At 34.6% G+C, this 72089-nt stretch overlaps 4 protein-coding genes and 1 pseudogene across 4 annotated transcripts in view; 4 read left to right on the top strand and 1 right to left on the bottom strand.

Moving 5' to 3' along the window:
* Positions 1–2966, top strand: part of LOC116119562 ((-)-germacrene D synthase-like) — a 5383-nt gene extending 2417 nt beyond the window's left edge. The window contains exon 4 of the mRNA XM_031405496.1: positions 2668–2966. Within this exon, the coding sequence (XP_031261356.1) occupies positions 2668–2966 (299 nt within the window). The remainder of the gene's footprint in view (positions 1–2667) is intronic.
* Positions 2967–34302: 31336 nt separating this feature from the next.
* LOC116119561 ((E)-beta-farnesene synthase-like) lies at positions 34303–36097 on the top strand. Its single transcript, XM_031405495.1, has 4 exons — positions 34303–34447; positions 34956–35217; positions 35341–35713; positions 35796–36097. Exons 1-4 carry the CDS (start codon positions 34328–34330, stop codon positions 36034–36036), a joined length of 996 nt encoding a protein of 331 aa, XP_031261355.1. The 5' UTR covers positions 34303–34327; the 3' UTR covers positions 36037–36097.
* A 123-nt stretch (positions 36098–36220) lies between these two features.
* On the top strand, positions 36221–37033 carry LOC116119560 ((E)-beta-farnesene synthase-like). Its single transcript, XM_031405494.1, has 3 exons — positions 36221–36280; positions 36400–36648; positions 36734–37033. Exons 1-3 carry the CDS (start codon positions 36221–36223, stop codon positions 37031–37033), a joined length of 609 nt encoding a protein of 202 aa, XP_031261354.1.
* Positions 37034–38870: 1837 nt separating this feature from the next.
* LOC116119559 (cytochrome P450 71D11-like) lies at positions 38871–39443 on the bottom strand. Its single transcript, XM_031405493.1, has one exon. The coding sequence runs from the start codon at positions 39441–39443 to the stop codon at positions 38871–38873; it is 573 nt and encodes a 190-aa protein (XP_031261353.1).
* Positions 39444–57897: 18454 nt separating this feature from the next.
* On the top strand, positions 57898–59760 carry LOC116119558 (annotated as a pseudogene).
* The last annotated feature ends 12329 nt before the right edge of the window (positions 59761–72089 follow it).

Below are 72089 nucleotides of genomic sequence, written 5' to 3'. Positions count from 1 at the left end.
TATGATTTTGTCGAGTAATTTCACAAACCTCTAATTAAATAAAGACTTAAAAACTTAACTATTCGTTAAAATATGTTATTGACACAATTATCTTGTGCAAAGATTAAAAATACTTGAGAATCAGTGAATTAATGTAGAAATCTTTTTGGAGGCGGTCCTAGGCCTGATTTTTGGGATGGTCCAATGCCTAAGTCTAAGGTACACTTGTACAAAATACTCATAAATGAAAAACCATTCTTCTCCATTCTTTCTCTCCGTTAGGCAATTTCTACTAATCTTTTTCTTTTTCTTGCTTCTTGGCCTTATTCTGACTGCTAGTCCTCTCTTCTTGCTTTTTTTGCCTTATTCCGACAGATTTCAATATAAGAAAATTTAGAAACCGTTTGTCATTACTAAATTATCACTTTAAGTTGAAATTATTAATTTCTATAATTGAAAATTTTCTACCTAAATCTTGTTCCCAAAACATAAATTCATAATAAAATGGAAATTTTAAAATAATGCAAGTTGCATATGTACTCTCCCTTCACAACTGCCACAATAATATAAAACAGATATGCGTCTTAGACTTTACCTCTCTTGTAGAAACACTGACGGAAAAGAAACACTAAAGATAATTTTAAATTTAAGTTATGAAAAAGATATTGATCAGTTAAGATATTCTTAGTTAAATATTCTTGATGGTCTGGTTGACAACTACAGACCAATCAAACGCACTTCTTCTTTATTCCTAAAGGCTAAAACTGTATTTGTTTAGAATATTTGGATTCACCTTAATTAATTGAACTGAACTTTTATAATTCAAAGTATAATGACACAAGGTACTTTAGATTGAGAGAATTATCGATACATTTTTCTTACTTAGTGCACTAGTAATATATTATCATAATTATTAATTTTCTAACAGAGATGCCTTTCATACGGCTTCATAAGAATACCTAGCCTACCTATATAAACTAAAAAACTGAATTTCCAGAAATACCTTTCGTTAAAGTGTGGTGAATTATTACATGCAAAATAATATGAAAAATATGAAAAGCGTGTACTAATAGAATGCTTGTATTCTTTGAGCTGGGTGATCTCTTGTGAAGAATACTTCTTCAAAAACTTTTTAAGGATTTTATGCTTAATATGTGTCCTCTTGAGTGATATTGACGTAAGAGATTACCTTCTTTCACAATAATGTCTCAATAAAAAAATCATTTTAATAATAACCCATATGGGATTAATTTTTAAACCCCGTGAGGTTTGGCTAATAACCAAAACCCCCTTTTCTCTCGTTGTTGTGCAGTTTTAATGGCTGTAATACCATGGGAGAGAGAGAGAGAGAGAGAGGTTGCTTTGGGTTTGCGGGAGGAGGGTTCTGGGCAGGACATAGGTTAAAATGAAACTAGAGTTCAAAGTTTGAAGGAAAATTCAATTTTAATTAAATAATCACATACACGCAAAGTTTTGTATTTATATAATTTCTCATTACCTAATGCAGTTATATTATAAAGTATAGACATTGAATTGAATAGATCTTAATGTTTTTTTTTTTTTTTTTAAATAGATATTACTTATATACATTGGCTAAAATTGAATTGATATATTAAAATATTATTCAATAACCAAACATTTGTACATAAATCTATTTTTTTATAATAAATATAAAAATAGGTAAAACAATGTAGTCCTAAGAACCCATATTCTCCAATAAAAAAAAAAAAAAAAACAAAAAAACCACACATAATACAAAATGCCAAACACATGTTATTGGTCTCAAGGCCAACTCAAATAACTACAAAAATATCTTTTATTTCCTCTAGCTTCAATATATATATATCATCACAAATAAAACAATACAAAAAAATGGGTACAATTTGTGTCTCAATAACATTTCATTCTCCTAAAACCTGATGTACATAATTTAATCTTAATTTTTAAAATAAAATATACAAATATAAATGTATTAGTATTAATCCACACAAAGTGAAGAAAAAAGGGGTTTATCAACTTTACAGTGGAGAACACTTCTTTGTGTGATAAAGAAATTTGAAATTTAAGAAAAAATTTGGAACCTAATTTGTTGAATCAATTACAGCAATAAGAAATACAGGTATGGAAAGTGGAGAGAAGAGAGGGTTTGGTTTGTGACAGCCCCCACCCCCGCCCCCCCAAAAAAAAGTTTAACTTATTTGATTATGAATTATTTTTTGTAATTTACTTTTCATTTAGGGGCAAATTTGTAAAATTTATCAAAAAAATTTAAACTTAAGGAGGGTCCCCCCTTCCTGTCCCTGTTTCTGGGCATGAAGGGAACTTGCTGGGCGTGGCGGAGAACAGAAGGGTGTTAAGGTCATTCACCTTCTATCCACTAAAACTAATAGCAAATGACAACTACAGCTGTTCTTAGTTATTATCCCTAAAAATAGTAGCGTCACTTTGAATTTTAAGAGACAAAAAACTTGGACACGTTAGTGTTACTTGTCGTGAGTAAAGACTAATTAATGACTCTGTACAGTTGCCACTTGACACTTCCTTCTTAGAAAAGTGCTAAAACTAATTGAGCAGAATGTCGAAATCAGCAAAAAGTAGTGGCATTATCATCTACAGAGGTTGAATACAGAGCACTAGCCCAAACAGCAACTGAATTGGCCTGGTTGGACAGTTTATTTACTGAAATAGGGGTGTCTTTAAACACTTGTCCTGTCATTTGGTGTGACAATGTGAGTGCTGGAGCTTTGGCATCAAACCCAGTTTTTCACGCAAGAACAAAACATATTGAGATTGATACTCACTACATACGTGATCAAGCTCTTGCAAAAAAGGTTATTGTGCAATATGTTCCCACCAAGCTTCAAATTGCTGATATTCTGACAAAAGCACTTTCCATTAGTCAGTTTCAGGTTTTGAAACACAAACTTTGTGTTGTTGAGATCCCACATTCAGAGGTTAAAGTTGACAGTAGTCCAGGATCATCTTAATTCTCTGAAGCAGTATAAAATTATGCTAACACTGTATGCAGAAGAATCAGAGAATCTGCTGTATGTTGAACTTCCATTGTGTTGTTGTTTTGTGATGATGTTTGTGGTGTGATGAAATGAATGCTGGCAGTAAGCATTAATATTGCAGTATTCAGTTGTGTTTTTGGCAGTTTACAATTCTGCTAACTATATGCAGAAGCATCAGAAAGACTATTGTGTTTTTTTTTTTCTGAGCCACTAAAGTGTTGCTGTTTTGAGAGGGTGTTTGTGGTATTGCAATATTAATTTGTGTTTTTGGCAATTTTGCTAACTATATGCAGAAGCATCAGAAAGACTGTTGCAGTTTTTTGAGCCACTGATGTGTTGCTGTTTTGAGAAGGTGTTTGTGGCATGTTGATAAAAATGTTGCTGCTTGTTTTGTTTTTTTGTTGTTTTGGATCAAAATGCTGCTGCTTGTTTTGTTTTTTTGTTGTTTTGGATCAAAATGCTGCAGCTTGGATTAAAATGCTACTGCTTGTTTTTGCTGTTTTGGAGTGTTGTTTGCAGTACTTACTTGATGTTTGTGGTATGAGAATATGAATCCTGGAGATAAGTGTTGAATTGAAGTGATGGTTGCATTATAATAATGTGTATATTGGTGCTTTGTGATGATAACTGTGGAGTGATGAGTACAGAGTGTAAGTATGAAGAAGATGAAGTGTTGAATGTGATAATACTTGGTAAATGCTGGATGTTAGTAGGAATCCAGTAACTATGGTGATAGATTTATTTGAAAAGTGCGAAAGCAGTCCGTAGTCATGTTGGTAAGTTGAATTCTGGATGGTTTTATAGAAGCGATGCAGTGAAGTAGTTCAATAGGCATGTTGGTAAAGTTGAATTCTGGATGTTTGTAGAAGCAGATGCACTGAAGTAGTTCAATAGTCATGTTGGTAAAGTTGAATTCTGGATGTTTGTAGAAGCAAATGTAGTGAAGTAGTTCAATAGTAATGTTGGTAAGTTGAATTCTGGATGTTTGTGAGAGCAGAGTCGTGAAGTAGTTCAATAGTAATGTTGGTAAAATGAGAATTATGGAAAGTTTATAAAACTTAGTGGTGTGTACGAAGCAAGATGCAGGATTGAATTGCTGGAAGTTATAGAAACTTAGTGTGTGCAGAAGCAAATGCAATGTTATTTTTTTTTTTTTTTTTGAGAAAGTGCAGGAAGTTGACCAGCAAATGCAGTTTTTGATAAAGTGCAGGAAATGCAGAAAATGTTTTTGAAGACAACAAACTGAAGTCTAGAAGACAATTCAGTAGAAAATGGTGAAGAATTCAGTAACCGTAGTCAGTCTGAGGGGCGAAAATGTAGCCAAACTGAAAAGGGCAGTTCGTAACTGCAACTCCACAAAAGAGAGCACGACATCGTTTTTAGAAGAAAACTTTACTCTTTAGTTTATCATTGAGTTGGTTTACTCTCAGCGACAGTCTTCTCTCTCCTCTGTATATAAACAAATGTATCTCTCTCTGAAATTAATAAGCAGAAAGTTCACGCATTTTTCAATTCTCTCTTTTAGTTTTCAGTTTCACTTCTACACTGCAGTTTTTGCCTTTGTTGCGGAGGAAAAAACTATTTTAGCCATCCTCAAGGCCTGGGTCAAACTTGGTCCCAAATTGTTGCTGCCGTGGATTGTATATCTGCACACAAAGAGGCCTAGTGGGATGGGCCACTTTGAAAAGATCCACTATCAAAGTCCCCGAATAAGGTGTTCAGCTTTTGAATTATATTCTTACCATAATATTATATATAATATAACATTCCAATAAAGAGCTGGCAGATTGTTATTTATTGAATAAAATTATAAAATAATGATTTTTTTTTTTCAAGTTCAATAGGAAAATTATTTTTAAAATTTTAATGACAGTTTATTAGAAAATTGGATGCAAAAAGAAAAGGCTGGTGAGGTGACCCCATTTAACAAAAAACAAAGTAATTCTTATTTCTTCCTATTGAATTTTGTCGAGTAATTTCAAACCTCTAATTAAATAAAGACTTAAAAACTTAACTATTCGTTAGAAAATTGTAGTTGACACAATATCTTGTGCTCAAGATTAAAAAAATACTGAGAATTCAGTGAAATTAATGTAGAAATTCTTTGTTGAGGAGCGGTCCTAGGGCTGATTTTTTTGGACTGGCCAAATGCTAAGTCTAAAGGACACTTGTACAAAATACGCAATTAATAGTAAACATTCTTCTCCATTCTTTCTCTCCGTTAGGCAATTTCTACTTATAGTCTTTCTGCTCTTGCCTATTCTGACGCTTAGTCCTCTCTGCTTTTTGCCTTATTCCGACAGATTCAATATAAGAAAATTTAGAAACGTTTTGTCATTCATAAAATTATCACTTTAAGGTGAATTATTAATTTCTATAATGAAAATTTTCTAACTAAATCTTGTTCCACAAAACATGAAATTCAATTAAAATGGAATTTAAAATAAATGCAATAGTTGCATATGTACTCTCCCTCAACGCCAAACAATAAAATAAAACAGATATTCGTCTTAGACTTTACATTTCTTGTAGAAAACACTGACGGAAAGAAACAATAAAGAAGAATTTAATTTAAAGTATTGAAAAAGATATTGATCCGTTAGAATACTTAGTTAAGATATTCTTGTGTCTGGTTGAGAACTAAAGACCAATCAAACGCACTTCTTCTTTACTTCCTAAAGGCTAAAACATGTATGATGTTTAGAATTTGGATTCACCTTAATTAATTGAACTGACACTTTATAATTCAAAAGTATAATGACACAAAGTACTTAGATGAGGAGAATTTATCGTACATTTTTCTTACTTATGGCAATAGTATAATTTTCATATTATTAATTTTCTAACAGAGATGACCTTTCATACGGCTTCATAAGAATACTAGCCTACCTAATAAACTAAAAAATGAATTTCCAGGAATACTCTTTCGTTAAAGTGTGGTGAATTTATACATGCCAAAATAATATGAAAAATATGAAACGGTGTACATAATAGAATGCTTGTATTCTTGAGCTGGGTGATTCTTGTGAAGAATACTTCTTCAAAACTTTTTAAGGGATTTTATGCCTTATTATGTGGTCTTTGAGTGAATTTGATTCGTAGAGATACCTTCTTTACATATATGTCTCAATAAAAAAATCATTTAATAATAAACATATGGGATAAATTTTAAAACCCGTGAGTTTGGCTAATAAACCAGAACCCCTTTTCTTCTCGGTTGTTGTCAGTTTTAATGGCTGTAATACATGGAGAGAGGAGAGAGAGAGAGAATGTTGCTTGGGTTATGCGGGGAAGGAGGGTTCTGGGCAGGACATAGGTAGAAATGAAACATAAGAGGTCAAAGTTTGAAGGAAAATTCAATTTTAAATTAAAATAATCACAAGCACAAGTTTTGATTATAATAAATTTTCATTACCTAATGCAGTTAATTTATAAAGTAATAGACATTGATTGCAATAGATCTTAATGTTTTTTTTTTTAAATAGATATTAAATTATATACATGGCTAAAATTGAATTGATATATGTAAAATATCTTCAAATACCAAACATTGTTACAATTAAATCTAATGTTTTTATAATAATATAAAATAGGTAAACAATGTAGTCCTAGAACCCATATTCTCCAATAAAAAAAAAAAAAAAAAAAAAACCAACAATAATACAAAATGGACCCAATAATGTTAGTGGTCTCAAGGCCAACTCCAAAAAACTACAAAAAATATCTTTTTATTTCCTCTAGCTTCAAATATATATATCATCACAAATAAAACAATAAAAAAAAAATGGGTACAATTGTGGTCTCAATAACAATTTCATTCTCCTAAAACCTGATGATAATATAATCTTAAATTTTTAAAATAAAATAATACAAATATAAAATGTATTGTATATCCAACAAAGTGAAGAAAAAAGGGGTTTATCAACTTTACAGGTGGGAGAAACTGTCTTTGTGGTGGATAAGAATTTGAAATTTAAGAAAAATATTGGAAACTAAGTTGTTGAAATCAATTACAGGCAATAAGAAATAAAACAGGTCTGGAAAGTGGAGAGAGAGAGGGGTTGGTTTTGACACCCCCCCCCCCCCCCCAAAAAAAAGAGTTTACTTATTTGATTAATTGAATTTTTTTTGTAATTTATTTCAATTTAGGGGCAAAATTGTAAAATTTATCAAAAAAAATTTAAAACTTAAGGAGGGTCCCCTCCTTCCGTCCTGTTCTTGGGCATGGAAGGGACTTGCTGGGCGGTGGCGAGGAAGAAGGGTGTAAGGTCATTCACCTTCTATCCACTAAAACTAATAGCAAATGACAAAACTACAGGCTGTTCTTAGTTATATCCATAAAAAAACTAGTAGCCTCACTTTGAATTTAAGAGACAAAAACATTGGACACGTTGAGTGTTACTGTGCGTGAGTAAAGACTAATTAATGGACTCGTACAGTTGCCACTTGACACTTCCTTCTTAGAAAAGTGCTAGAAACCTAATTGAAGAAGAATGGTCTAATCTATTCATTTTTTTATAGTTATTAAATTTAAAACCGTTTTCGGTTGTGCGGTGTGCAGATGTACGTGAGCTTTCCGTATATAAGAGTATGATCGCGTTAGGAAAAACTCACATTTAAGATACTAATTGTGATAATTGAAAGAAAAAATAGGTCTCTACTCAGGTTCAGCAACTGCAAACTTCACCACCGAAACCTATCGTCCCATGCTAATTCCATTCCGACGGTATGGGAGAGACAGTTCCTCAAAGAATGATTCTGAATTTAGGTAAAGAAACGTATAAGACATATATACATTACTATAGAAATATATATTATATTAAACTAATAATTTTTTTTTTCTTTTTGGCAGAAAATTGATCCTACAACTCAGAAGAATATGAGAAACTGAAAGAAGAGGTAAAGAGGATGATAATGGATACTACAGATGCACCAGTACGAAATTGAACTTGATGTACATTACAAAAGTTATGTGTGGCTTATAACTTTGAAGAAGAGATAGAAGATGCTTTGCACAAAATTATAATGATTGTGACATTGATCATTATAATGATTCCACACTGTTTTCAGTGTATTTCGACTTCTTCGACAACAAGGAATGAAGTTTCCTGTGGTAAGTAAACAATGTTAAATATATTCATAATACTCACTCATGATAATAAAATATAAACATATCTAATTGAAGGTCGTTGTTGTGAGCAGATGTATTTGAAAAGTTTAAAGATGTTGTAGGAAATTCAAGTCATCCTTAATAATGATGTTCAAGGATGCTATATTTGTATGAGGCAGCACACACTCGCTATTCATGGCGAAGATCTTTGGATGAAGCCCTCGCTTTTACAGCCACTAGCTTAAGTCATGGCATCTCGTGTAAGCCCTCCTTGCAGAGAAGAAATAAATCATACTTTGAATTTCCTATCCGTAAGAGCGTACCAAGGTATGAGGCAAGATTCCACCTATGCAAGAGATGATTCTCACAATAAAACTTTGCTTAAATTTGCGAAGGGACTATAACACTAATACAGTGAGACACCAGAAGCAACTCAGTGACATCTTACGGTAATTGTGTATATATATATATTAGGAAGAGTTTTAGAACACTTTGTTATTTTTTCAATATATAATAATACACCACACTTTTGTCGTTCACTAATAATATATCAATTAGTTGTGCTAACTTGATCTGAGAATTAGCTTCATATATGAAGATTTATTATTTCAGGTGGCGGAAAACTTAGGCTTTACTAAAAAGCTTCCTTACATTAGAGCAGAAGGGTGGAGGAATATTTTTGGATCTTGGAATGTTCTTTGAGCCAAAATATGGAATATGGCATAAGGAAATTGACAGAGTTTTTCTATACAACTCATAGATGTATACATACGATTCCTACGGTACACTTGAAGAACCCCACTCTTTACAGAAGCAATTAGAAGGTAAATTAAAGATATATATCGCATACAGCTTAATTGATCCCTTAGAGTTTTCATTATAAATTAAGAAATTGTAAATTTATAATCATTTAATTTTCAAATTCGCTTCAATTTTAATAAAGATGTGAACGGTTATTTACCTTCAGATGGGACATGCGCATAGATACATTCCAGTATTAGAGCAATCTAACAATAGTCCATCTCATGCAAATGCAGCAGCCGTGGCATCCTCAAAGACGTTGATATGCAACAATTCTATATCGATGGACACACTTCATATGAAATTGTTTAGGAAAATTACAAAAATAGCTTATTCATAGATGAGGTGTCTTGTACCATTATGTAAATTTTCAGTTTGTTACAGGTTGTTACGCTAGCTGTATAGCATTCTGTGTTTGTAACACTTGTTTCCTTGTATAAAGCCGTGGCATATGTACAGTTTTATTCATTCAATACAATCAATGCAATGCATTTTCGGCAGCACTGCTCTGTCCTTTTGTTATTCACTGCCTCTGTCTTTTTTTCTTCTGTACTCTTACATGGTATCAGAAGCTAGGTACAGAGTAAATTTTTTTTTTTTTTTTTCTTTCCATGGTGATGTTCTTCCAAAGCGGATGATGCTGCTTCCAAAAACGATGCTGCTTCCAAAACCTTTTCTGGATTTTTCCAACCATCAATCCTTACAGACTGATCATGGAGATAATCCATCGCTTCCTTAGTCCATGACCTATCACTTCCGGAAACTATACTTCCTGGTCCAGGCCATGTGTAGGGCCCTTCGTGCCAAAAACAAACTGGTTTTGTTAATGGCAACTTTCAAACCGAATCAACCTCTGATCCTCTTTTTGATGCTTGGGAGCGTTGTAATGATTGGTATTTCCTGGTTACATAACCATTAATCCCTCTCTCAAATCCGCAATGCTTTGGTCGACCGATGCTGCTCAGGTCTGGAAGGAACTTAAAGAACGATTCACTCAATCAAATGGTCACCGGATTTTTCAACTTAAAAAGGCATTGACAGGTTTTAACTCAAGACAATGATTCAGTTTCTGTTTATTTTGGTAAACTTAAGACTCTATGGGATGAGCTTCTTATGTATGACCGTACCTGACTGTTCTTGTGGCAAGTGGTTGTTTTGCTTGACCGATATCAAAGGGATTGTGTAATCCAATTTCTATGGGTCTTAATGATTCATTCAATGCCACTCGTGATCAGATTATGATCTTGGACCCCTTACCACCCATAAACAAATTTTTTTCCATGGGTCAACAGCAGGAAATGCAACATCTCATGGTGCCTACTCTCCCTTACGGAGTCTATGGCGCTTGCTGCTAACGACCTTACTTACCATATAGATCCTCACCTCAATCTTCCAATCATCTAAACGTGATAGACCATTTTGCAACCATTGCAAGATTCAAGGCCACACTCTTGATGCTTGTTTCAAAGCTGGCAATGCTCAACCACCAACCTGCACCCACTGTCATCTAACAGGACATATAGCGCAAAGTGCTATAACTACACGGGTATCACATAGGCCACAAGCTTCATGGCAAGACCAAGCAGTACAACCCATATGCAACATGTTCCTCTCGCGACCTAAAGAAGAAATTCTGATATCAAGATGATTTTACTAAGGATCAATACCAGAAATGTTGGCTCTAGTGCAACCAATGGAGGCCTCCATTGCTACGCATGCAGTCAATAATGTCCAGGCAGATTGTTCATTCTCACCCACCATGAATGGTATCTCCTCCTCACACAAACATACTAATTGGTTAATTGACACAGGCGCTAAAGATCATATGATTGTAGTACCTCATTTTTCTTCAATAACATCTTCGGTTTCTTTTGTTGTTAGTTACCCAATGGCCAAACAGCGCCTGTTTCCCATATGGCACAGTCCATATCAAACCCGAATTAATTTTGCACAATGTTTTATGTGTGCCTTCTTTTCACTTCAATTTGATTTCTGTCAACAACTAATCAACTCTTCTCTGTTGTGTTATTTTTTTTCACAATTTTTTTTATTCAGGACCTTTTGTCGTGGACCACGATTGGCATGGGTGAGTGAAAGCGGAATTTACAATCTGATTCCTGCTCAAGTTCCACATCAGCACTTTTGACCACTTTTCTTTTCATTACACAAAAATATTTCTGTTTCAGCCATTTTCAAGAGTGAATCTAATTTCCGATCTCTGGCATTGTAGGGTGGGTCACACTCCCCACTTCCAAAATCCATGTAATCAAGACCCTTATTTCAAAATCATGTTTCTAATGTTTCTGATAAAAATCCATGTCTTGTTTGCCTCTTGCAAAGCATCATCGTTCACTTTTCCGATGTAATCATCATTAAAGCCATTTTTGAATCTACACTGTGATATATGGGGACCCCATTCCCTCACAGCATATGATTGCACAAATATTTTTTGAAAATCATTGATGACTATTCTCGAATACTTGGATATATTTGCTTAAAGCTAAATCGGGATACCAGAAAATGCATCGAGGCTTTTGTTAACTGGTAAACACTCAATTTATACCAGTGTTCAAATCCTTCGTAGTGATAATGGTCTTGAATTTCAAATGACTGAATTCTTCAACAACCGCGGCATTATTCATACACACGAAGTGGTGGAAACTCACAGCAAAATGGCAAGGTAGAGCGTAAAACACAGCATTATTATAATATTGCCCGAGGCCTTACAAATTCAGTCCAAACCTCTACTGTATTGGACAGATTGCTACTCACAGTGCTTACATTATTAAATCGCATTCCTAGTCATTACTTCAAAAAAAACACCATTTGAGCTCTTGTTAATAAGCCTCCTACATACTCTCCACAGAGAATATTGGGATGTCTTTGCTTTGCTTCCACCCTCTCACAACAACGCCAGAAATTTGATCCAAGAGGTCGACATTGTGTTTTTCTTGGCTATCCTTTTGGTTGAAAAGGCTACAAATTGCTTGATCTCCATACCAAGAACTATTCCTCTCGAGATGTAACATTCCATGAACACATTTTTCCATTCCTAACAAACCACCACTACATTTCCTTCCCTTCCCCAACCTTTACCATCTCTTATCCATGCAATCTGTCACTTCACGAACTTCTTCTCTCCTCATACACTTTCTCCAAACCTCACCTCAGTATATCCTCTCCTATTTCCCATCCCCTTCACCCATATCCTCTCTCTCTCTTCTCCCCTCCTAGCTTTACCGCTACACACCATTGCTTGCACATACACCTACAACAGATTCCTCTTCCTATCTATCCTGCCTATCATTTCCACCTACTCTTCGAAGATCAACCCGTGCAAGAACGCGCCTCACACTTACAAGATTTTCATGTCACAAGTCAGCTTAATCTCATCTCACAATCCGTGGACAAGGCATCAGCTCCTTCAGGTATTTTTTTCCTCTGTCCTCTTCTATTCTTATACACGTTATCACCTTCATTTGCTTATTTTCTTCTACCATTTCTTCGCAACAAGACCCCCAAACTTTTAAACAAGCTGCCAAGGACCTTGATGGTGAGAAGCCAATGGAAGCCGAACTTGATGCTCTAGAACAAACAAGACATGGATCCTTAAGATTTACCTCCTGAAAATCTCCAATTGATTGCAAATAGTGTATAAAACCAATACCATTCTAATGGTACAGTTGAAAGGAAGAAGCACGTTTAGTTGCTCGTGTTTTACTCAGCAAGAGGGAGTCGATTATCATGAAACATTTTTCCCTGTTGCCAAGATTGTTACAGTCCGAACTCTGCTTGCCTTGGCTGCCATTAAAGGATGCATTTACAACAGTTTGACGTAATAATGCATTTCTTCATGGAGATTGCATGAAGATATCTATATGAAAAAGCCCCCGGGATATACTAAAGGTCAACCTGGACAAGTCTGTAAATTGCTCAAAAGTCTATATGGCCTCAAACAGGCCTCACGGCAGTGGTATGATAAGTTCTCTCAATCTTGATCAGTTTTGGTTTCAAGCAACCAAGGCTGATTACGCCTTTCACATATACCACTGCCACTGATTTTACAGCACTACTTGTCTAGTTGATGACATAGTAGTTGCTAGCCGCTCTGTTACCTCTATCTTGTTCTTCGAAATTTTTGAACACCATTTTCGCATTAAAGATCTTGGTTACTAAGGTATTTCCTAGGCATTGAAGTGGCTCGTTCTCCCAACAGGAATTCATCTATGCCAGCGAAAATACACACTAGATATCTTGGCTGATACTGGTAATCTTGCTTCCCAACCACTCAAAATCCCATGGATCAGAACCACAAATTATCTAAGACATCTGGAACCCCCTTATCTGATCCCACCCTTACCGCCAGATATTGGTAGACTACTTTATCTTACTCTTACTAGACCGACATAAGCATCATTATAGTCTTGAGTCAATACATGGACTGCCCTAAGACTACTCATCTTGCTGCAGCTCATAAAGTGCTGTTATCTCAAGAATGCTCCTGGCCAAGGCATCCTTTGTCTGCTGCTTCTTCATTACAGCTATTGGATACTCTGATTCGGACTGGGCATCCTGCCCTGATACTCGCAGGTCTTTACTGGTTTTGTGTCTTCTTAGGACACTCTCTCATTTCTTGGAGGTCCAAGAAACAGACTATGGTAATCTCGGTCCTCTGCTGAGGCCGAATACCGAGCCATGGCTTCTATATCTACTGAAATCACTGGTGAGGCAATTGTTGACCGATCTTGCATTCCTCATCCTCAGTCAGCTGAGCTTTTTTGTGACAATCAAGCTACCTTGCATATCACATCTAATCGGTGTTTCATGAAAGGACAAAACACATGAAGTGGATTGCATCTTATAAGGGATAAGATACAAGAAGGCACACTCGGACTGCTCATGTCACTACACAACTGCAGCTTGCTGATATGTTACCAAGTCTTGCCCTCTCATTTACTCTACTCACATTTGTCCAAGATGGGAGTAGTTAATATCTACTCTCCATCTGTCGGAGGGTATTAGGACAATCTAACATTAGTCCATCTCATGCAAATGCAGCAGCTCGTGGCATCTCAAAGACGTTGATATGCAGCCACATTCTATATCAGATGGACACACTCATATGATAATGTGTTAGGAAAATTACCAAATAGTCTTATTCATAGCTGAGGTGTTCCTGTACCATATGTAAATTTTCAGTTTGTACAGGTTGTTCGCTAGCTGTATAGCATTTTTGGTTTGGTTAACTTGTTTCCTTGTATAAAGCAGTGGCATCATGTACAGTTTTATTCATTCAATACAATCAATGCAATAGCATTTTCGGCAGCACTGCTCTGTCCTTTTATTATTCACTGCTCTGTCTTTTTTTCTTCTGTTACTCTTACATCCAGACTACATGAAATTTATTTACAAGACGCTCTTTGATATTTTCGGTGCAATTGAGGAAGATAAGACTAGGGAAGGAAGACCATACAGCATAAGTTATCCAGAAAATTTGGTAGGTGATATCAAGCTTTGCCCTTCGCGTGGTTTTATACCTGACATGAATAAATTTTCTGAAATTTGAAACAAAAACAACATTAATTGTCTTGCAGTATAAAACATTATTTATCGGCGTTATTCATTGTGGACATATATATACATCCATCCAGAGATTCTTGTTGACATGATCATCCGTATATTAAGATTCTTTCTTTAACCTTTCTTGGGTAATGTATTCTCCATAGGCGCAAAGAGTGGCAGAAGCATATTATACTGAAGCCTTATGGTTCAATAAAGGGTATGTTTCGACATTTGAGGAATAAATGAGTGTTGCACTGGAAACTGCTAGCTGCCGATGGATAATATCGATTACCTTCATTGGCTTGCGTGGAACTAAAGAGGATTTTGATTGGTTGTGCTCTGATCACACAGTTATAAAAGCAGCAGATCTTATCAGCAGACTCTTGGATGACAAAGCGTCACACAGGGTATGAATATGAGATCAGGATCCTCTCCTGATCTGATCTGAGCTTTACCTGTTCCTAAACAAAAATGCTGAGTAATTAATTTTTTACCGCAATACTTCATATATTCTAGTAAAAACTTAATTATCTAACAGTATGCATAAATTATGAATTAGGTTGAGCAAAAGAGAGGACATGTTCCCTCAGCTGTTGAATGCTACATGAAGCAGTATGGTGTTTCGGAAGGGTGATTCTGGAACAAGTTGCGGACGCTTGGAAAGATTTGAATGAGGCCATGCTCAAACCAACTACTGTATCGATGCCTCTGCTTGAACGGATTCTCAATTATTGTCGTACAATGGAATTTGTGTACAAGGATGACCGTGATATTGATGCCTTCAGTGATCCTACTAAAATTAAAGACCAAGTTGCCTCATTGCTCAGAGACCCAATACTTTAAAGAAGAGTTCTATTACTATTAAAATAAACTGTCTACAGACCTTTATGTATGGAATAAGTACTTAAGGGAGTGTTTGTATCAGGGGAGGATCTAGTCCCTTTCGAGGGTAGGCCTTGTTAGACAAATGGTGAAACGGTGACGTTTTTATAAAGCCCAAAGTGTTGTCCTTTTTGTGTTTAATAATTAGCTATTAAAGCTGACTTTTGTAACATTGTTCATCTATCGAAATATCAAGAAAAGTTTCCACTTTCTCACTGAGTTTTGCTCTCAAATCCCTAACCTTCACATGGTATCAGAGCATCCTTGACTAACGTCAATGGAAGAAAAATCTGATAGCTCCAATTCAACCGACAACATTGACAGAATGTTTCACAACTCTGTCAACAATTCTCCTAATCTCACCTCATCAGCTATTTCCTCTAGCTTCCAAGTCATTAATCCAAAGCTTACTCTAGATAATTACAGATTCTGGCATTCTCAAGTACTCTTTGCAGTAGGAACTCACGAATTGGAAGATCATCTAACAGGTTTAGTTTCCTGTCCAGCTCCTTTAATTCCTAGCAATTCTGATAGTTCTAAAGATACTGTTGATGGTCAAGATGTTGAGTTGTTTTCTAAAGAAAAGATCAATCCAGCTTACACTCTATGGAAATGAATTGATAAGTTTCTTGTGAGTTGGTTATTAGCTTCGATATCTGAGAATATGTTTAGAACTGTTTCTAAATGTCAGTATTCCACTGAAATTTGGTTTGTTCTTGAAAAAGAATTCATTACAGACTCCAAAGCTAGGGCTTTACATTTAAAGAATTTACTTCAGAATACTAGCAAAGACAATCTTAGTATAAGTGAATATGTTAGAAAGATGAAAGGAATTTCTGAAAGTTTGTTAGCTAGTGGACAAATTATTTCTGATCAGGAAGATTTGCTCCAATATATCTTAGAAGGACTAGGTCCAGAATATGATGTTGTTATTGTAAACCTCACCTCAAGAATAGAATCTAGAACTGACTCAGTGTCTTTGCAAGAAGCTCAATTTCTGTTGCAGAAGTACGAAATCAGGTTGGACAAGTTCAATTAAGTAGACTTTCATAATAGCTTGGCTCACACTGTAGCTACAATAAAATCCAGTTCCACATATGTGCCTAGTAATCATACTCAGCATGTCACCCCTGATTTAGTAATGTGTCTCATAGTCTTGATCCATCCTTAAACATGTTAGGAAGTCATAAACTACATGGTAACTACCCTGTTGCTACTGGACAGATAGGTCAATCCATATCTAGTTCTATTTGGTCAGCAAGGTTATCCTGACACCAATAGCGGTTTTGGATCTAATTTTGGAAACAACTTTGGAAGTTATAGACCTTATTTCAATAATTTTGGAAGAGGTAGAGGCAGATCCAATGGAAGAGGTAAACCTGTTTGTCATGTTTGTAATAAGACTGGACATATTGCCATACAGTGCTATCACAAGTACAATTCAGCTTATAATGGATAGATGCAAGGCATTGGTTATCAGAATTTTTACAATAATGGTAATCTGCAGTCCACTGGTCCATAGAGCTTCTACACTAACCCTGGTATTTCACATCAAGGTTATCGTGTGTTCAATGTGCCAAGTCACCAGGATCAGAATTTTAATCGAGCATCTAGCTCTTCTAATTTTTTTACTCCATCTTAGCAAGGCTTTGGACGTGTTACCTTTGCATAGAAGTATTCTACTACTGGTAGTTCTGGAAATGTACCATCTCAAGCATCAGTTCAAGCTCATTTTGCTGCTCAAACTATTCAGAATACCAACTCTGTTACTGACTATGGTCATATTCCCAATTCATCTAACCATGGAGCTCAACCTATTATGGTGAATCAGAATAGTGGTCTGTCTATTTATAAAGCTTCATCTTCCACTCCACAAGATCCTACCTGGTACATGGACTTAGGAGCAATTGACCATGTTACATCTGACCTCACTCAGTTAAACATTAGCAAGGACTATGATGGATCAGATCAACTCCAAGTAGGCAATGGTGAGTTCCTTCACATTACACACACTGGTTTACTTCTTTGCCTAGTATTTTGTAGAATAAATGTTTACATTTAAAACATGGTCTTTGTGTTTCTAGAATAACCAAAAACTTACTTAGCATATCAAAATTCACAAAAGACAATAATGTTGTAGTTGAATTTAATGCTGATTCCTGTGTTGTTAAGGACAAAGTCACTAGAGCAACTTTACTGTAAGGAGAGCTTAGAGCGGGCTTATATCAACTGAATCTTTCCCCAAAATTGCCTTCTTATTCACCTTTTTGCTTAAAGTCATCTATTTCACCTCAGAATTGTTCTTATACTGTCAACTTGACTTCTGAACCCTTAAATAAGTCTCATACTTGTACCATCAATAAAGATGTTGTTATAGTGATACATGATAGTTTAAATGGTCAAATAAATAGTATGCAGAATGCTACTACACCTTGTACTGATAACTCTACATCTTGTACTGAAAATTCTGTTTCATACAATTCATCCCGTGTTAATAAAAACAATGATGTTTCTGTTTCATTCTGTGTTGCTACAGCTTTAGTTGCATCTGATAATTTTGTTTCACCCTGTGTTAATGAAGATTTCATTGCATCTGATAACTCTTTAGTTGACTCTAATAGTAATAATGCTTCACTACCATCTGTTCATATTGTTCATAAACACAATGATGATGTTATGCTATGACATATGAGGTTAGGACATCCACACTTAGCAACCTTGCAAAAGATTTTAACAAGTATGATAGCAAGTGAATCCCTAATCACTAAACCTAAACTACCAATTCCCTTTTGTGATGCCTGCCATTTAGGGAAAATGCATTAAAACACCTTTCCTACTTCACATTCTAGAGCTAGTGCACCTCTTGAACTTGTTCATAGTGATATATGGGGTCCTGCTCCATTGGTTTCTACATAAGGTTTTAGGTATTATATACACTTTATAGAAGATTATAGTAGATTCACCTTGTTATTCCCTCTTAGGACAAAGGCTGAAGTCAAATCTATATTTGTAAAATTCCATCATCTAGCAGAAAGACAGTTTAACTGTAAATTGAAATGCCTTCAATCTGATCAAGGTTGTGAGTACAAGGGGCTGGTTTCACATCTTACCACTGAAGGCATTCAATTCAAATATTCTTGTTCTTATGTGCATCAGCAAAATGGTCGTAGTGAAAGAAAACATAGGCACATAGTTGAAATAGGTCTTACTCTCTTAGCTCATGCATCTATGCCCTTAGATTTTTGGTGGCTTGCTTTTGAATCTGCTGCATTCCTCATTAATAGAATGCCTTCACCAGTAATAGATAATTTGTCTTCTTATCAGTTGTTGTTTAAGATAGTTCCTATTTATTCAATACTCAAAGTGTTTGGTTGTGCATGTTTTCCTTTTGTTAGAACTTTCAATAGGCATAAATTTAGTTTCCATTCTTCAAAATGTGTCTTTGTAGGGTATAGTTTAGTTCACAAAGGCTATAAGTGCCTCACACCTGATGGCAAAATCATTGTTACACCTAGTGTTAAATTCAATGAATCTGATTTCCCTTTTTCCACTGGTTTTAAGTATCCTAACCTGTCCACACTTTCTCCTTCAGACCAAAATCAGTCTTCCTATTTTTCTGAACAGTTTTCTAGTTTACCCTTTCGGTCTATAGCTTCTTCTGAGTCTCCTGCAGTAAAGTGCTTTGTACCTAAGTTCTCTACAGCAATTGGTAAGCGAAATTCCTCTACAACTTCTCCATTTCCTTTCTCTCATAACACTGTTCCCATATCCCAAAAACAATCTGCCATATCACCTATATTTTATTCATCTCACTCACCCACACTCTTTTCTACACCTTCTACAACTGATACTCTATCTAACATTAATGCATCATCATCTACATCTCTCCAATCACCATAAACTATTCCTTTAGACAAGGTTATTCCCATATGCTCTATTGAGGTTGATCTGTGTCCATCTTAGTATGTTGGTAAAACTGAAACATCAAATTCTGCTCTTAATGTGCACCCCATGATGACAAGAGCAAAAACAAAGAACAAAGCATCTTGTCCTATAGTTTTTACAGCTGTTAGTTCTCCTGTGACTGAACCAGCATCAGTTTCTGAAGCTCTTAGCTTGCCAGAATGGAAACAAGCCATGCAGATTGAATATGATGCTTTAATTGCCAATAATACCTGGACTCTTGTTCCTTTTACCTCAGATATGCATGTTGTTGGAAATAAATGGGTCACTACAAGAAATATATTATATTGTGACAAAATTAATTTTATCAAAAGCTATTTCGTCACAAGTAATATAGGTATTATGACAAAATAAAAAAACATCACATTAAGTATGACAAAGAAAATATAAAATGACTAAAAAAAATATTGTCATAATATTTTATCACAATAAAGAAATCCATAAGAAATATATTGAAGAAAAACAATTTTATCATAATATTTCGTCACAAATTTTTGGCGCCTAGGTAAATTGTTTATTGTGACAAACATATTTTGTCATAAAACATTTTAGTCACTATATTTAGTTATGCATGCTATAACTACAAATTATTTTGTCACAAAAGAATTTATTTATTGCTACAAAAATAAATTGTCATAATATATGCTGAAATAGAGATATTAATGATAAAATGTTTGAGTCAAAATTTAAGCACCAAGATAAATTGTTTATCGTGACAAACATATTTGTCATAAAAAAATTTAGTCACTATATTTAATAATGAATGCTATAATTACAAAATAAATTTGTCACAAAGAATATTTATAATTACAAAAAAAAAAAAAAAAAAATATTATAAATGTTATAATGGAGGTATTAGTGACAAATATTTGAGTTAATTAAATGTGATATTTTGTGACAAAATTTGCTAAAAAAAAAAATATTAATTGGGGTCTCCTTTAATTTTTATTTTTAAAAACTCAAAAAGGCCAAAAAATTGTAAAAAAATACAAAATCATTAATAATTTTATAAAGTAAATATTATGTACCATTTTCGGCTTTAATGATAAAAATATTTACATTTCGGCTTTAATGTTAGATTAATATCTGAATCAATGTTAAATATTAATGTATGTATTACAAGTTTACATCAAGATTAAATTACAAAAAGGGAACAGGGAAAAATTGATTGGGCAAAAAAAGGAAAAGGGAATGTCTTTATGAACTCTCCTTTGATCTCCTAATTTTCTTCGGGTGTAAACGAAAAAGGGAAAATTTGAATTGGGTGAAGTGAGCCGCCTTTGGTCTCTTTTTTCTTTGTAAAATTGAATTGGGAAAACCAATTGAAAGAAGAAAATAAAACGCAGAAGGAGAAGAAGCAGGGAGAGGGGACAAACACTTCTAAAACGCAATTGTTTCCCTCAATTTCAGCTGTGAGTTTGTATTTAGAGTAGACATGTAGAACGAAATGAATAATATAATTAGTAAGGAAGAGAAATAGATGAGTAAGTTTGCTTGAGTGGTTAAAGAGAAAGATTGAGAGAAGAGTGCACTAGTTTGAATCCCGCATTATCATCTTTTAAAAAATAAATATGGGTTTTTTTATGGTCTTCTTTTTATTATTATTTTTTACAATGGTTTTTCTTTGCTTTTTTTTTTTTTTAAATTTATTTCATAATGTTTAGCAGCTCCACATGATCTTTACACACAATTTACTCTTAATTTGAAAAAGAAAAGAAAAAAGAAACCTTTTTAGCATATTAGAATCTATCCTAATCCAATAAAAGTACAATGAATAATCTATGGTTATGCTTCTTATATAGACTTACAAGTTATCCAATTCCTAATCTTAAAAGGATTCTAATGATATAATATCCTAATTTTGTAGAGTTATATTTCATCATACCTAGCAATAATTAATCTAATAACCACTCCAACTTCTAATAAAACTTGACTAAATTAATTAATATCAGAAAACGACCCTACAACTAATATTTGATTGATAATAACATAATTTTTACACCATACGGCGGTTATCTCATCCATTTTGGAACGCTTTCATTCTTTTGGGTTGTCACGTACTAAAGTATATACAATATTTGATCATATGAAATTGAAAATTGAGGTAATATTGCAATTCAAGCTATCCTAAGGTAGGTGTTTGATATATGGTTTAGTTATATCCTATTTAATTTAATGCCATTTCTAATTATTGCAGCAAGAACTCAATTGAGCGATTGATTTAAACTTCTAATTTTATAAGAAGGATGAGAATAATAGCATGTAAATGATGAATATGTATTAGCTTGAAATTATAACCAAAAAATCAATTACAATATTTATAGTTATGACAAATAATAATATATTTTATATATTAAAGAAGACATTTTTTTCTTTATAGCATAAGTAATTGATTAATTAAACAGATATCAAAACTTGAAAAAAACTTAATTGAAAAGTTTGGGTCGATAAATTTATAAAAATTATGAAAGGTTGAATATAATTTGTGTTGGATGTGATGAAATAATATATATTTTATGTATTAAAGATAAACATTTTTATTTTTATTAAAAATTAGTCTATTAAATAAAAGAATAATTAAGTTTTTCACAAAAGAAAAAAACAAATTTTAATAATTAAGGAAAAAAAAACAAATTTCCATAAATAGAAAAAAATGGCCCAACCCTTTTTAACTTTTTTCCCCACCCCACCACCTCAAAAACTCACCCCACTTTGCTCGCAAGCGAGGGATTCACTTCTTTAGGTCATCACGACGATGCCTGTAAGCATCCCTAAAATGTTTTGTTAATCTAGGTTTTGATTCTTATTTGATTCATATTTTAATTTAGTCATCATATCACATGCATTTGGTATATTTGCGATTTTGGTCTTATTTTGAAGGATTCTATGTTACAATTTTGTTTCTTGTTTTGTAATTTTGAGGATAGATTATGTATGAATCGTGAACGGGGCGTGGAGTTCCTGGATTTGTGTATGAAGTCCTAAAATTTGGAATCCTTGAAGATGAGAGTAACAAGGAAACAGTTTTTGTGGCATTTTTGTTGTGTTTTTGGGTTTATCGAAATGAGAATCTAAATATTTGTTGTCATATAGTTTGTGGATTTAGAAACATCTTTTTGAAGATTTCAATTGGTGTGATTGATTTACTTGAAAAATTTTGATTAGATGAGGCGGCGATTGGGAGAGTAAATATTTAGGCATTGCTACATGCACTGTGCTGCCATTTACAACCTCTCAGAGGATCATCCCAATATGAAGAGCCTCCAGTGAGCTGTATTTTTATTTTCTCTTTTCCTTAAGATTTTTCTTGAATTTACAGCGGTTATTTTCGGTTTTTGTAGAGGTTTCTACATATGCATTAGACAAACATTAAATGCCGTCTACTTGTATGCAGCCCTACCCATATTTGCACATTTGCAACAAGGAGTTCCCATGAGGTTGTTTTCACAGTTAAATAATTATTTGTGTCTAGAGCCCTAGAAGAAGAGATGTCTATTTTGTTGTTACATTGATTCTGTGTTGTTGACACTTTTTGTCTGACATTCAAACTTTGGGTTGCCTTATTGATTGCTTGTTGAGTTCAGCATTATGTCTTTGCTTTAAGTTCTTTGGTTATCCTAAATAACTAGCAGTATTGATTTATCTTTCTCTGCTTCTTGTGCCTTGTTGAGTTCTTTTGCATTATGTATTGAATAGATTTCTATTGCTCTGTTGTTTCTTTCTCACTATTTGTAATATACATATCTCAGGTTGCAGAGACGCCAGCATTGCTCTACAATTGCTACCGTACCTCCGTGGCAAAGTACTTGCCTTTGCTCTCTTTCGTTGCTTTCTAGATAATTAATTCAACTTCTTTTAATACTACAATGTTTATAGCTCAAGAAAACAAGTGAATTTGGTGTATCAAGCTTAACGTTAGTTGAATGAGAGTTATGATAAAACATATCTTGATAATAAGCCTTTATAATTAGTTTTGTGCAAAACTTAGAGTAAGCAATTTTGGATTAACAGATTGATTATTTTTCAGATGCCATATTTTAGACCCATTGTTAGCTTCTATTACTTTAATCAATTGTCTGCAACTTTAGTTAAGATTTGTATGAAATAAGCTCTTGGTCCTATCTAATGTCGTTTCATGTTACTTCACTTCTTAATGGGCTTTTTTTAGGCTCTACTAATTTACAAGGTTTGAATTCCATGCTATGCTGTATTTCTTGATCTCAAGCACATTAAAAGTCACATTGGTCGTTGGGCAGTGTCAGGTCATTCTTTTGTTCTAATTATACTAAAAGTGTATATATATTTATATTGATGTTCTAGATTTATCCTGCCATTATATTTCTTGTGCCAGGTCCGCAGTTGCTTACACTTGTGATTTTTAATAATGCTTGCTCCTACAAAGTGGTGATTATACTGTTGGTCTGTAGATATTTCTTGTCGAAACCGTGGAGGCTGGAAGAAGACTTTTCTCGCCGCTGACCAGAAGCTTTTCCAAAGCTGTTTTCGCTGGGGAATTATTACAGATTGCAGGCTGTTGCTTCCTCCTTTCTTTTGTTGGTTGCGGTGTATATGCAGTTGGTTTGTAAACCAAGAGTCTAGCATTGTTTTTGTGTTGCTGGTCTATTTGTATGGTCCTCTTGGGCTTGCTTTCGGCTTTTTGGAATGTAAATCCATGCCACCTTTTTTGTTTCTTCGGCTTTGCTTGGGCTTGTCAAGGGACTTGACTTTGTAGGGGTTGGGAATTATTTTTATTTTATACACCTTTACCCAAAAAAATATACAAGAAAGGTTATGGAAATGGAGAAACAAAGTATATTGAAATGACAAAAAATATTTGTCAGGCTATATTATTTGACAATAAAAAATTATCATGTAAAAATATTTGATTAAAAATTATCTGTCATGTTATTAAATTTTTACAAAATTATTTTTCTTACTATATATTTTGATAAATAATATTTCATATAAAACAATATGTGACAAAGTAAATATGTCACAATAAAGTCAATGACAATAAAATTTTGGGTCACTATCAAATTATGAGAAGATAAATTAGTCATATTCACAATTTTTGATAAAATCAATTTCGTTACATATATTATTTCTCACTATAAAGCTTATTATTTGGTATAAATGTAAATTAATTATGACAAAATATTATTTATAATGATAAAAATTGTCTTCTATTGTTACAAATAATTTATCACAATAAACTAGTTTAAAGTGACAAATTATTATTGTCACAATAAATAATTAGGCTATGGTGACCAAACGCTCTTTCATCACCATACACTTAAGAGTACGAGCTTAATGTGACAAACCTAGTGACCAATATAATTCCTCACATTAAAGAAATTGTTACAATATTGATATTTATAGTGACATTATTTTGTTGTGAGAAGCCTAAATTCTTGTAGTGGTTTTTAGAGTCAAATATCATGCTGATGGCACCTTGCAAAAGTATAAAGCAAGATTAGTTGTAAAGGGTTTCCAACAAACTGCTGGATTGGATTATTTTGAGACTTTTAGTCTAGTCATAAAACCCTCAACCCTTAGGATTATTTTTACACTTGCTGCCACATACAATTGGGATATACAACAAGTGGATGTTAATAATGTTTTCTTGAATGGTGAGCTTAATGAAGTTGTATATATGGAACAACCTTTTGGTTTCGTTGATCAGCATAGAGTCTCTCATGTTTGCAAGTTGAATAAGGCCTTGCATGGTCTTAAACAAGCTCCTAGAGCTTGGTTTGACAAGTTAAAAGCAGCTTTGATCAGTAAAGGGTTTCATAATTCAGTATCTGATCCTAGTCTCTTTATGCATAAGGAAAATCATCAGGTTACATGTCTTGATATATGTTGATGATATTCTTCTTACTGGATCAAACATTGATTTTGTTCATCAATTGGTGAAAGAGCTGAATGATAAATTTGCCTTGAAAACACTTGGTTCCTTACATTACTTCTTAGGTCTTGAGGTCACTAGAAATGCAGCTGGGATTCATCTAAAGCAAACTAAATACGCTACTGATTTGTTGCTTAAAACCAAAATGCTTGAGGCCAATCCTTGTTTTACTCCCATGGCATTTGATACTAAATTGTTTCCTGAAGATGGTCCACTGTTTGACAATCCTAGTCTGTTTCGAAGCACTGAAGGAGCTTTGTAATATTTGCTTCTTACTAGACCTGATATTAGTTTTTCAGTCAATAAACTTAGTTAATTCCTTCAAGCTCCCACTGACCTGCAATGGCAAGCATGTAAGAGAATTTTAAGGTATCTTAAAGGTACTATCAACCATGGTTTGCTCTTTAGACCAACAGGTAGTTTAAACATAGAATGGTATACTGATGTAGATTGGGGTAGTAGTATTGCCAATAGGAAATCCATCAGTGGATATTGTGTATTTTTGGGGCCTAATTTGATTCAATGGAGCTCTAAAAAACAGAGAGTGGTTGCCTTATCATCCACTGAAGCAGAATATAGGGCATTGACACAAACAGCTACTGAAGTAGCTTGGTTACAAAGTTTATTTTCTGAATTGGGTCCAACATTTGACAAACCTCCAATTGTTTGGTGTGATAATGTTAGTGCAGGGGCCTTGGCAGCAAATCCAGTTTTCCATGCCCACACAAAGCATATTGAGATTGATGTGCATTATTGTAACAACTGCTGTAAACTAGTACAATGCATGCATAATAACAATAGAAAATGGGCCCAAAACTTTTCCTTTGTATTATAAGTCATGCGTCTTTTATACACAAAGAACGTCATTTACAAAAATGCCATTTTTAAAAGACAAAACAGGGGAAATAGTGTAGCTATTGCTCCTTGCTTGTCGACGCCCCTCCGACTGCATCATCACCTAGATCCTGCATCCACAAAGGAAAATAACGGGGTGAGCACAAAATAATGCTCAGTAAGTAAAACCCTCTATCTGCCTATCCCTGTATGTATTACTCTTAATTCTTTCCTCACACTTTCTGTTGTTTCTTACTAAACTTCATGGCCTCATCTTATCGAAGGTATGGCCGGATGGCGTCCACATAGCACCATCTCACTCTTCATGACTATCGGGTGGAATTCACACAGCACCAACCCATTCTTAGTGACTACCGAGTGGGGATCACGAAGCACCTACCCAGTTTTCGTAACTATCGGGTGGAGACCACATAGCATCTACCCGTTCCTCATGACTTTCGGGTAACGATCACCAAGCATTAACCCGTTCCTAATCACTGTCGAGTGATGATCACAAAGCATCAACCCATCTCTAATAAATATCGGGTGATGATCACAAAGCATCAACCCATCTCTAATAACTATCGGGTGATGATCACAAAGCATCAACCCATTTCTAATGGCTATTCGGGTGGTGATCACAAAGCATCAACCCGATTCTAATAACTGTCGGGTGATGATCACAAAGCATCCACCCATTTCTAATACTCTTCTCATTCACTCTATTCTAGCACTTCTCATTCTCTCTACCCTTAGAGTAGTTGCATCCACAAAGTTCTCTACTCATAGAGCAAGTGCATACACAAAGTTTCCTACTCTTTCTTAGGTCACTTCTCAATGCACAATTAATGCCTATGGATGGTTCATCTCCACTAATGCACTTATGAAATGCCAACATGCAATGTTGCAAGAATTAAGGTTCACTACTCATACTCAAACCTCTATTAGGCATTTCATCAAACAACTCAAGTGCATAATAAAACTCTACTATAACAATAATTCTAAATCTTTCTCTAACCATCCAAAATGGGGAGAAACCCCCTCACATAGCCACATATCCTGCCAAAGAAAGACACTTCCAAAAGGATTCCTCAATACCCTTCAATTCCATCTCAAACTACCTTTCCAACCCACATCTCACTTCTTATATTTGCAATGTATAAACAATCACAAAGCACTAGAAATCTCTATTTAAGCCTCAATAACATGGCATATAACATGTATATAACATACATACATAAGTGCTATCAAAACCCTAATCAAGAAAATTCCCAAATCTCAACTTGGGTTGGGGTTTACTTACCTTGTTATGGAGAGATTTCACTAACTCTTCCTTTCACTTGGTTTGCTTGACTTTTTCTCTACTCTTAAACAAAAGAACAAAAACCCTCAATATTCAATATATACAAAAACTCACAAAGCTTCACAACCAAAGCAAGAATCCTTACCTTAGGATGCCTTAGGTTGATTTTCTACCCCAAATCACTCCAAAAGCCCTTTAAAACTCCTTGATCAAAAGAAAGAGAATTTGAGAGGAAGCAAGAGAGGAGAGTGGCGATGGAGAAGAAGAATGAAGGGTTTGCAATGACTTAATTCCTTTTAATGAAATTTATACACAAGCATTCCCATTTTGCCCTTACTCTTCTTTGGGAATTCTATCTATATCCTTTGATTCATTACAAACACACCCCCATAGCAACATATTCTCCATGAAAATTCCTTACATTTTACTCCCCACTTTTCCTACTAATTAGGGGTAGAATGGTCAAATTGCCCCTAGGGAAGAAAATATCTAAAACTTAACAAACATTTTGGTCGGCCTGTCGCCGCGGCGAAACTGTCCAGCAGCTTCCCGTGGCTTCAACACCTCTTCGCCGCGGCAAAGATTCTTCTTCGCCCCGGCGAAGCTTGGAACACTGAACTTCTTCTATTTACAACCAATTTCAGGGCAAGTATTCAACATAACACTCAATCAAAAGTCAACCAAACAATATTACCAAGAAACCAACTCAAATAAGAGCAAAAGAAGAAACAATAACTACGTACCTCAAGTGGGGCATTACAATTATATCTGTGAACAAGTTCTAGCCAAGAAACTTGTAGTTCAATATGTTCCCTCCAAGTTACAAATTGAAGATATTTTAACAAAAGCTTTGTCCATTTCTCAATTTCTTACTTTAAAGCAGAAATTGAATGTTATTGATCAAGGAACAAGCAACATTGGTTGATTAAGTTGCTTTGACTGAGTAATTTTGGGTTGGTAGTTATGAAGATGAAGATTGCTGCTGTTGAGTTCTTAAGCTGTGAAAGTTGCTATTGCAGCTATAATTTTGCTGTGCAGTTGAAATTTTGCAGTTGTTTTTTGGTTGAGTAATTTTGTAGTCAGTTGAGAAATTGTAGTTTTTCTTTGTTTTGTAAAGAAATCTATCGTTGAGTAGATGTGAAGTGGTTTATAAGTGTAGAGGTCAAGCTGAAAAATGTGCAACTGTATGAAAATGCAGATGTGAAGTTGTAAGACTGAGACATTACATATTGGTGTTGAGCAGGTGTTAAACTGTATAAAAATGCTGGTGTGAAGTTGTGAAAATGTGAAATCACAGTTGTGCTATTGTGAAGCAGAAATTGTTTTGAAAGTTGTATGACAGTGTAGATGTGCAGTTGTGAAAAATAAGAAGTTGCAAAGTTGTATGACAATGTAGATGTGAAGTTGTGAAAATAAGAAATTGCAGGTTACTGTTGAGCAAGTGTTAAACTGTATGAAAAGAGCTGATGTGAAGCTGTGAAAATGTGAAATTACAGTTGTATTGTTGTGAAGTAGAAACTGTTGCTGTGAAAATGTGAAATTACAGTTGTGTTGTTGTGAAGTAGGAACTGTTGCTGTGAAAATGTGAAATCACAGTTGTGTTGTTGTGAAGTAGAAACTGTTATGAAAAGTTGTATGAAAGTGCAAATGTGAAGCTGTGGAAGTGGTGAAATGTAGAAACTATTGTGAAAAGTTGTATAAAAGTGCAAATGTGAAGCTGTGAAAGTGGTGAAATTGTATGAAAGTGGTGTTAGTTTTGTTGTAAGGTGTTAGTCTCAATTGACTTGTAGCTGAACAGATGTGAAAGTTGTATGAGAGTGCAAATGTGAAGTTGTGAAAGTGCAAAAGAGAAGCTGTGAACGTGCAGATGTGAAGCTGTGAAAGTGCAGTTTAGCTTGACAGGTGCTGTTGGACAAACATGGCCAAGCTAAAACTGCAATCAGTAGAGATTAGCTTGACAGGGGGTGTTGGACAAACATGGTCAAGCCAAAAATGTAAGTAGTAAAGTTTAGCTTGACAGAGGCCGTTGGACAAACATGGTCAAGCCAAAAATGTAAGTAGTAGAGTTTAGCTTGTCAGACAAATTGTGAAACGGTGACGTTTTCATAAAGCCCAAAGTGTTGTCGTTTTTGTGTTTAATAATCAGCTATTAAAGCTTACTTTTGTAACACTGTTCATCTATCGAAATATCAAGAAAAGTTTTTAAAAAAATTATTAATATAGTGACCCACAAAAAATTGTTATTAATATATATACTCAGGTCACGTTCATATTTTTAAAAATGAGAACTATTATACATATATCTACGTCCACACAAAATTTATTATTAATTTATGATATTCTAAGCCCATGTCATATTAAAAGTTTAAAACTTTCTCTATTCTTTTTCTCCACTGCTCAATATGTTTTTTATGATTTTATCCGCAAAATTCTTTCCTTTCACATTCACTCATTCTTTCTCTCATGCTATTCGCTCTTAAAACTTTTGAAGATTGAAATTGTTGAAACTTTCACTACTTAAGGTGCTACAATTAGTTTCGTTTTCTGTTTTATCAGTTTTATGTATGTGTATTGCTCATTTCAATTTAGTTTATTTTAAGGTTGAATTATTCTTTTTTTTTTTTTTTTTTTTTGGGAGGTTTTTTATTCTAATTTGAGAGAAAAAGATATGGATCTTGTGAGTTTATTTTGTGTTTTGTGTTTAAGAATGACTCTGTTTTCCTAAATTAAAACCTTAACTATATTTTAAAGGATATTATTCTTCACCCTTCACCCACCACTTTCCTATATTTCAAATGTCATCGTCCAATTGCTCAAAATTATTAAAGAAATTTGAGTTATTATCTGAGAAACGTACTAAAGAAAAAGGAAGAAAAAAAACATAGTATAAAGACTGTAAAACAGAGAGTAACAGAATCAGTACTAAAGCATTTATTTCCTACTGATTTTTCTGAATACAATCTATCTTTTACGTCTACAATTTATAAAGAAAGCAAGTTAGATGATGTCCCTGTTTTTTGGAATCTCAGCCGAACATTCTATGTTACAAAGTTTTACTTTAACCATTGGATTTGTTTACGTTGATGCAAGTTGCATGGCAACTTGTCAACTTGCATAACTAATGGATAACAACCTATCAGCTTGCATAACAAATGAGTAACAACCTTGTCAACTTGCACAACAATATCAGCCGCAACTTGCCAACTTGTTCAACTGATTTTGATCCACTTGCAGTTTGTTTGAGAGAAATGCAGAAAGTGCTGATATCCAGGAACTGAAATCTTTAGCTGCTTAATCTGAAACTTGCTGCAGTTTACATTATCTATATTTATATCAAGAAAATTCCCCATTTTTTTCAATTAATTCATATTAAAAGTCAACGCAACGTTGACTTGATTTAAGTTTTCGTTGACTTTAGCTTAGGCTAGGTCTGATCAAAGTCATGAAAATTTATATTATAATCTTTAAAAGCCAAAAATAAAAAAATAAATAAATAAATAAAGAAGGTTTTGCTCAAGGTTTAGTCAACATATTTATCAAAATTTTGCTTCTCATTGATTTATTCAAATAGGAAAGTATTGTGTTATTGCATTCTTTTCTCTCAGGTTCTTGATATTGCATTATTATTTTTTTTTTTTTACTAAAGATTTGGTGATTTTTTAAAGTTTTCACTAGTTATTTGACAATCAATGGCGGAGCTGGGGAGGCTCTCCCTCGGCAAAAATCCTGAATCCGCCACTGGTTTGTATGCCACAATATTGGATGGTATTGAATAATATAATATAATCTCTATTACTAAACAGAATGTAACAACTTGTTTGGTGAACGATTCCATGTATTAATATAAATTTAGTTTTCTATCAAATTTCTTAAATTAAGAAATTTACTTTTTAAGGAAATAAATTAAATTAAATTACTAGAATTAATATGCATTAAAATAATAAAAAATATATATAAATATGTCTAATTAAAACTTGCTTTAGTGTTTTTTTTTTTTTTTTTTTTTTTTTTGTTGGTTTTTTTTTTTTAATCGTATTAAGTATATGTACTTGAAAAGTTAAAAATGGTGAAGAAAGGTTCAGGCATCCTTGATTAATGATGTTAAAGAATGCTAATTCTGTATGAATCAACATATTTTGCTATTCAAAAGACATACTAGATGACGCGCCCTATGGACATTAAACAATAAATATTATCGTTGTACTCATACTTTGTATTTTTTGGAGTAATGATATTACCTCTCATAATCCTACTGTTTTATTTTTATTTTTCTCAATGCCAATTTGATCCCATATATAAATTACTAAAAATAAATAAAAGAGTTATACCTGCACTCCACCTATGATAAACCCATGTGCTATTAATCTAAATTTTTTATTTTCTTATTCAATTATAAAGCCTAATTAATTCTATAGTTAAACAAAGGAGATGAATTTATGAAACAAAAATATGTTCATCAAAAAAAATTCTTCACTTTTTTTCGGCGTTGGGGACCACTTCAACAATTGAGATCGTAGCTTGAGGTCATAGTTCGTTAACGCGAGCTAGTTAGTTCAAGGTTGTAGCTTGTTTGCCCGATGCACACGGGCAATGACGTAGTCAAGATTTTTAGTGAGTGTGTTCAAAACATCTAAGTTGATAAATTAACAACTCAACAAAAACCTATTGTTGATTTTTCATCAATTAAGAAAGCAAAAAAAATAAAAAACCCCCAAATCTTATAAATTAGGTTTTTCAAAAAAATTCTACTAACTCAATAAAATTCAACTCATAAACCAATGAAAACTCATCAAATCCAACTCTAAATTTCAAGCAATTAACCAATATATTAAAATTAAACCAAATCTCTACAACTTAGGGTTTCATCAATTCTTTAAAACCATTCAAATTTTATCAAACCTAATTTAAAACAACAATTAATTAACATATACCTTAATATAAACAAGATTAAATCAAAACCCACATCAATATTTAGGAATTTAATCTTCCAATTTCAAACACATTTATTAAACTCAACAAAAACTCATATCTCATTATCTTTCATCAATTAAGAAAGCTAAAAGAAAAGATTTTTAAGTTAAAAAAAAATATGAGCATCTTACCTTGTAACCTCCAAAAGAATAGTCTTGCTCGAGTAATTCAATCAAAGGAAGAAGAAAGTATGAGAGAGAAGAAGAAGAAATGAAAAAAAGAGAGAAAAGGCAAAAAAGTGTTAATAATTCAAATTTTTGTGGGGTCAAAATTGTAAATTCCATAATATATAAGGACTGTTTATTTTTTTCCAAAAGTTGTCTAGGTTCAATTGAACCCACAATTGTGTATGTGGCTACGTGTCTGCACACAGGGATCCTGCTCCCCGATGAACGGGTGGGGGGTAGGGAGCAACACCCCCAAGCTCGTAGGTGATTTGGGCCTATCCCATGAAGAGCTGTTATAAGATTTCTTTAAGTAATTAAATTCTTAATAGGGTTTGTGCTTAAAAATAGAGATCTTAGTTATATTAGATTTTTCTCATTAAACCTAGTATATAAACATATTATTCTCTTGTATGAATGATATAGCAAATCATAGACAAATACGTTCATTGTAACAAGAGAGATAAAGAGATATTTCAATAATATCGACTCTGTTGGACCTAGCCCCTTTTTTAGGTGAACTATGGTGAATTGTGCGTGTACTTTTTCTCTACTATTTAGGTTATTTTGTTCACTTGTTGGTTTCGAATACTCTTTAGAGTGTTTCACCTTTTTCTTCATCTAAAGCTCTTTAACTATATAAGTTAGTTTGATGCTTTTAAATTTTTTGATTATTATTTGTACTTTCTTGAAACAATCACTAAACATTGCATTAAAAACGGTATGAATAAAAAATATTGTTTATTTCATTTATAATCGATAGTAAAAGTATGATGTAGATCAATTATAAAAACAACTTTGTATTATAAAATAAAGGATAATACTACACTTACAAGTTACAACCCAATTTTACACTCTCTCTCACAACCCCTAGATGCCAGCTTCCAATTTTTTGATGATGAATTTCCCTATTGTAAACCAATCATTAGTAATTGGAATAGAAAAGTTTAACACAAATTTCATGATGAAATAAATATGTAAAAAATAAACGTGATGTGCACATGGCTCCCTTCAACATCCACCAATAAATTTTTCTTCAATATACGTGCATGGATAAGACATGCTAAAAAAAATATTAGTCAAGATTATCAAGAATATCGTGTTTAAGATGATCAGGTAAATCTATCAAAACAAATCTTAATTTGTTATGAAATTGAATTAACCAGTACTACTTTGTATAAATTTTATTGCGTACATACAGTAATTATTAAAAAAAAATTGACAGCATGCTTATTAATTTATTAAGTCTATCCTGAGTTCTTTATATGTGGATTAAAGAGTGTAAAATGACAAGTAATTAATGATATTTTATTAGTTAAAGTATTTAAATATAATATCTGGAATAATTTCTTTAATGATGATGAAGCAATATTATAAACCACTGTTAATCATGGGATTGATGTTAACATTATACTCTTTTTTAATTAAACTCGAAATGATCATTTATTAAATACTAGCATCTTACATTAATGAAACCGCTAACTTACAGTTGATAAGATTACTCCAGTATCAGCCCTAGGAGTTTGATCCAACGGTTCACCAGGGCCCTTAGATCTTGACCAAGGGTTGAAATTGGGGGATAACCTTATTAGTAATAGCTCACGTAAGAGCCAAAACAGTAGTCTGGATGGTAATTGATAATCATTCTGGAGAGAGATGCCACGTCCTACTGTGGAAGTGCTAGAAACATGAAGAAGAACTAATTTTAATTAATTTTCACGATTTTTAAATTTAAAAACAGCCTCCTCATATTGGGGCTGCTGTCCTATATAAGAGTATGCTCATAATGAAGAAGAAACTCACAAGTACAACATTCGGGATTTGGTCAAAGAAGAAATGTCGTCTTCTCAAGTTACAGGTGTTCCAACTTCACCACCAAAAACTATTCGTCATACTGCTGATTTCCATCCCACAATATGGGGAGATCAATTCCTCAAAGATACTTCTGAACTCAAGGTAATTACACGTACACACTCTATATGAGATTAAATTTCTAGATGCACCCACCCTATGAATGCACATCACAGAAGTAAAATGAATGCGACTTATATACTACATAATTTGTGTAATTATATATGCATTCTTTTCTTTTACCAAAACATAATTACCACATTCAAGCACAAAATTATCTAATATGTGTTCCGAGTACTTTCGAGAATGATGTATTTCGCACCATTTTATGCAATGTCAATTGACAAATAAAGGGTATTTTTCTCCAATTGATTACCAGAAAGAAAAAATGAAATAAAGATGCATGTTCTATATGCAAACATTTGTCTGAGACATTATAAACACGTTATTTTTATTTTTATTTTTTTTTAAAAGGCATACTGATTTAATATATATCATTGCTACATGCCATAAATATTGTTGATTTCATAATTACCGTTTTACCCAAAAATATTGTTGATTTCACAATAAACGTATTTAGCTTTTTTTTTTTTTTTTAATTCTATTTTTGCAGACAATTGATCCTACAACTCAAGAAGATTATGAGCAACTGAAACAAGAGGTAAGATGGATGATAATGGATACATCACAAACGCATGCTCAGAAATTACACTTGATTGATGCAATCCAACGGTTAGGTGTGGATTATCACTTTCCAGAAGAGATAGATGATGCTTTGGAGAAAATTTATAGTGACAATATTGAATATAATGATCTCTATACTGTTTCCATCCATTTTCGACTTCTTCGACAGCAAGGAATTAAGATTATTTGTAGTAAGTAATTCAAATCTTAAGCTATGCTAAAAATTATTATAATTAAAGCGCACTGAACGAATAAATAAAACATATGTCTAATTGAAGGTTACATTTTTTTTTGGGGGGGTTGTAATTAAGCAGATGTATTTGAAAAGTTCAAAGATGATGAAGGGAAATTCAAGGCATCCTTGATTAACGATGTTCCTGGAATGCTAAATCTATACGAGGCAGCACACTTTGCTATTCACGGAGAAGATATTCTAGATGAAGCCCTCACTTTTACTACCACTCACCTTAAGTCAATGGTGTCTAGTGCAAGCCCTCACCTTGCAAAACAAATAAATCATGCTCTTAATTGTCCTCTCCGGAAAGGCCAACCGAGGCTAGAGGCAAGATTTTTCATGTCTGTTTATTCAAGAGATGATTCACACAATAAAACTTTGTTAAAGTTTGCCAAGTTAGACTTTAACATGTTACAAGCAATGTACCAGAAGGATCTCAAAGACGTCTTACAGTAAGTTCTTCTTTGTATATAGAACTATGTTTTAATAGCTAAGATACATTGTTTTGGTTATATAGTTGAAGATGTATTTCAGGTGGTGGAATAATGTAGACTTCATTTCAAAGCTGTCTTACGCGAGACAAAGAATGGTGGAGGAATATTTTTGGGCATTGGGAATTATTTTTGAGCCACAATATGCATTTGGTATTAGGAGTATGGCCAAATTAATATGTCTGTTAACCCTCATAGACGATACATACGATTCCTATGGTACAATTGAAGAACTCACACTGTTTACAGAAGCCGTCAAAAAGTATGTAAAAAGCTTAAAATAAATCCTTTTCAAATTTCATAGTAAATCTAGAAATTGTATTCAATAATTCAATTTTCAGATTTAGGCTTCATTAATTTTTCATTGAAGATGGTTATTTGATTTTCAGATGGGACTTTGGCGCCACAGATATGCTTCCAGACTACATGAAATTAATTTACAAGACACTCTTAGTTTTTTTCTGTGAAATGGAGGAATACGTGGTTAAGAAAGGAAAACCATGCTACATAAATTCTCCAAAATTTTGGGTAGGTGATATCTACCTTTGCTTTACAGTACTGCTTGCACGAATATTTTTTTCTCAGCATTGAGTCTTCAAGTTCGTATGGAATATTTAATTATTTATATTAATATGCTTCCTGATTAGTTGCAAAGAATTGTTCAAGGCTACTTTTCTGAAGCCAAATGGTTGAATGAAGGGTACATTCCAACATTTGAGGAATATATAAGTCTTGCAGCAGAAACATCTGCAGTCGAATTGATCACATCAGTTGCGTTCCTTGGCATGGATGATATTGCAACTGAGGAAGATTTTGATTGGATTTCCACTAATCCTAAGATTATAAATGCAGCAAGGCTTATTGGCAGACTCATGGGTGATATAGGGTCTCATAAGGTATGTACATGTATATTATTTATATATATATTTTAACTAACTAATAATAAAAATTATCTATAACATATATGCATATGTTGTGTAGTTTGAGCAAAAGAGAGGACATATTCCCTCAGCTGTTGAATGCTACATGAAGCAGCATGGTGTTTCTGAAGAAGAGGCAGTTGAAGCAATTATGGAACATGTTGCCAACGCATGGACAGATGTTAATGAGGAAATGCTAAAACCAACCGTTATATCAATGTCTCTACTAGAGCGAGTTCTTAATTATTCGCGTGTAGCTCATATTTTATACAAGGATGGATATGATGCCTTCACAGAGGCATATAAGCTTAAAGACCAAGTTGTCTTATTGCTCAAGGACCCTGTGCCTCTTCAAGAGTAGCTTCATATACATCCACAAATTACTTGTAGTACTCCATGATATGTCTCTAGACAGGGACTGAGTTATAGTCTCCCAAATAAATATATGTTGTCTAAAATGCCTTGAAGACATATTGGCAACTTTCTACAAGTCTATTGCAAAACTTTGCAAAACTATAGCAAACACATACAACACAATTTTAAAAATATAAAAAGTCAAAATATATGTTGTTTAAAATGCTTTTTAATAGTTGTTGCAATGAAAAACGATAACAAAAAGGAGCTTATTCAAAATCTTGATTGTCTTTAGGCTATGGTTAGTATGGGCCCTGGCTCCACTTGCTCATGTTAGTCAAACAAAATGGACCTCAACTCTCAATTTGGGCCTATATCTGACTAGGTTAAAAATATGAAGGGAAGTGATTTTAAGTCTCATATCAAATTGATTTTCACCCCTATGACTCAGCACACCTCTTCTATAATAATAATAAAAATAAAAAATCCCTTTAAAGCCTATTTAATACGGAAAATAACCTTTTCAACTTAATTAGGTTTATTTTTCCCTATTTCAAACTTAATTAGGTGCTTTATTTTATACCTTTTTCCCCAAATCAAATTTAATTAGGTTTTTCTTTACATCTTTTTTCCTCTAATTTCCTAATTTCAACTTATTTTCTCTTCTTCAAATTCAGATTCATTCCGTTATATTTTCTCTATTTTTAGTATTATATTTTCATCAAACAAGCAATTATTTAAAATAAAATAAAAGGTTTCAATGATTATGAAAATTTAGGATTAGGTTACGAAAATTAGGGCTAGGGTTTATTTAAGATTAAAAGTTAAATGTTAAAAATTAAAAAAAAAATATATAAGTAGAACATAAGTGTATTTAGAAATTATAATATTATTTTTAGTAATTAAAAATAAGGTTAAATTTGTCAAAACAAAAAATAAATTTAAAAGTAGTGGTGAAGATCAATTAGGCGGGGCTAAAAATCACTTCCAAAATATGAATCTATATCGTTAGATCTATCTAGAGAGGTATTGCCTTTGCCTCAACTGTTTAATGCTATATGAAGCAGCATGGTGTTTATATAGAAGAGGCAGTTAAAGTGGTTCAGGAACAAGTTGCAACACATGGAAAGGTGTGAAGAAGGAAATACTCAAACCAAATATTGTATCAATGCCTTTGCTTGAGCGAGTTGCTAATTATTTGCGTGTAATTCATGTTTTCTACAAAGGATGATTACGATGGCTTCAGGAAGGCTCTTAAGTTTAAAGACCAAATTGCCTTATTGCTCACAAACCTTGTGCCTCTTCAAAAGAGTAGCTCTATATCCACTAATTTTATGCATATGTTTGTGGAGTTAATGGAAGTCAAAACTATGTCTTTAGTAAGGGATTGAATTATATTAATTCTTTCAATTTTTGCATGCCAAATTATCAAATCACGATACTAGGAGATTGGATATTAAATACATAGCCATTTCATATTATATATAGCAAATCTTTGAAATGCAAATTTCACGATAGCCCACATTCTAACTTTGACAAGTGCAATATTTATATTCGCGTGGAGACATATATAAAGTCCAGGAGTTCCTCTCAACCATACTTTTAATAAAACATAATACTACATATACAATATATTTATACAATTTAATGTAGCAAAAGATTATTGATTGATTTTAAATTAAAAAATAAATTTTCACATCGTCTTTTATCACATCAGATTGGATGAAAAATATTATATAAAAATATTATATATGTAATATCACTCTTTAGTAAATATATACCAAATAATTTAAAATGTGCAGTGCTCATGGCTGATTCAACTCCGTAAAGACTACGATTTGAGGCTATGCAACAGCAACAAGTGATGGATGATAAGGAATGGGAATGAGGCAGAGATGATCTTTTCTTCTAACTGTAACACAAAAGGACTCGCTCATGTCCAAATCTTCAGGCTTCATTCCATCAGGAAGTTTCCAATCAAAATGATAAAGATACATTGCGAGAGCAAGCTCAACATTGGCCAGACCAAATATAGATCCTGGGCACATCCTCCTTCCAGAACCAAATGGGAGGTGTTCAAATTTTGCTCCTTTAAAGTCAAGAGAACCATCAAGGAACCTCTCTGGAATAAAGCTCTCCGGGTCAGTCCAATAGTTTGGTTCTCTATTAATTGCCCATGTGTTAACAATCACTTTGGTTTTGGCAGGTATGATGTATCCATTGATCTCGTATTTCTCTGAACTCTCTCTTGGAAGTAAAGGAGGCGGATGTAATCTCAGAGTCTCTTTTATAATTAGCTTCAAGAATTTCATTTCTTCAATGGCGGTTTCATCAATTTTCCTTCTTCTATTAAACACTTCCCTCACCTCAGCTTGTGCCTTTTTCATGAGTGTTGGTTTTCTGAGCATCTCACGCATGGCCCAATCGGTTATTGTCTGAAATTTGACTTAAGGAAACAGAACCGCAATGTTAAAACCTGTCAGCAACTTTTAACTTTCCTCCACAACAGATATGAACAATTCTTTGTCTTTGCAGTTTCTGCCAAAAGCTGCCCTTGAAGTAATACCATACTTGATGAGAAAATTATCTCGGTGAGGTTAACCACTGATCCTGCTTTTGAAGCAATCGAATTGATGATATTAGACATCTCTTCTTCTCTTAAAGATCGGTATGATTGGACTCTTTTCGAGCTCAAAAGCTTCAATGTACAAATTTTCCTTAGTTTTTTCGCCGTCCAGTAATCACCATACGGCGAAAAAACTACATCATTAGACAATATAGTTGCTGCTAAATTGTAAGGCCTTGATGCAAATGTAACGTCATGGATTTTCATCACTTGTTCAGCAAACTCTGGAGAAGAAACAACAATAGTGGAATTTTCTCCAAGCTGAAGGTGCATAAATGGTCCATATTTCTTTGCCAAGTCTCTTAGTCCACGAAGCGGTAGAGCCCCAACAGCTGCAAACTGGTGCAAATTTCCATGGCCCTGGGGGTAGATTAGAAGTTTTTGCATAGTTGGTTTTGAATCTTTTTCCTATTTTCAGAACCAAGAAGACAAAGAGAAGAAAGTTGAGAAGAATTGAGAATGAGGGGGGTATGAGCTCCATTGGAATGACACAGTACTATTTTTGGCTTGTCAATGAACTCCATGTATTTCATTAACTTATATAGATACCTGGAAATAGCAGCAAAGCTTCAGTATCGTGCAACCTCCCCAACTTGCAACCCCTTGATTCTACCGTCAAACATGACTGTATTTGTATGTCTTGGTCTGCAAATTTGACAAATGACAACCGTGAGGTGAGCTAGGAAAAAGGTGATCTGATGTGCAAAAACATAATAAATGAATGAAAATTTTAAGTATTTTAACAAATTTGAAATAGATGGTATAAAATAAATATTTTCACGTCCGTTTTACACCAATTTGAAATGCATTATTGATTGCAGTGCTATGGCTGAATTCAACTCCATAAAGACTTTGACTTGAGGCTACGCAACAGCGACAGGCGATGGATGATTTTGATTCGGGAATCAGATTGAGGCAGAGATCATCTTTTCTTCTAACAGTGGCACAAAAGGACTAGTTCCTTTCCAAATCTTCATGCTTCATTCCTTCAGGAAGTTTCCAATCAAAATGATAAAGATACAATGCGAAAACAAGCTCAACATTGCCCGGTCCAAACAAAGATCCTTAGCCTACCCTCCTTCCAGAACCAATGGGAGGTATTCATGTTTCGTTCCGTTAAAGTCAGGAGAACCATCAAAGAACCCCTCAATAATGAAGCTCTCGGGATCGGTCCTATAATTTGGATCTCTTCTAATTGCCCATGTCTTAACAATCACTTTGGTTTTATGATGAATCCATTGATCTCACATCTCTCTGCACTCTCTTGGAAGTAAAGGAGGAGGGTGTAGTCTTAGCGTGACACGGCCCACCTTGACCCTCCCTATCCTATAGGCTCTAGACGCACTTATAAGACTCGAGTGACCGAGACATGCCATGTGAAAACTGTGAAACCCATAAATAATAATTAAAAAAAAAAAAAATTGTTTTCTAAATATGCTTCTCATAAAAACATTCTCTTGATTTGTCATGAAAAACATAACATATAATATATACGTATTTGAATATTTGAAAACATAGCACATTCATTTTCTGAAACCTGAAGAGCAAGATATCAGATTTTCATATCTATTACAATCAATCACACAAGATAAACATATGAAATAAAACATAATCTGCTACGAAACAAACATGACATTTTACACATGATGAGACAATGACATGTGGGCCCAACCTCGAGAGGAATCAACTCCTCAACACGAACTTCCTGTGAACCTGTGGGAAAAACATTCTAAAAGAGGGTGATCTGAAATATTCAGTGAGTGGGGGATGGGGAGTTAAAACATTTTTCTAAAAATTAATAACTCTGAAAGGCCATGCTACAAACATTTAAAACATCACAAACAATCATGTATCTCTGTAAAGAAATAATGCTTTATGAATGTCATGCACATAATAGGGACTTCGTGCAATTGTGATAAATGCAATTGATCCATAATTTTTCTGATACTAAAAACTAAACCTAGTTTTGATAATCTACAAAAAGAAATCATACTGCAAACACCCACATCATAACTTAATGAGTGCTTATTTAGTGTTTTTGGAACAACATTTTAAAACAAATAACCAATGTTCACGCTTGCAAATTAACACTCATGCATCTCAAATTTCTCATGTCTTTAAAAACAACATTACTAAAATCATATTTCAAATGTTTGAATTAGTCTCATAAGACTAGTATTAATTATTGATAATTATGTTGATGATATGAAACATAAAACTGATTTCTGAAAAACTATGCACTGATTCTGATCTTTAAATACTGAAAACTTTATATTGATAATTGAACTTTAAACTGAATACTATAGATTTTACTGCTACTGAAAAACTTTTAGCTGAATACTACTTTACCATTAAATACTGAAAACGGAAAACTGTTTTTTGATTCTTAACTGAAAAATAGATTATGATACTAATCATTGAAAACTCTCACCCAACTAGTATCCAAGGGTAAATCCATCCAACCCGGCAGCATCTAACATCGCGCAGATTGAACCACTAGATCCATCCTACTAGGCAGAATCGGTCACCGCTTAAGCCTTCAACCCACGAGATCATGCATCGCTCAGGCCGACACAATCAAATCATGTCTACCAATATCTACCTCACTCGGGCCTTCGACTCACTTCACCTGGCAAAATCAAATCATGTGTAACAATATTTGCCTCGCTCGGGCCTTCGAGGCCCTTGGGCCTGCAAAATCAAATTCTGTGTAACGATATCTGCCTCGCTCGAGCCTTCGACCCATTTGGGTTGGCAAAATCAAATCATGTGTAGTGATATTTGCCTCGCTCGGGCCTTCGACGCACTTAGGCTGGCAAATGACCAATCATACGCATGCGCAAAGTCATCACATAATATGAAGAGGGGATAGGTACTATGTAGGGTGGTTTGAAAATCACTTTTATCTTTACTTTCTCAATCCTCTCTTTTCTCATAAAACTTATGCTTTTCTTCTTTATAAAAAGGCATGCTTAAAAATCATAATACTTGATGCAATGTAAATGGGTAAGTATGTAACTTCAAAAAACTTAAGCTTTTCTTTATAGAAGGCATACTTGAAAAAAATCCTAATACTCTATACAATGAAAATGGGTAAACATGTTATTTCATAATGTTTCTCAAAAACCAACAATTTCGACACATTTTTCATTTCTCATTTCAACTACTTGTCATCGACATCAAAATGCATCTCCACCCATTGCAAACAACACTTCCCGCATTTAGTAACAATAAAACTTCTTCTAATGTGAATTCATCAACATTTTTAAGGCAACATTTAACAAATAGTCACATTAATTCAAACATAGTCTCACAACATTTCTCAATGTATTTCCACTCTTCTCAAATTTCGGGCAAAACAATGAGCAATAACATGTTTTTAATATAAATGAAATATTCATTTAATTAACATGGTTTGGAAAGATAATTAAGTAATTTGATGCGTTGAGAATTAAAATGCAAAAATCATGCATCTCATGATAATTTCAAGTAACATAAAAGTCAAGAACATATCACATATTTGCTTATAAATCATGCATATATGACATAATATTCAAAAATCACATCTAGGGGTGAAACTACAAATTTCCAAATACATTTCAGAATTGACCATTTAGTCCAAATTCTGAATTTCTTCAACATTGCAACTCACTACACTTGACCGACACCGACTCCACCCATTAATTCAACATCACAAGTTCACTAATTTTTCAACAATTTTTCCAGCCGTCAACACACTAATTCTCATAAGGTAACTTTATTATGACAAAGTTATAAACTAATATATATGTATAAAGTGCCCATGATAAATAAACAAGGTTATGACCAACACAATGCATCAACCCAACTACCGCTTCCCATTACCAAAGTGTGTACCCATTTTTAATCATTCTCCCTCCTTTACTCTTCCATTAGCCAAGCCCAAACAACAGTCCATAATGTAATTGCTCCAAAATCTAGCAACCCACATTTAATTAAAAATATAAAACCATTTTCTTTTACAAATACTTAAACCATGCAAGGGAGACAAACTTAATATCTAGTACTAAGAAAATGCATTTTTCCTCACCAAGATTCCAGCCCAGCCGAGACATGCAAAACAGTTCAGCAAATATTACCCATACAAAAAAAAAAAAAATGCAGATTTTCTTCCCTCTTCAATTAGCAAATTTTTACCTCCCCTTTACAAAACACATTTTAGCTTCAATATCTCGTCTCACACACCATTTAACTTCATACAAGAAACTCTGCTTACACATATATATAACACAGCATATAGTCACACATTTTAAACCAAACAATTGCAATGTCACCCAAAAATGCAAGCTTATAATTCATTCCGAAACACACTTAATATCTTCATGACCCAGGCAACTCATATATCCAACAAGCAGCCAACATACAAAACAATTGAAAACCCAAATAAATCATGAATAAGAGTCACATGCAACAAAATAAATCACTTCCATCTCATGTTTATTTTGGCCAGATCTCCTCTTGCATTCGGCCATAGCAAGGCAACCCCCTAACCATAAATTTTCACATAAACAACCGGGTTTCAAAACATAACACAATCACAAAATCAAATATAACTAGCCGAACACAATATAGCAAATTTTAAACTCAATTTCAACAAGCAGCCACACAAACTCAAATACATTAACAAATATAACTTAAATCTACTCAAATGAAAACTTGAGATGCATGAGTTGTGAACTGGTTTACTATTCCATTCACCAAATCAGCTCAGCCGAAAATTGGAAGCAACCTCAAGCACTCCTATTCTGGATCCAAGCTTGGGTTTGAAGGTTTTTGCTAAAATTTCCTTCTTCTCTAGTTAGATCACCTCACTCCCTCTCTCTCCTTCATTTTCTTCTCTGCCTCTTCCACTCATCTTCTTGGCCGAAACCCATTTCTCCTTCTCTTCTTCTTTTTTTTCCTCTCCTTCCTTTTTTCTCTTTTCTTTCTCCCCTCCGTTTTTTTTGCTTTCTTCTCATTTTCTTTTCTTTTTCCCCGTTCTCCCTCGTCTCCTCTCTTTCTGTATCCTTCCTCTTTTAATTTATTATTAAATATCTTGATATATTTAATCCTCACTTGTTTCTGCTATTACCTTTACTCCCTCCAAAGTTACTAATTCTTCCACTCCACTCCCCCATTTTTATCTAATGACTAATATCACAAAATAAAATTTAATAAAATTATAAAAGAAATCAATAATGTTACCCTTACTCACTCTTTTACTCATTTTCTCTTACTCACTTATCTGGCAGATAGCATCGCTGATGCCATATCATTCCCACGTCACTCAACAGCCACGTTTCTCCCCTTCAAATTTAAAAAGAAAAAAAAATTATTTTAAGCACTAAACTGAAATTTGAAGGGAACCCAAACAGAGAGTAAACACCCTGTTTTTCGCAAGTTTCAGAATCGGCAACATCCCCTCTTGTTCTTGCCGCTTGGGTCTCTCTTGGTTTGCTTGAATAGATAGGGCATTACCGCTCTTTGCTAGGACAAGAGAAGGACACGCATTAAAGCCCGGGAACAAATGTTTCAAGGTTATACCTCCTTCGTCCCGATCGGCCATTACAAGTAACAGAAGATTACCCAACCACAGGACCTCAGTCATCTTCTTCCCATCCCATAATTTCTGTCCCTTCATCCCCGCCCAGTCGCTAGGAACTTACGAAGGAATGGAGCTTTTTTATTCAACAGAGCATGTTTCGTTAACTCTCTTTACACACTTACATTCAATATTTATGCCTGTTTCTATTTCTTTTCATCTCCATTTATAGGGAAGACTATTAAACCAAGCTACTCTAGACTGTTGTTGGTGAAGTTAGAGCCTTTAGACTGTTGTTGTTCTTGGATGAGCCCTAAGAGGCTTTCAGTTTACTAGGACTGCCAATGAAGTCTTAGTTCTTAAGTGACATTTTTTTTTCAGGAGGTAAAAGGAATATATAAGAGGAATCGACACTAGGGAATAGCTGTAGTTGTTGGAAAATTCCATTGTAAGGCAAAATGGTATAGTGAAGGAAGATAAAGTGAACTTTCCAAGTGTAGCTTATGTTTGGTATGTGAATTTATGAATAATAGATATATTGGTTTTATCTGAATTTAGTTTTAATTGAATGAATAGAGAGAAGAGATCTTCAACAACTTGCTTGTTGATGGGAATATGATGGAAGCTATAGCAGATTTCTGATGTCACTATATCTATAAGCTCATAGACTTTGCAATGGAAATTTTGGGATTGCTACGTCTGCTTTCCAATTATTGTTATTCTTAATGTTCAATTTGTTGGTAAAATTGTGTGCAGTCCTAAACAGCCATGACATACATGGTTATGATACTTATATGATATCATAAATTTAAGCCTATAGACCATGTGTCTTTATCTTGTTTTTGAGTTCTATATTCCTCTGGTTTACTACTATTGTATCTTAACAGTATAAAACTTTTTTTTTTCACTTTCTTTGCAGGAAAGTATCATTGCCGCATGCTAAATAAAGTTTTCACTGAATTTACTGACATTGTTGCTATCTGGACTACAGGGAACGTGTTCTATTATGACGTATGTTTGTTGGATTGTCATCACTTTTAGTGATATTACTTCAAGTTCATGTATATAGTATGTAGATAAATTCTTCATTTGTGTACTCTTGTCTTATAGGCAATCAAAGAATTAAACATCAAGACGAAGAATTGGAAAGAGTTTCTAACTGATGAACCTTTCACTAAGGAAGACCTTATAACAATTCAGGTAATTATTTGTTCTGAACATATGATGTTTAGCTTTGTTGATTGCATGGTGGTGGTTTTAAGTGGCATGAATTTTATGATGTAGCTAACATCATAAAATTCATCAAAGGTTTTGTTTGTGTATTTTAGTAATGGATTTTGATTACAAACTAACTGTTTGTGGTAATGTCCAGCCATCTACAACGACGACCACTGCTGAGCTCAGCCACCTTTTAGTCAAGCACTCCCTTTCACTGAAGATTAATCCATATGAAACTAGTGTTCGGAATTATTAATCACCACTTCCAATAATTCAACATTGAACTTAGTTAGAAATCACAAATATAATTTACAAGAAATGAGAATTAGATTAGAGTTGAATGGGAAATTTTATTGATGTATCTTATATCTAATACACAAATATTAATAAGGAACTGGTATGGTTGTGGATGGACAGGACCAATGTCCAGATGTTAACTTCAGTGAATTGAAACCAAAAATTTATGGGAACAAAAAAATTGGACCTTTATTAGTGTTGACTGAGTGTGTTGTTCCGTTTAACATTACATGGCAGATTTTTTGTCATTGACAATCTATATTTAAACCATTTCATGGGATGGACATGGACATAGATTATGTTGCTTTTATTAACATGTTTATGTTTGAAACTTGCTTAATATATTACAAGTTTGACATTGTTTTATTTAGTTATCTTTAATTCGGTTTCAAAGTTTCTAGATTGTAGAACTAGATAACATTAAAATATTATGAAACTACCCTTGTTAATTAGATTATATCATAAAACAATATATATATAACTATTTACACCCCCCCCCCCCACCCCCCCCCCCACCCACCCCCCCCCCCCCCCCCCCCCCAAAAAAAAAAAAAAAAAAAAGAGAGCATTATATAAACGTTTATTTCACGTGTCATTTGTATATTTGAAGATGTGTATTCTTTATGGTTTTGATAGCCACCATTTAAGTGTTGGACATTCAAAGAACATAGAATTTTGGGTGGAACTATGGACTTCTGCACCTACTTGTACTAATTGTTAGACCGATCGTCACAGTCTAAAAATTAAACCTAATACCATAGTAGCAGTAGCAGGATCGAATCCACAAGGAGCAAGACTAACAACCTAATGTATTTTAAGTAGCGGAAATGAAATTGGCAATGGTTAATGAAACTAAATAGACTAAATGCAAATAATGAAATAGTGCATTAAAACTAATAAAAACTTATAATAAAAATGTTGCCGTTACGGTTTTGGTTCAACACGAGACCGACTCACACAATTCTTCTCCACCCTCTACGATCCCCTAAACCTACAAGGCAAGGTAAATCAATGAAATGGCCTCCCGGCATCTAGGTATAATCTATCATGTCTCACCCGATTACTCAAGTTCGATTGGTTAAAGACTTCATAAACGCCGAAAAAACGCTACAAGGCATACCATAGTTGGTACGCGATTAACAAATACAATTTGTCAACACGTAAAATCCAATCAACCAACTTCACAATAAACGCTACATGTAGAAATTAAATTAAATCCGAACACAACTCAATTACAATCGATGCAAAGTAATGAAAAGCATATTCATCATTTAATTATTTCAAACCAACGTTTATCATTCAGCAAGTTCTATGAAAACATTAAATCTAATGGACAACAATATTCATCACAAATTATGCTCAAATTATATTAAGTATCAAAATCAAACATGAAACGAAAACAAATATAATCTAAAGCACAATACTACCAAATGTCCTATAATCGGGCTCATAACTGTCGAGAGCTGATGAGGAGAGTCGTGGAGTCAATCCCGATCTCGCCTATGCCGTAACAGACAACCGAGAGCTTAGCCACTCATGGTGGTGATGATGGAGGCCGAAACGGTGGAAACGGAGCTGACCATGGCGGAGAGGAGGTAACGACAGCGATATGATGCGAAGAAGGGGTGAAAACGACCAACGGACAGCCGGAATACGAACAGCCGTGGTTCGCCGGAAAACGTTAATTTTCCGGCGGGGTCTCCGGAAAACGGTGGCAGAAATGGGATCCGAGGTACCGATGGAAAGCTCGGTGATGTGGAGTTCAGATCAGGTCCTGGGGAGGTGAGAAGTTGCGGAAATGAGCAGGATCTGGCCTGGAAGATGAAGAGTGTGGCGGCTAAATCACGGATTCGGCGGGTTTTCGCGGCGGCTGAAGCTAGGGAAGTGTAGATCCGGCTGGGGGAAGATGGATCGACCCTTGGGGAGCCGAATCGTCGCCGGAAAAGGGCCAAAACTGGCCAGGAAGACGAAGAGTCGCGGTGGTGGAAGATGAAACGCCGCGGCTGCTTCCGTGATTCGCGGTGGTGGTCCGGGAGATGGGATGATGGTGAGCGGTGCACGAGGAAGCCGAAGAGTCGCCGGAGGGTAGAAGACGAGGGGTCGCCGGAGGTGGAAGATGAAGGGTCGCCGAAAAACGTTATGGATGGCAGCCTCCCCTGGACGCGATCTGCATTTTTTTCTTTATAGCACATATTGTAAATATCGGTTTAGTCCCTGCATAATTGAAAAGTGACAAAATCAGCCCTTAAAAGTTGACTTTTACCCCCTAAACCAGCATAATGAGACAAATCACCCTTAATCATAAACCACAACTAATATCATCATATACTTTCCAAAATCATTCCAAACACGTTAAATCATAAGAAAAATATTAGGAAGGATTTTCGTGAATAAATTCATAAATTCTTTAATTGTCTCATAACTTCAATTAATCACAAATGGGTATTTTTTATCACCAAAATAGAGTCACTTTCATGACATTTACATAAAACAGTGTCTAACCAAATTATGGACAAACCTAGACACAAACAAAACCAAAGTTCAATGTTTAAAACTATGTTGCACAAAAAATTTTCAAAAACTCACAAAACCTTAACTAGCACCTTAATTGCTTCTAAAAAGGTAATTAGCATGAATTCATGAAAATTTTTTAAAACAACTCACTTTAGTTCACTTTAACCACTTTTGGACTTACAAGAATAAGATTCAACATATTTAACAAAAACATCATGCAAAAATTTAAGCACACTCTCCACAAAAGCATCATCAACAACACTTCACAAAAATAAAAATCAAATCAACACTCCCCAACTTCAAATCATTGTCCTCATGACCCACAACTACAAAAATCTCCCAACTTAGCATCAAATGACTCAAATGGCAATATGATCACTATATAATAATTGTCCAACCATTTGAGAAACAAGAAATCTAACAAAAACAGCATTAAGGTGGAAAGATACAACTGAGGAACAATGGTGGGGCTATCATCAACAGAGTTTGTGGAGCATGCAAGCGTAGCCTGGACTAGTTAATGAGTTCCCAAACATGACAATCCTGCGAAGACAAAAACAACCAAAACATAAAAGCAATAAAAACATATTTACAAAGATGGGTTGCCTCCCACAAGCGCTAAGTTTAAAGTCTTCAGCCAGACTCAGGCACTGACATGGCTAATGTGGTTCTAATAAAGAACACTCCTCAATCACCTCTCATCAATAATGCCATCGACATAAGGTTTAAGTCTTTGGCCATTCACCTTAAAAACTTGTCCCGTTTTTGGGTTCGGATTTCAACAGCTCGTGAGGGAAAACATTAAGAACAATAAAAGGGTCATCATCCCATCGTGACCGAAGCTTCCCGGAAAGAGGCGAAGCTTAGAGTTAAAGAGCCCACTTTGATTAGGAGAGAATGACTTCCTAACAATGGTTTAGTGAAAAGCTTTAGTTTTCTCTTTAGAGATGCGAGAGTTCTCATAAGCCTCATGTCTAGCTCATTAACTCGAAAGTTAGAGTTTCCTAGGTCACCGGCCGTGGTCATATCAAATTGAATTTCTGTGGCCAATATGCTCTATGTTCAAGTTCTACAGGTAAATGGCATGCTTTCCCAAAAACTAACCGATAAGGGGACATGCCAATAGGGTACGATATGCGGTTCGAAGGCCCAAAGTGCATCATTCAAACACATTGACCAATCCTTACGATCCGGCCGTACCATTTTCTCTAAGATAGTCTTAATTTCCTATTAGCACGTTCCACTTGTCACTGTTTGGGGTGATAAGGTGTGGCAACTCGATGGGTGATTGAGTACTTTTTCAATAGTGAGCCAAAGTGCCTATTGGGGAAATGTGAGCCACCATCACTGATGATGGCGGGGTGATCGAAATGGCTAAAGATGTGCGATTGAACAAAGTTGACGACACCTTAGATCTTGGTCTAGTGGCAATGGCTTCAACCATTTAGACACATATCAACTGCAAGCAAGATATATTCAAAGCCAAAAGATGAGGAAAATGGACCATGAAATCAATACCCACACACCAACACATTCCACAATCAAAATAGGATTCAGGGGTATCATATCTCGTCTACAATATTCTACTTTTTGACAGAAGTACAAGCACGACAATAAAAGAATGCATCACGAAAAAGAGAGGGCCAATAGAAACCACACTGGAGGACCTTTAAAGCGGTCCTCTTGCCACTATAATGACCACCACAAGCATAAGAATGACAAAATGCAAGTACACTACAAACTCGTGGTCGGGAACACATCTCCTAACTATCTGGTCTGCACACACCCTGAAAAGGTTCGGGTCTTCCCAAAAATATGCTTGATGGTTGCAAAGAAATGATCTTTCTGAGTTTGGTCCACCCTAAGGTAATTGTCCTACGGCAAGTAATTGACTATATGGGCATACCAAGGTGCTTTGGATTGGGATACGCAAACAATTGCTCATCCGGGAAAGATTCATTCAAACATTGACTAGGGAAAACTCTATAAAGAGTCTAGACAAGTGGTCGGCGACCCGATTATCACTACCCTTTTTATCTTTGATTTCTAGATCAAACTCTTGCAACAACAAAATCCATCGAATTAGTCTAGGCTAGTGTCTTTCTTGGCTAAAAAATACCTAACTACAACGTGTCTGTAAAGACAACTATCTAGAACAAAGCGATAAGACCGGAACTTATCAAGGGAAAACACTATGCAAGCAACTCTTTCGTGGTGGTGTAATTACATTGAGCATCGGAGAGGGTCTTGCTTGCCTAGTAGATCAAAACGGGCTTTTTATCCCTGTTGGCCAAGGACTGCACCAATGGCATAGTCCGACGCGTCACAACATATCAAAAGGTAGGTTCCAATCAGGAGGTTGCATAATGGGTGCTGTGGTCAACGCTTCCTTCAAAATGGTAAAGGCAATATACAAGAGTCATAAAAACAAATGGCACATCTTTAGCAAGCAAATCACACAAAGGCTTGGAGATCTTACTAAAATTTTGGATGAAAGCCTATAAAATCTGCATGGCCTAGGAAAGATCTAATGTTGACCGACGAAGGCGGGGGTAGTTGAGAAATCAACTCTACCTTTGCTTATCTATGATATCCCCTCCTTGGAAACTACATGACCTAAGACAATTCCCTCTTGAACCATGAAATGATCTTTTCCCAACTAAGAAAAAGATTTGTCTCTTGCAAAGTTTTAAACACAACTCAAGTTTTTCGAAACAATTATCAAAAGATGTACCAAACACAGAAAATCATCCATGAGACTTCAAGGAATTGACCCACCATGTCAGAAAATATCGATAACATGCACTTTGAAACGTTGCCGGTGCATTGCACAACCGAAGGACATGCACAAGCGAAAAAACGTGCCAAAAGGACATGTAAACGTGGTCTTTTTAGTCTTCGGGGGCCACGGTACTTGGTTATATCGGAATAGCCATCCAGAAAATAATAGAAAGCTGCTGCGAGTTTTTCTAGGATTTGGTCAATAAATGGGAGCGGGAAATGATCTTTCCTAGTGGCTAGGTTGAGCTTCCTATAGTCAATGCAAACTCTCCATCCAGTGGGAGTACGGGTAGATTCGCTCACCTTTTTCATTTTCAACAACGGTGAGGCCACTCTTCTTAGGTACACATGGGTTGGACTCACCCATTGGCTATCGGATATAGGGTAAATGATACCCGCATCAAGCCATTTGATCACTCTTTCTTCACACCTCCTTCATGTTCGGGTTTAACCTTCTTGAGCTTCAGCATGGTTTAGCATTCTCTACAAAATAGCGATGCATGCACAAAGAAGGGCTAATCCCTGCAATCGGCTATCGACCAACCGTGCTTCCTATGTGCTATCAAGACCGCCACTAATCTCTCCTCTTGCCACTATCTAAGTTGGCGGCAATGATCACGAGTAAGGTCTTGTTGGGTCCAGGAAAACATAATTTAGAGTATCAGGCAAGGCTTTCAACTGTAAGACTGGTGGAGACTCAATGGACCTCGGTTGGTAGTCTTAGACAAAGGTGGTAAGGTTTCATACTTGATGTTCCAAGGTCGACGCTTAGAGTAGGCGACCTAGCTATATACGCACTAACTCCTGAATCTCAGACACGACACTCAAGCTAGATATCTCCTCAAAAAATGGATTCATAGAGGGTAAATTGCATCATCCATAACATCTGTGGGCATGAGCCCCCCCATAGACTGTCAATAGCATCAACCATGAAACACTCGTTATCGTCCTCATGCAAGGTCCTAACCCAGCATTAAACACATTAAGTCTCCATTTCCTATTCAAAAGACACTTCCATCTCTCAGATCTACAGTTAATGCAAGCATTTGCCGTTGCTAGAAAAGGTCTCCAAAATAATTGGTGGCACTTCACTGCTCGTATACTCCATGTCTAAGACAAGAAAATTCACAGGAAAATATAGTTCCTCAACTTAACTAAGACGTCCCAATTAGGCCCCTAGGCATTTTGACCGATCAGTCAGCTAATGTAGTATGACTTCAGTGACTTGAGCTCACCTAAGTTAAACTGTTCATACACGGAAGTGGGTAATAAGTTCACGCTGCCCTAGTCTAAGAGTGCTCTATCAATGTGACATTACCTATCACATAAGAAATAATATGAGCTCCAGATCCTTTAATTCGGGGGAATGCGGTTTGAGACAACCGTATTACATTTTTCGGTAAATGTACAGTCTAGGTGTGTGTGAGATTTCATTTTCCTTTTGCGTGCACAAGTCTTTGAGGAATTTGGCATAAGCAGGTACTTGCTTAATGGCATCTAAGAGTGGATATGTATCTGCACCTGCTTAAACAACTCAATCATTTATCCATCCTAGCGCTTTCCTAGTAGTGGGAACATTTGGGGGCTCTAAGCAATGAGGAAGGGTGTTCTCGGTATGTACGATACAGGGTGGTTCATTCTCCCCAACTTTTTCCTTACCAGTCTCTGAACACTTAACTAACAAGAGGCTCACTCTACTCTCTTTGGTTAGTCCTACCTAGACTTTCCTCTTTCTACCTTGGACTTTTACTTCCTCTCAGGCCTAATTAGCTCTCGGCCGCTCCGAAGAGTCATCACGGCCTTAGTTGTTCGGAAAACCCTCTCTATGAGAAGAACCACTAAGGTTACCTATGACTTGACTAGGCAATTGGCCTTGTTCCCTCCTATGACTGCTTCGGCTATTTGACCAATCGGGTCTCTAGCTTACTAATAGTTGGGAATGGGAATGTAGAAGTGGGTATTCTTGCTCTAAATCCTGGAACCTAGCATTCATGTCGACTTTGTGTCCTGCATGGTTTGAAGCCTTGAGCCCCATTGATTCTAGTGAACTAGACACTGGAGCAGGCTGCTAAACGGGAGGTGGGAACCTAGGTGGAGGGTGGTTGGATTGAAGGTTGCTCCCTATAATGCCTGCTGATTGGAAGGATGTTCTGTATGGCATATTATTAGGGACATTCTGAGGTGATTGTGGCTTCCATGAAAAATAAGGGTGGTTACGCCACCCAGGATTGTATGTGTTCGAGTACGGATCGCTCTGTCTCTGGAAGCCTTGTGCCACTTGCACTTGCTCCTCAAAAGGGTCAGGGGACAGTTCCTCAACCGGATGGTCAAGAGTGGAGTGCATGGTAAAAACATCCTGATTCGCATTCTGAGGATTGTGTAGAGGGTTGCCCTGTAGATACAAACTGGTCAAATCGGTGGGCCAACACCTCTAACTTGGAACTAATGTCATCTAAACGTGAACCTCATATACGCCACCCTTCTTGGATGGCTGCTCTGAGATAGGCATTCTAGAAGCAGAAATGTGGTGCATTGAATTTTCACTTAAGGTCTCGAAGAGTTGCCATAAATCATTCTCGTCCTTGTGCATAAATGTCCTCCACAAGAGGCGCTACCATATTCCTATGCCTCTCAGTCAGTCCGTCATAGAAACTACGAACTAATTGCCACCTAGGGACTGCATGATGGGGACACTTCCTAAGCATTTCCTTCAAACGTTCCCAACTCTCATAAAATTCTCGGCATCAAGTTGAGCGAAGCTAGTAATGGCTCGTCGCATGCTGTTGGTTTACCAATGGGATAATACTTTTTTAGGAATCTTGTTGCATTTGGGTCCAAGAGGTAATGGACCCTGCTGCCAAAGAATTGAGCCACTGTGGCTCGATCCTTAAGTGAAAATGGGAACAAATTGCGCACGACATCTTCATTACATGTTGAAGTCTAACTGTGGAGCAAACTCTAAAAATCATTAAGTGTTGTATGGCTCCTCATTTAAATTCCCATAATAATTTGGCACAATTGGATGACATAGTTTTGATCTCATAGTGTGTGTCTGGACATTGGGATAGGATACATGAGGTGAAGTGTAGGTGGTGGGTGCGAAATGTGGCTAAGGGGACATTACGGGTTCATCCTGGTCAGCCATCCTACGTGCTTGTTTTCTATTCTTCTTACAAGTGCGTTAATTTCAAGATTCAAAGGTAATAACTCTTCATAAAAGACCTTCTAGTTTGCATCACCAACCAAACACACAAAAGGCTCAACAAGCAACGCAGCAACAAGTCAAAGAAAATTAACTAATGCAAAACCTAAGAAAAAAGTTTTACTAAAGCACACGAAACAAAAAAAAATAAATCTAAAATCTAACGAAACTATACTCAGAAATTTCACACAACAAAATGTCTAATCAAAACTAAATTATCAATGCAACCTAAAAGAATTTAATACTAAGGACAAAAATTAAATCCTAGGAATAAAGAAAAATCAAAGGTTAAGAGAATTTCACAATCGGGACGTGCAGGATCTTCAATGCTCACGACACGCTGAAGCGTTTTCCCAATTGCAATTTTCCTGCAAAACAAAAACAAACACAAATGAAACTATTCCAATGAAAAAAAAAAATTGAACAAAGTAAAAATGAAATTATGCAAACAACCTAAAAAGAAAATAATAACTAAAAATGCAAGGAGACAAACTAACGGGACACAAATATTAAACAATTCACCCAAACAAATACACAAGAAAGAAAATAATACAAACAAAACAACAAAACAACAAAGACTAAAATAAACCTAGAATAAAAACTAATAACTACCCAAACACACAAAGTCAAAAGCACGTTGCTCCCCGGCAACGGCGCCAAAATTTGTTAGACCGATCGTCACAGTATCAAAATTAAACCTAAATTTCGTAGTAGCGGTAAGAGGATTGAATCACAGGGAGCAAGACTAACAACTAATGTATTAAGTAGCGGAAATGAAATTGGCAATGGATTAATGAAACTAAATAGCTAAATGAAATAATGAAATAGTGCAATTAAAACTAATAAAAACTTATAAAAAAATGTTGCCGTTACGGTTTTGGTTCGACACGAGACGACTCACACATTCTTCTCCACCCTCTACGATCCCCTAAACCTACAAGGCAAGGTAAATCAATGAAATGGCCTCCCGGCACTTAGGTATAATCTATCATGTCTCACCCGATTACTCAAGTTCGATTGGTTAAAGACTATCATTAAACGCCGAAAAACGCTACAAGGCAATACCACTAGTGGTACGCGATTAACCAATACAAATTGTCAACACGTAAATCCAATCAACAACTTCACAATAAACGCTACAATAGTAGAAATTAAATTAAATCCGACACAACTCAATTACAATCGATGCAAAGTAATGAAAAGCAATATTCATCATTTAATTATTTCAAACCAACGTTTATCATTCAGACAGTTTATGAAAACATTAAATCATAAGGACAACAATATTCATCACAAATTATGCTCAAATCATATTAAAGTATCGAAATCAAACATGAAACGAAAAGAAATTAATCTAAAGCACAATACTACCAATGTTCTATAATCGGGCTCATCCAACTAGTCGAGAGCTGATGAGGAGAGTCTGGAGTCAATCCCGATCTCGCCATGTCGTAACAGACAACCGGGAGCTTAGCCACTCATGGTGGTGTGATGGAGGCCGAAACGGTGGAAACGGAGCTGACCATGGCGGAGAGGAGGTAACCGACAGCGATATGATGGAAGAGGGGCGAAAACGACCAACGGACAGCCCGGAATACGAACAGCCGGGGTTCGGGAAAACGTTAATTTTCCGGCAGGTCTCCAAAAAACGGTGGCGGAAATGGGATCCGAAGGTATCGAGGAAGCTTGGTGATGTGGAGTCAGATCAGGTCCTGGGGAGGTGAGAAGTCGCCGATGAGCAGGATCTGGCCTGGAAGATGAGAACGCGGCGGCTAAATCACGGATTCCAGCGGTTTTCGCGGTGGTGAAGCTAGAGAAGTGTAGATCCGACTGTGGGGAAGATGGATCGCACCTTGGGGAGCCGAATCATCGCCGGAAAAGGGCCAAAACTGGCCGGGAAGACGAAGAGTCACGGTGGTGGGAAGAGAAACGCCGCGACTGCTTCCGTGATTCGCGGTGGTGGTCCGGGACGATGGGATGATGGTGAGCAGTGCAGAGGAAGCCGAAGAGTCGCCGGAGGTGAAGCGAAGGGTCGCCGGAGGTGGAAGACGAAGGGTGCCGGAAAACGTTATGGATGGCAGCCTCCCCTGGACGCGATCTGCATTTTTTTCTTTTATAGCACATATGGTAAAATATCAGTTTTGTCCCTGCATAATTGAAAGGTGACAAAATCAGCCCCTAAAATATGACATTTTACCCCCTAAAAAAAGCATAAATGAGACAAAATCACCCTTAATCCATAAACCACAACCTAATATCAACTCATATACTTTCCAAAATCATTCCAAACACGTTAAATTCATAAGAAAAATATTAGGAAGCGATTTTCGTGAATAAATTCATAAATTCTTTAATTGTCTCAATATACTTCAATTTAATCACAAATGGGGTATTTTTATCACCAAAATAGAGTCACTTTCATGACTCTAACACTAATGATTAATATTACTATTGAATTCTCAATGTTGGATGCACTGTTTAATCAACATTAGTATTTTTTAATAGAATCTATTTCTGAAGCCAATATTGTTTGCAACCGTAAACCAAAAATGGAAGAGTGCAATGAAAAAAAAACCAGGGAACTCTATTTTTGAAGCCAATGTTGTTGAGGTAAATTTTTTTCATAATCTCTTCTTCGTTCATTAATATGATTTTTAATCTTTGTATGATATCATGTCTACCTTGTGTTATTATATTCTAATTCTGTCTATTATAATATCAACAAATCAGGATAATGATTGTCAAGAAATAGAAGATACAAGAACTGCAGAAGCGGAATGGGAGCCTAAGCCTGGAATGGTTTTTGATTCTTTTGATGAGGTTTTCCAATACTACAAAAACTATGGGAATAAAATGGGTTTTGAATTTATGATAAGATCTTCAAAGAAAGGACATGATGGAGAGTTGAAATACGTGAAAATGGCTTGTAGTTGTTGTGGGAAGTCGAGCAATGAATCTAGAAAAGCATTTAACATGCATCCAGTGACAAAAACTGATTGTAAGGCTCGTATTACTACATCTCTACGTTATGATGGAAAATGGCAAATATGTTCAACTATCGTAGATCATAACCATGAACTCACTACTCCTGGCAAAAGTAAATATTTCAAGAAGAATCGAATAATACAACCGTTCGTGAAAAGGAAGCTTGAAGTGAACGATAAGGCCGAGATTAGAGCAAGCAAAAATTTCAATTCCTTAGCAGTTGAAGTTGGCGGAGCTGAGAATTTGTCTTTCCTACAGAAAGATTGTAAGAACTACATTGATAAAGTTAAGAGGCTACGACTTGGTGTTGGAGATGTTTCTGCAATTCAAGATTATTTTTTGAAGATGCAAAAGTAGAATTCGAATTTCTTCTACATAATGGATTTAGATGAAGAGTGTCGATTGCAGAATTCTATGGGTGGATGCAAGAAGTAGGGCTGCATTTAAAGAATTTGGTGACGTCGTGACATTTGACACTACATATTTGACCAACAAGTATCATATGCCGTTTGCTACTTTTGTTGGTGTTGATCATCATGGTCATTCAACATTGCTAGGTTGTGGGTTAATCTCTCATGTGGACACATATACATTTGTATGGCTTTTTCGGTCTTGGCTTACATGTATGTGGAATTGTGCTCCTAAGGCAATAATTACCGATCAAGATAGAGCAATGCAAAATGCAATCGAGATTGTGTTCCCCGATACACAACATAGATGGTGTTTATGGCATATAATGAAGAAATTACCTGAGAAGTTAAAAGGTTATTGTGAATATGAAAATATTAAGTTTAGTTTACAAAATGCCGTCTATGGTTCGTTGACACAAGAGGAGTTTAAGGAACGATAGAATAGGTTCATTGATAGACACAACCTTCATGCTAGTGAGTGGTTACTTGGATTGTATAATGAAAGACAACGTTGGGTGCCGACATTTGTAAAAGATACCTTCTGGGCAGGTATGTCTACTACTCAATGTAGTGAAAGTATGCATGCATTCTTTGATGGGTATGTAAATTCAAAAACCACTCTAAAACAGTTTGTTGAACAATATGAGAATGCATTGCGTGATAAAGTGGAAAAAGAAAAGGAAACTGATTTCAGATCTTTCAAATCATGGATCCCTTGCATAAGCGCTTATCCTATGGAGAAACAATATCAAGATGCATACACCACTGCTAAATTCAAAGAGTTTCAACAAGAGCTTGCTGCTAAACTCTATTGTGAAATATCTTCTTACAAAGATGTTGATTCATGTAGGGAATTTATAGTGAAGCAAGTTGTTGTGGTTGGAGAGACATGTCGTCGTGATTCTTTTCTAGTGTGCTTTGATGAAAGTAGTTTGACATTCGTTGTAATTGTCGATTGTTTGAGTTTAGAGGAATTGTATGTCGACATGCAATTGTTGTGTTGCTTCATAAGGATATTTATCAAGTTCTTGAAAAGTACATTTTAAGGCGGTGGAGGAAAAATATATACAGATGTCACACCAAAGTTCGCATAAGTTATAACAGTTGGAGCACGGATGCTGAAGGACAACGTTTTGATTAGTTGTGTAATGCATTTTTTGTGGCAGTAGATTTGGCATCAAGCAATGACAATGCCTGTAATAAGGTGATACAAATGATCAGTGACATGAAGAAGGATTTGGAGTTGACTGAAAAGGCCGCAAATTGTATAACAAACTGTGAAAGCATTCAATGTCATTCAAAAGAGGGGAGTAGTATTATTCTGACTCCACGGTCTATTCGTAGCAAAGGTCGACCTCTAATAAAAAGAAAGCAATCAAAGGTTGAACAAATTGTTCATAAAGCTAAAAAAAAAGAAATTGCGAAACCAAGTGAGTGTTGTAGCAACTTTTTTAGCATTCAAACTGTGTTTAAATAATTTTATGTATCATTTTGTCAATAAGTGTGTTAGCCTCAATATGTGGTTCATAATAGAGTACTCATTATCAAAGTTTATGTTTAGTATCAATTAGTCTTTTTAAATTACCAACTATAATTGGCCTCATGATTTATAAATTTAATTTGATTGAAGGCCGGGAGTTCCCAACAATCAACAGAAGCAATTGGAGTTGGTGCATTAGCGATTAACGTCCAAGGAGGTGAAGCTAGAGGTCATGTATTAAGTCAAGTTATAAGTGTGCTTGAATTGTCCCTTTTTCTGGAATTAAAGTGAGATGATGGAGTTGTGTAATACATTGGTTGTGGTTTGAACTGTTCAAATTTTTTAAACAGTTTCATTGTTCCTTGTAGCTAGAAAATTAATGTTACTCATTCTAGCTTGTTCTGATAGTGTGTGGTAAACTTCACTAAACATGTCATGACATTTCCAGGGTTAATTACACGAAGGTGTCAGTTAGTTCCAGGCCAGCTCCCGCAGATGCAGATTAATGATTGACGTCTGGTGTTAGATTAGTGCAGGTAATGAAGTATACTGAAAAATGGTTGTTCTATTTTTCTGTGTAACGGTTGTATATTCTTTGTTGATTTTGGATCTTCATGTGTTGCTTTGTCCCTTGGGCATGTCCAACGGTCTTGGTTCTTGCTTTTGTTACATTGTTTTGGGTTGGACATTGTACCTTGACTTGGTTATACCTTATACATTTCTTATGCATTGTGAAAGAGCATTTTGTTAGTATTTTAGTCAAAGAGCTGGTTTTTACGGTGTTTGAAGATTCTGAATGCTTTTTATAGTTTTTGCAATGTTTTGTTCACTGGGAGTGATGTTGGGGCTTGTTGGAGTTTCAGCACTTGAATCCTGCATTTTTTGTGTGCTTGTACAAAATTCTAATATTGGACATTGTTAGGGGAATGCAAATTTGTATGAAGCAATATTTTGCTTGTTATTTGTAAATCTTTTGTGTATAACATTATAAGAATTGTATATCCTTGACTATTCTTCCTATTTTAATGTATGTTGTGTACTCTGATTTTTTGTAATGCAACCTATACAAGAACAAAGTTTAGAGTTTTGTTCTGTACAAGTTTTATAGAATTTACTTCAATATATTTTCTTTTAATTTAATGCAACATTGAGCATAGCATCCATTCCATAAAACAAAGCAATTGTGATTAAACAGATACCAAATAAATCATATTTCCTATTGAATGCATCACATTAAACCATAAATTATGTCGTCTATATAACATCAAACTTTGTCAACAATAACAAATAACAATAGTCTCCTCTGCAATGAAATGATTTGCTGCTCTTAGGTTGATTTGCTGCTGCTGTTGGGGCCTTTTGGTGTCTTTTTGCTGCTGTTGGGGCTGCTGTCCCTGGGGCTGTTTTGCTGTCGCTGGGATTTTTCTTTGCTGTTGCTCGGGGTGATTTTGCTGCTGCTGTTGGGGTTTTGGTTGCTACTCATGAGTTGATTTCTCGCTGCTGCTACTGGTTTTCTGGCTGCTATTGGGGTTGCTGCCCCTTGGGGCTGTTTTGTTGCTGCAAGGGGTAATTTTCCTGCTGCTGCTGATGTCACATGGCCACAGATCAAACATGCATCACATAAAGGTACGATAAAGTTAAGCTGCTAACATGGAAGCAACACAGGGGTGCACATCAGAACACAGACAGAAAATGTTAAACAAATAATCGCATGCTGATGTGTAAACACTCCAGAAGCAACAAAGGCTCCAACAAAAATACAATAATTAACAGACAACAAGAGTTAATAAACATATTGAAACGAAATAGTAAAAAGTTCTGTTGGAAAATGGAGAATGAAATTGAACCATGTGAGGATTCAAACCCATCGCAACTAAAGAGAAAGAATAAGTATATCCTCTCTATCTATCTCTTGCTTTGACATTCACATAGAATGTGTGTGTGTGTGTGTATAAACACATAATTGACAATAAAAGCAACCTTTAGTTGTTCCCAAATACAAAGCATCAAAGTGTGTTTTTCATGTTCTTGCCTAAGTTCAAATTCCCATCGGAAATAATACAAATTATTGACTTAGACAATATGGTCTCAGTATGTCTAGTAAAACCATATATAAGAAGAAAGAGAACAATAAGTCAACTGGAACTGGATTTTAGTCTTTATAAAAAAGTTCCCAAGAGACCTGTACCATCTTGCAAATGGACCTATTGCTTCATTGTTTGCAAGCGCAGTTTCAATTCACTGTTCTCTACAGTCAGGCCATTTGTATCTCTTTGCTCACAAGATGAACATTTACATCAATTAATTTCATTGCTGGCGAAATACATTCAACATAAACTTAAAACGGAGAAAGCTTATAACAAAAAAGATAAGTCATGACATCCATACCACAGAAAACCAATATTAATTGATTTCATTGCTGGCCATTAATGTGTCTGCATTAACACAGATTAACTGCACAAAATTCAAGCTCTTAATTTATTCAACCAGAATATTAAAAAAAGAAAAATTAAAAACCTGAAGACAAATAATTGAAGATCTTTCACACAACAACCAGTCCAATATTCTTTGACAGCTTCTACAACCCAAGCACAATCAAAATCAACATCATCATTTCCTCTTCACCGAATATCAATTAATACCATAACTACAATTAAAAAACCAGATATGTCTACTCCTCACATAAGCATTAGCACAAAAAATTAGCATGTAATCAAAATCCACTACTAAAATACACAAAACCTTGACATCATCTACCCTTCATTCAAACATTAACACAAACATTTAAAGTGTCCTTCATGACAGCTTCTACAACCAAAGCCACGGGCACGGCCATTGAAACCAACAAGAAAGGAAGAAAAGAACAAGAAAGTAAACTGAAAGCCTCTTAGGGCTCATCCAAGAACAACAACGGTCTAGAGGCTCTAACTTCACCAACAACAGTCTAGAGTAGCTTCGTTTAATAGTCTTCCCTATAAATGGAGATGAAAAGAAATAGAAACAGGCATACATATTGAATATAAGTGTGTAAAGAGAGTTAACGAAACATGCTCTGTTGAATAAAAAAGCTTCATTCCTTCGCAGGTGCCTAGCAACTAGGTGGGGATGAAGGGACAGAAACTATGGGATGGGAAGAAGATGACTGGAGTCCTGTAGTTGGGTAATCTTTTGCTACTAGTAATGGCCGATCAGGACGAAGGAGGTACAGCCTTGAAGCATTTGTTCCCGGGCTTTAATGCGTGTCCTTCTCCTATCGTAGCAAAGAGCGGTAATGCCCTATCTATTCTAGCAAACCAAGAGAGACCCAAGCAGCAAGAACAAGAGGGGATGTTGCCGATTCCGAAACTTGCGAAAAACAGGGTGTTTACTCTCTGTTTGTGTTCCCTCCAAATTTCAATTTAGGGCTTAAAATAATTTTTTTTTCTTTTTAAATTTGAAGGGGAGAAACATGGCTGCTAGTGACATGGGAATCATCTGCTAGATAAATGAGTAAGAGAAAATGAGTAAAAGAGTGAGTAAGGGTAGCATTATTGAAAAGAAATACAAGGTATTATATAGCGTCTCATCTATTATTAGCTTCAAGAATTTCATTTCTTGGAAACCTGTTTTATCAACCTTACCTCTTCCATTAAAAACTTCCCTTACCTCAGCTTGAGCCTTTTTAATCAGTCTTGGATTTCTGATAAGAGAAATGCTAGCCTTACAAAGAGAAATACAAAGAGGGGCATACAAAGATAAATCATACCCTTAATCTTCATAATTCTCTCTCTCTCTCTCTCTCTCTCTCTGTCTCTCCCTTTTTTTAAGGGCAGGATTTGTCTTTGTATGCCCCTCTTTGTATTTCTCTTTGTAAAACTAGTATTTTTCTTATGATAATCTCACACTGTCACACATTCCCCAATCAGTTATGGTAGAAAATATCTCACTGCTAGCACTAAAAATGTCCTGGAAATTAAAGAATTTATACAAGAAATTAACTGAGTTAAACAAACCTAACACATGTTCTAAGAAAAATAAACATGCAGTAACTTCTCAAATATTTCTTGTTTATTTTTCCTGAACATAAGCTGACTAAATATTGAAGAGAGAGTAATTAGTGCATTGGCTCTATAGATCTGCAAATAAAAATTGTACAAGAAGTATAAATACTTAAAAAAATTATCGCTATGATGTTCCCGATAAATAATGAAAATTGAGGATCATGATAATCCGAGGATTATACTAGTTTATTTAAGCTTTTAGGCTGGATTTTAGATACTTTTTAGATCATTTATGCCTGAATTGCTATTTAATTCCTTACATTTCGTGTTTCAGGTTAAAATGGACATTTTGAGCGAATAAAGACAGATTTGAAGTTTTTGGACTCAGAAGCAAGCGGATCTCAGAAGTTGGGAGAGTTTTGAAGTAGAGTCAAGCACGATGAAGCTTGTTCCCAAGGGAGAGCACTGAAGATCGAAGATTCAAGCAAAGAAGCAAGCGGAGAGCAATTCTGTAATTTCAGAATTCTTCAGGAAGCTTCGCCGCGGCGAAGGTTGTTCTTCGCCGCGGCGAAATGAGCCAGTCACGCACCAGAAGCTTCTTTTGTCGCCGCGGCGAAGTTTGCATTTTCCAGTTTTTGTAAAACGCACAGTTTTACTTTTTAGTGTTTTCTTAGGATTTTGGGTGAGGTATAAAAGAAAAACTTAGTCTTTTTGCTAGGGGTTCGTCTTCGAGTAGGGTTTGGAGCTATTTACATTTTTTTAGATTCATTTTTGGGCGAACTTAGACTTAAAAAGGGTGAAGATTCGAGATTAAACCAGTGGATTCGTCATTTGGGGAGATTTCTTGTCTTTTCTCTTGTTTGCATTATGTTGAATTTTGGTATTTTCATTTCTTTTGATTGTATTGTTGATTCAGCCATGAACTAACCTATTTTGGGTTAGGGTTTTGATTGTAATTCGGAATTTCATGGGTTAAGTAATAGATTGTTTTTCTTTTCATATGATTTTGCTTTGATTGTGTGATTACTCTGAATTTACTATTTATATGTGATGAACATGATGAGATTGAGAAATGAATCATGTTAGCCTTCTTGGGAAATCACCATTGTAATATTGGATGCTAGAGATAGATGCGAGAACCAATGAAATCAATCTAGGATTCTTGTGCTTAATGAGTTTAGATTTATTAACCTTCAATTTGTTGGATGCGGAAGGTTAATAGGGAAGAGTAGGAAAACATAGCCTGAGAAGGTATTTTTGACACTTTAGAGAGTTCGATTTACAATCAATGCATGTGAATATGAATTCAGTTTAATTCTTTAGAAAGAACCCATAGAGTCCGAATGAAGTCAAAACCTACCCGTTTGACACTTTAGAGAGTTCGATTTACAATCAATGCATGTGAATATGAATTTAGTTTAATTCTTTAGAAAGAACCCATAGAGTCCGAATGAAGTCAAAACCCTACCCGTTTGTTTGAATTGATTTTATCCGTGTTTTACATCTTGCATTCATAGTTAAATTTTAGTTTAGTAAATTTTGTTTTAGTCTTAGTTTAAATTGCTCCCATTAATCCAAAAGAATTCGATTACTCCAACTTGAGAACGGTAGGAAACTTAGTGCTTAGCGAACAATCCTCGTAGGACGATACTCACTCATCACTCTATTACTTGAGCGACTAGTATACTTGCTACATATTGCATATTGTAGTAACAACGCATCAGATCACCACCAATTCTCTTGAACGTTCAAGAGAACTTCAACAAGATCTTTCTTCCTTGCACTCTTGTTTGACATCTTAATTATGTCCGTTGATGATGTCTTCTAAGTATTCTGTAAGATTCTTAAAGCAGCTTCTCCATTTTCGACTTGATCCCACTTACCGATTGGAGTAATTTGATGGAAGGAAATAGATGTGCTATTTTATAACCTGTCAACAACTTAGAACTTTCCTTCGTAACTGATATAAACAATTCTTTGCCTTCGTAGTTTCTATTGGTGAATGGCTAATAGAAACTTTCCTTCTAAACCAATATGAATAAATCTTCGTAACCCGACCGATTGGATTCATCATTATTGGAATTAATTAAATTTATGTTTTATAAATAAATCTAATGACATTTAAGTATAATGCCGACATATTTAGTATGAGGACTTTCACATAATAACTTATGCAGCAATTATTACTTAATATCAACCATAAGTTGCTAATTGGGTTGAGAGTTGACAAAATAAATAATAAGCAGAATATATAAATCCACAGTTCAAAAATAAAAAAAAAGTTGAAGATGCTCTCATGAAAACACTTCGAACTTCATTCAAAATTTTCTTTTCTGGAACTTGAACTTAGAATCTTTTTTCAGTACTTGAATTTCTTCTCTATTTTGAGTAGTTGTGAAGTTAAAGCTCCTCTATAACTTAATTATACAAGTGAAAGGAAAATTGGTCAAACGCTTACTATATAGATCAGTGTTTTTATTTTTTTATTTTTTTAATGTTCCAACTATAAATTATAGATAGAAGGGAAACAGTTATAAAGAATACAATTGTGATCCCTAATCCTTACCTTGAAGTGACACTATAAATAAGTTGATGGAAAAAATTTATCGCTTAGGTTAATCACTGATCCTACGTTTGAAGCAATCCAATTAACGAATCCATTTGCTGAGTTGTTAGCTTGTTTCTCAACATACAAAAAAAAAAAAAAAAAAAAAAAAAAAAAAAAAAGAACTATTAGTGTTGGAGTCTCATCAAATGGACTCATTAATTGTATTGCTTCAAACGTAGGATAAATGATTAACATAAGCGATAAATTAATGAGTCTATTCAACAAAACCTTATTGAGTGAGGAGTTAGAGTCAGCATCTACCTCCATCAACAAACATGACTCAACATATGAGTTTGACCATAAGCCTACTAGTTTATAAGAGAAACTAATCCTCTTATTCAACAAAGTCTTATTGGATGAGAAGAAAAACTCATCTCAAATTCAACAAGGGTGAGAAGTCAAGCCCACCACTATAGTTAAATTGGCAGGGTTCCAATTATAATCTTTTAACTATTTTTCCTCTGCTTACATTTTATTGTTGAAAGATTAAAAGTGATCTATTAGTAAATGCCTGATCAATATCATTTGAACTTGTATAATTAAGTTCAATCGGCAATTTATCTTCAAAACTAATCAAAATAGGAAAACTTCATATACTAAAACAAGATTCTAAGTTCAAGTTCTCGAAAAGATATTAATTTTTTTTATTTTTTTATTTTTTTATTTTTTATTATTATTTTTTTTTGGAGCTGTGACTGTAAATTCTACACTATCAATTACTTATTTTGTCAACTTTTAACCCAATTAGCAACTTGTAGATATTAAGTGATAAACACTGCATGGTTCTTGTTCAACTTCATTTGTAGACAAATATATATATATATATCTCAAAATTAAAGAAGAATACATCTAAGATATGTTATTAAATACCTATCAAAATTGACAAGAACAAAAGATAAGAGCTTGTTTTGTTATACATTAATTAACTATCCTTGTTGTGTTCGGTTTACAGTATTTATAATAAATGTTTAAGTATAAAAATCCAACAAACCAAGATATCTAATTAATTAAAAAATATATCAAAAATACTCTACTACTAAGGGACAAAACTAAAAAGGAAATAATTTTTATGAAAGGTCTCGAGGCTCAGACATCATCAATACAAGTGTTAGACGAAGGCATGTGGCTAAGGAACAACTTACTATACAATACAAGTGTACTATACAATAGACGTCAAAAGATTTGGTTCACACTCAAAATTTCTATGTGGGGACAACACCTTACAAACTTTCACATTGTTCGACTTAACTTCGCATAAAATTTTATTAAGTTAAAAAAGAAGGATGATACCTAAACAAGAGAGAACGTAATAAACCTTACCTTTTGGAGTACAATAAATTAACTTAACTTCACATTACTAGGCTTCACTTTGATAAATAAAAACGACTTACCACATATTCAACACTTTATGTCACTCACTAAATTAGTAGATACTCAAGTCCTAACTATTGAACACATAGAATTATTAAAAAAAAAAAAAAAATTCTACAATTTTGTTTATTTCTTACAATTAATACAAAATATGGAGCTTGTTTATCTTTTTCTTTCTCCGATTCACTTACATTTAAAACATAGAGAGGGGACATATATATACTAGTTTAAATTACCTACATACCATATAATATCATTTGCCTATTAACCATAACCATTCACTTATTACTATTTTTTAAAGAGATAATAATTAAACTAATAATAACAATTAAAACAAAACAAGTTTAATTATGGTTTTTCAATACCCTCTCTTAAACTTGTTTTGTGACACTGAGCCAATTTATTATCCTTGCAAAATCCTTGTACTTAATTAAGTGGCTTGGTAGGCAACTTGATCTTGTGTTTTTACATATTCCACTAATATTTCTTTTCTTTCAATACACTCTCTTATGTAGTGATAGCAAGTATCAATGTGCTTACTTCAATCATGAAAGATTGGATTATTCGCTAAAGCAATCACATACTTGTTATCAACATAAATGGTTGTTGGCTCTTTTTGTGATATATTCAACTCATTTAGTAAGTTTTGCAGCCAAATTGCATGACAAGTGCATGAGGTGACAACAGCATACTCAGCTTCACATGTTGAAAGCATGACAACTGGCTACTTCTTTGACATCCAAGTAAAAGCAGTGTCTCCCATGAAAAATACGAATCCAGTGGTGCTCTTTCTATCATCAATGTCTCTAGCCTAATCGCTACCACTATATTCAACGAATTTATGCTCCTCTGAAAATGAATAGAATAAGTCAAAGTTAATTGTAACTTTAAGGTAAAGAAGGATTCTCTTTGAAGTCTTGAAATGAGTTGTTGTTGGGGTCTCCATAGAGTGACTAACTAACCCAACGACATGGAGAATGTCAGGTCTAGTACATGTCAACTAGCACAAGCTACCAACTAGGCTCTTTAAGAGAGTTAGATCTAATATTTCTCCATCATTGTGTGGAGTAATGCTTGGATAGTTTGACTTCAAACTCTACCCGTGTGCTTATAGGATTGCAGTTATGCATCTAGTAAGTTTCTCATATATTTGTCTTCAACCTTGCATTATCTTTTGAGCTTGAATATACCTCTGTTTGTTCTCTGTAAAATCCTTGTGGTTTATTTCGTTTTTAATCAAGTTCCATTATGCTTTGCTAAGCTTTAAAATGACTTGTTAACCTTTGTTGTTTGAGTGATTGGATCGAGTTTCATTTGATGATGCTTGATGGGATTTCAAGTTGTTGGAGCTGAAGGGTGTCTTCGGCATTGAACCTTGAATGGAGCTTAAGGTTGTCCAAGTGGTTTCTTGGTGTGAAAATTGCTATGGTAGAACGAAATTCAACCAGACGGTAAAGTTGAAGTGTTGTCATAACAGGGAGTATTTTACAATTGATACTTAACTTTTGCTTTGTAATTGAACTATAAATGTTTATCATTATAGATTAGCTTCGTCTGAACTTGGTCCCATGGATGTAGACAGTTGGCCGAACCATGTAAAAATGATGTATGCTTTACATTAGGTCATTGATGTTTCGATTATGTTGATGATTGATGAACAAACCTATAAGCACAAGTGTACATGTTTAAACCATTCCGCATAAATTTAATGAACTTGATAAAGTCATAAAATTTTCAGGGCTCAACCACTTCGTGAACTAAGAGACTTGGCCAAGAAAATAGACCATTTATGCACCTTTCTTGGAGAAAATTCACTATCGTTGTTTCTTCTCTAAAGTTTGCTGAACAAGTGATGAAAATTATACTATTTTATTTTGGCCCGTCAATGAATTCCATCTATTTCATTAACTTATATTACTGTCTAAACCTCGAGACCTTTCATAAAAAAATATTCCCTTTTGAGTTTTCTGCCTTTGTAGAAGAGTATAGACCCATTTCATTAATTAAATATCTTGGTTTGTTGGATTTTTATGCTTAACATTTAATGTAAAGCATAATACTGTAAAATCAACACACAACAAGAATAGTTAATTAATGTATAACACAATATAGACCTATTTGTTATACAATTTTTACAAGTAATCAAAATTTTATTAGATATAATTTCCTTTAAGAAATTACTTTGTTTGAATTTGCTCGTGATCTAATTTTAAGTATCATTAACATAAATAGGAAGAAATTATATTAGGATAAAATGATCATAATTTATCAAATATCCTACATTATATATCACAAGATTTCCATTTTAAAATAATTTCAACATGGAGATAGTTAGCATCTACCTACTCTAGGGCTGAAATAAAATCAAAGTGATGAAAATAACAATACACACACACACATATATATATAGTAAGAACATCTTTACGTAAATTTTATGACGACCATGTTTAAATACCATTGGATTTATTTGTAAAATATTGTTTTAATCCAATGATTATGAATCTAATGGTGTTTAAACATGATTCTCACAAAATTTAAGTTAAGATGTCCTTATTAGAGAATTACTCATAATATAGAATAATGTATTTCTCTCCTCCAGACACTGTGAAAATTGTTAAAATTCTGACCTTTCTCATGAACCATCAAACTGAATGAACAATTTATATATGATTAACCAGATATTAAAATATTCCACGCTATACTCTTTAGACAACATTAGTTAATATGGACCCCACAATTGCTCTCCTTTTCTCTCATCTTAAATCTCCTGTCTCTCCCTAGTTGCAGGTTTCTTTCTTTCTTCTCTAAAACTTCTTAACCTTCACTCACACAAAATACCTTCAAGACTAGAAATCTGAAATAAACAGAATTCCCAAATGCTACTTAATAGAAGTATACGTAAACCGTCTATTTAATCTAACGGTCTTGTGTTAGGTTCACTTTTTAATTCTCTAGTCGGGACTCTTGATATAATTTTGTTAGGACCAGCATAAAAACCATTAAAATTTAAGTAATAAAATATCATCTTCGTCCAATAAGATGAATCTAACACTTTACAAGCACGGTCCTCACATAATTGGTACTAGAAGTCTTGAACATCCTGACTAAAGAATGTCTAGATAATTATATTAGTGAAACCACAATTCAACTCCAATAAAAGTCAGAACGAAGCTATTGCCAAAATCAAATCCTTCATGTATCAAGCTTTTACTCTAGAAACCACAATTCAATTAGAGTATCTAACCTTATGAAAAGAATATCTACCGCAAAAAAATTGGTGTTGAGGGCTGAGCCATCAACTCATTGAGGATAATCAAACACAACATGCATGTTTCAATTTTTTTTATTTTTTTATGTAGCACCATGATTTGTAAAAAGAAAAAAAAAAAACCTTTAACCATGAACTTATGCTAAATTAAGTCTTTTCATATTCTTTCAAAAGTCATAATAAATGCAACATTTCAAAATTACGTAAAACGATAATTCAATACCTTTTTATTCATAAACATTTATAGCAACAAAGTTTCTATTAAAAAACTTCCAAATTTTCGTTAGTTTAATCATATAACATATACAAAGTTATAATTACACCAAATCACTTATGAATGAATACAGAACAATTCATAGCAAGAAACATCATTTTCGAAACTTTGAGCAATTTAGACAAATAATAAAGTTTCACATTTCATTTTGAGATTAATATTGTAATGAATCTTTACAATTCATCAATCGGTCATTGAATAATTAACTTTTCAAGCAAAATTTTATAGATTCGTTTTAAAAAGTATTTAACGTAATCATTTATTAAAGAAAGTACTTTTAATCCAGGTAACGTGATCATTCATATTATAATGTCATTTGTACTCTTGGTGATCCGACCAATCATATCATAAAGATGAGCATCATATTGCAATTGAATAAATCATATCATAAATTATTGACAGTGACCCAAAATATTTATTTTTTGTCGTTTTTTTTTTTTTTTTTTTTTCATGAAATGATCATTTTCAAATTGATAATGATGGGATTTC

The sequence above is a fragment of the Pistacia vera genome, unplaced genomic scaffold (assembly GCF_008641045.1).
Source record: "Pistacia vera cultivar Batoury unplaced genomic scaffold, PisVer_v2 Contig896, whole genome shotgun sequence".
Taxonomy (NCBI): domain Eukaryota; kingdom Viridiplantae; phylum Streptophyta; class Magnoliopsida; order Sapindales; family Anacardiaceae; genus Pistacia; species Pistacia vera.
This window is presented reverse-complemented; position numbering and strand designations above follow the sequence as displayed.

Bases quoted from the DNA above. Each gene is read 5' to 3' on its own strand.
- LOC116119561 (XM_031405495.1), top strand. From the start codon at position 34,328: ATGTCGTCTTCTCAAGTTACAGGTGTTCCAACTTCACCACCAAAAACT. The intron at 34,448-34,955 runs GTAATTACACGT...CTATTTTTGCAG, and splicing joins AAGATACTTCTGAACTCAAG to ACAATTGATCCTACAACTCA. The intron at 35,714-35,795 runs GTAAGTTCTTCT...GATGTATTTCAG, and splicing joins GATCTCAAAGACGTCTTACA to GTGGTGGAATAATGTAGACT.
- LOC116119559 (XM_031405493.1), bottom strand. From the start codon at position 39,443: ATGCGTGAGATGCTCAGAAAACCAACACTCATGAAAAAGGCACAAGCT.
- LOC116119560 (XM_031405494.1), top strand. From the start codon at position 36,221: ATGGAGGAATACGTGGTTAAGAAAGGAAAACCATGCTACATAAATTCT. The intron at 36,281-36,399 runs GTAGGTGATATC...CTTCCTGATTAG, and splicing joins TAAATTCTCCAAAATTTTGG to TTGCAAAGAATTGTTCAAGG. The intron at 36,649-36,733 runs GTATGTACATGT...TATGTTGTGTAG, and splicing joins GTGATATAGGGTCTCATAAG to TTTGAGCAAAAGAGAGGACA.